Raw genomic sequence first — 72089 nt, 5'->3', positions numbered from 1 at the left:
GCGCTGAGACCCTCCAATTATTTATTAAGCAAAAACAAAATGTAATGTGAGACCTTTTTTTTTTTTTTTTTGTAGAGGTTTTACTTGCCACTGGTATGTTTTTTCCTTTTTGTTTCAATAATTGGCTGTGAGTGTTCTTTTATAGTTTATATTATGTTATTGTAATTTTCGCTTAAATTGGAGATTGTAATTTATTGGGGAAGTTTTAATAAGAGAAGGCATGGCTTCTTTCTAATCTTTTGGCACAACTAAAAATAGATTTTCGGATACATGTTAATTAACTAAATAATAGATGGCGCTGAGACCCTCCAATTATTTATTAAGCAAAAACAAAATGTAATGTGAGACCTTTTTTTTTTTTTTTTTTTTGTAGAGGTTTTACTTGCCACTGGTATGTTTTTTCCTTTTTGTTTCAATAATTGGCTGTGAGTGTTCTTTTATAGTTTATATTATGTTATTGTAATTTTCGCTTAAATTGGAGATTGTAATTTATTGGGTTTTTTTTTTCTGTAAAAAGTTGTTTGTCTCTAAGGCCTCAATTCCAGGGGATTTTAGGGTCACGAGGGGTCAATATTGTTGATCCCTCACAGAAAAAATCCCTTATTTGAATCCCTGCCTGAGGGTCACCTTTGAGAAAGTCTTCAGGCCGGATTCTTAATTTCTTTCTTTTTTTATTCTATTTTTATTCTTTTTGTTAATATTTACTTGGTATATTTGCTAATTTGGTTTACAAATGAGACAATCAATTATAAGACAATTAATTATACAATCAAAGACATGAACATTGCAAGAGCAGATCCAAAATAAAACGTATAATCATTTTAAAAGAACAAGAGCGGTTTTCCCAAAATTTCCAAATGGGAATAAAGAAAAAGATGAAATATATTTAATAAATAAGCAATTAACGATTTTGAATAGTTTTTTTCAAGTGAAAAGCAATTTACAACCAATAATCTTTAGAAAAAGTTTTAATTTTTGTATAACAATTTGAAATTCAAAATTTGAGAAAAATGCATTAGGAAAAATTTTAAAATAATAATGGTATTTGTCAAGAAATTTATATTGAAAAAAAGAAATAGCCGCTGTGGAATATTCTTTGGCTTCCGCAGCGACATTCCAAAATTTCGATCTTATCTATTAAAATTATTGCACATTTACAATATTGAATAATGCTAACCAGAGAGATATGTTGATAGAATCCATATAAAATAATTGGGAAAAACAAGCAATCAGGACCAGTCGTAATCATTGCCTCGAATTCGCCAATTTTTATTTTAATTGAAAGCTTTTGATTCCTGGATATATCAACGTCCGGAAGCTACCCAAACTGCCCTCAGTTCTTGAAATTTCAAATAAAAGGTCTATTTCATTGGACTTGGAGGAAAATCTTGGAAGCCTTAACCATTATATTTATTTTTCCTATTTTTAATTCAGTTATAAACTTATGATCCTTATCATCATTGGACTCTTATCCAATACCAGCTATTTTCGACAGAACATTTAATTTAATCTGAAATTTTTCTAGATATCCCAGATCCAGAGTATATACACAAGAAAAATACTTCACTAGGCTCCAAATTATGTAGGTTGAATGCAAATAACAATTTGAAATTTTAAATGCCTTGCTGAAAGAAACTTACAAAACAAGGTTTTAAATTGATCAAAATCGAATCAATCAAAAATCCCAATATACTTCACGTCATATTATATATTCGGAATGCCAGTGCCAATTACATATATATATTGATCCAAATCAAGGCATGAATAAAACGGTAGATATGTCCAATTTTGTGCGGAAAGGTAATACGTCTATGTCTGCAAAAGGCAATTTAGAGCTTCACTTTCTAGCTCGAAAATTATTGAAACAATAAAACCAAAAATATAAAAGTCATCAGCATTTGGGAAGCTCACGAGAAAATTATACAATAACTCCTTTAAAGACTGTTTAAAATCTCACATAGGAAGAAAACAGTTTCTTTTACTGTTACTGAGATTCTCGTTTCAATATCATAAATGATGCACTGGCAATTAAAGTCCTTTAGGCCCAGAAGTCCTCTTAGAACAAACTGTCAAACATATTGTTACGAATCTGTGATGCGGCTTTCCAGCATAGTTGGTTCCATGGGAAGTCCCAGAGCTTGGCGACCATTTGGCAATTTTGGCGCCAAAATGGACTATACCCGAAGCATCGAGAATTTTCCTGATCCGTCCAGTAGGAACCGAGTTACGCCTCGAACGTTCCTGATTGGTTGAGAGGCTTCTAGCCCCGCCTCCTGATGCCTATAACAGGAAGCAGTCCTGCCGCTGCCGAGTAGTTGGATATGCTGCCAAGACTAATCTTAGACTTATTGAACGCCAGCAAAATAACTTAATTAGAAATTTCTGCAATATGAAATACTACATGCCCAATACAAATATGTACTTATGCCTAGACTATCCCCCTCTTAAAAAATTCATTGAAAATCTAGCCACTAACTTCTTTAAAAACATGGATAAGAATGAAAATGAAGCAATAGCTAAAATCCCTAAATATAAACCATCTACAAACTCTAGAAGACCCCGTAATATACTACTTTAATATATCTCAGCCCTTTAGTTTTTCTTCCTAACTTTTATTTTTTCAAACACAAATTAAACAGTATCTCAATAGCCAATTCTAGCTCACAAGCAGTAAAAACTTACTAAGCCCAACGGCAGCGCCCCCCCCCCCCCCCACCCTCACCCTAATATCAGACAATCATAATGAGTCCTGATACTCGTCATCTCCAAATTTCGTCGAAGACGGCCACGGCAAAGTATAGACAGCAAAGCACTGTGAAGTCTCTCCTTACCGGGGATAAGCCCCTGCCGGGGCTAGGCGCCCCGTCAACCCAACCATCAAGCTGCCGAGTAGTTGTGAACCAGTCGTGAATTGAGTAGTAGTCGAGAGTCGTCGGGATCGACGGGGAAGAACGAGTCTTCCAGAGAGAGAGTCGTCGTGGTCCAGTGGAGTTGAAGAGTAGTAGTGAAACAGATCGGAGAGTAGTCGGAAGCGACAGAGAAGAGTAGTCGGGATCGACCGTGAAGAGTGGCTTCCAGAGATAAGCAGAGCAGCGACGGAATCAAGCTAGTACTGAACTAAGCTGTGCACTACTGTCTGCAGTAGATTCCTGTTGTATGCTGCACGTCTCGGCTGAAGATAATCGTCTTCTGTGCTGTATATAGTTGTCGTCTTTGTGCTGTCCTGTGTGTCTTCGTGTAAATAAGCGTCGTTGTTTTATTTTCTACTGCCGCCTGGTGATTGAGCGTTCTTCACACCATATCACTGCCACTATCCAAACAAACCCCCGGAAATTTCGCAACAATATAATCGTAACTTCACGATACTGGGCGGCATTCAGAATATCGAACAACATAATGGATATATCGTCCAATATTATTTGCTAATTGGGAGCTTCATATTCTTCTCATTTACAATATTATATTTATATAGAATATCCAAGTACAGATCATAAGAGACTTTATTAGTAGCAATTTTTTAATTTAATTAAATAAGCTTTAAAATTCCTTTAAAACCAATAAAAGACGTTGAAAAAATATTTAAAAAATAAAAGCGAAGTTGTTCAAATTCTCACCTTTGCCTATCAAAGGAGTATCTATTCACTTCTTTATTTAAAAATCGTCTGCATCTGTTCAATTATGAATTTTGAAAATTAACAAAAAAAAAAAAAAAAAAAAAAAAAAAGATCCAGAAGGAAAATTTCTTTTAGTGAAGCTTAGATACTGGAAACCTATTCCTTCGAGAAGTGGACTGTAATATCAGATTTCACGTAAAAGGAATGAGGTATAGGAATAGAAAGTGAACGGGCCGGTTATTTTTGGAATTATCGTATCATTAAATTGCATATCACTGAAATTTATCGGAGCGGTGACTTCACTGGAAAGTGTGAAGTAGCCGCTCCACTTCATGAGAGTGACGTTGACTTTCCGATATTCGCATTTGATGATGCACTATTCCATACAAATGATTTTTAATTGCTTGTGACATGACTTTGCATATATTTTGTTTGCTACTGGCGCCATCTATTGGTAAAATATAGAACTAAGGTAAACAATTTAAAGAAATGATACATATATTTAATTCAAATTTTTCAGAAAATGATTTGCTCCAATAAAGAAATTAAATGAAATTTTGAAAAAAAAAAATCAAATTTAAGACGTAAGTTGAAATAGGTAAATTAATTCAATCCCACGTTACTTAAATTAATAAATTAAGTATTAATTACAATTAATAAATTTTATATTCAATGCTAAGTAATAATTTTTAATTAATAATAGGATTGAAATAACAGATATTTGGAACAAATATTTAAAAATAACAATAGCAAAATTATTTGATATTCAAAAAATCTTGCATTATGCATCTCTAGAATGAGTTAGTTCCATTTATTTGCTTTTCGAATTAATTCGTGCTGTTTGATCACATGACATGACTCGGAATCAGTTTCATCACATTTCTATTTTCACTGAACGATTCTCTCAGCAAACTTTCGCTGGATTAAATATATTTATAATAAATTGTAATCTAAAATATTATTTCATTAAAAGAATGATTAATTATGAAATTGTAAATGAAATAATAATGTTTCGTCCAACTGTAAAAAAAATGCAAAGTAAGCACGGTCTTCATCGATATCTATTATGACGTGTTTCCGCTTCCTGTCTGGTTTTGTTTTGTTTTTACTATCTTTTCCTTGTGATTGTGGTGATTCAATTTTGTAAATATTTTGGCCATAGTACTTTTGAATTCTAGCGACATGGCTGGGCATGGGCATAGTCATGGGGGTCATTGTGAACATGAATCTGAAGAACAGCCGTCTGATTTGGGTATTGCTTATAGTCTGTATACTAAAATAGATACTGAAAACGTGCAGTGTTTAAACGAAGTTGTAGAAGGATCCGGCAAATGGGTTTTCAAACCATGGGAAAAGCGTTTGGAAACTGACAAAGTAATTAAGCTACTATTCTCTTCTATTAAATTTCATCTATGTATTGGTACATGTAATTAAAATTGCAGTAGGATCTTATTCCTTTTTATTCGTAGCTACTGATAGTATAAATAATAATGTTTATTTTGGAGTTATTTTGTAGTATTTTTAATTTTTTCTACTGAATTCGAATTGAAAAGCTTATTTTTCAGAAATGTATTGTGCATTTGTTCTAATGAGAAATAATTATTGAATTGTCATTGGCTAAATTTGTCGTCTGCAACTTTGTATTTCATATGCTCGAATATAATGGCTTTTCGGTTTATTACCGTAGCTGGGAGAAAACGAATGGCGTTTTTTTTTTTGTTTTTTTTATAAATCTAAATTAAAGTTTTTAAAAAATATTGCAAATTAAAATTTAATTTTTTAAAGGTTATTTTTTTATACATGTGCACAAATTTGTCTCAGTATTTTCTCTTTTTTTTATATAATTTTTTTTTTTTTTTACTTGAAGGATTTTTTTTATGTAATATCTGCAAATATTAAAGAGAGAAAATAAAATAATCTAAGTCAAAGGGGGAAAAAATTATATATTTCTTTGTTTATCTATGAAATTCAAGTTTATTATTTTAGAAATCAATAAACACAGAAAAATTTTACTGTAATTTATACATAATATTTAAATATTATTTCATAATTTTAAATTTGTCAATTGTAAAATTCTCATTTTAATTTAAAGTTTATTTTCTAGTTTGTTGAAAGTGATGTTGATGAAGAACTTTTATTTAATATTCCGTAAGTAAATCTAAGTTTTCTGCTTATCCATTATAATTCCTTTTTGAAATTTATTATCCTTAATTTTCTTAATAAAAATTTTCTGTTATATGCCTCTCAAACTTTAGAAATTTTTGTTATTGTGTTTTTCAAATGGATGCTCTTCATCAAAAGAATAATTAGTTCATCTTACCATAAAAAGCATTGTGCATTGCTCTGCTACGTATATTTAATAATGTATTCATTTGAATTTCTAAACATAAAATTTAAATTTAAAAATTTTTTAACATTAATTTTAAAAAGTTTAAATTAATAAATAGTATTCTCAATTAAAAATATTGCCACTTATATATCCATCCCATACCTGTTTGCTTTTCAAGCTGAAGAATCATACCCTATTAAACTTTTGAATAAAATAAATTCAAGTATGCAAGGTACTTACTCTAATCTTGGGCCAGTGACTAGTTTTAAAACCATTATGGATAAGTATGTATATGTTTCCTACTGAGAAAAATTCTTTAATGGAATAAAAAAATTGATTTATACAATTTGAATTAATAAATGCATTTATGAAAAAAATTACTTTATAATTTTATATAGTCTTCTGGTTTTATTAAAATCTGCATACTATAAATTCTGTAATTATGTTAAACTGCTTTGAAGGTCTAAATGAACTTATATTTCATGTATATTTAATTTTGTTTAGATTGTTATTTATTTATTTTTGTACATTTATGTTTTTTATCAAACAGAAGATAATGAATTAAAACTGACTTTTTAAGTTCTTGTCTTGTTTTCAGTTTATATTTAAGATGAAGATTTTCCTTTCCTATTTCCTTCAAAAGAATTATGAAGCATTCATTGTTGCACTCTTTTATTTCTTCTTCTAAAAATTCAGTATTTAAAATAGAAAGTGTAATGAATTTTCTTTGTATAATTTGTTAACAAAATATGTCTGTCAATTTTACTGAATAGTTACTATTAACAGTGCTGTATATTTTAATGTTTTAAACTGATTCCTTTTTGGAAAATCATTGAATTAGTTGTTTTTGAAAATCTTGAGCACCCTTCCCCCCAAAAAAGCAATTCTTGAGGGTTTTGAAATGAAAATATCAGATATTTCAGTGCTTTAAATATTTAACTAATACAGTTAACATTTTAAGCTAATAACAGTAAATTCTATAGTTTAACTAAGGTGCTGGTTGCTTTACTTTTAACAGGACATTAATTTTAAAGCAATTTGTGCAATATGTCTGATAATCATGTCTGGGACATAAAAACAGGTCTATATATGAAACATTATTATAGCAATTAAAGGATTAATTAATTTTATATGAGGAGGGGAATCTTGTTAAATTTATTACTCAAAATCTGTACATAAGGCAAAAATATTCTATTAGTAGAATATCTGTAAATTTATAATAAAAAGTTAGGTTAGCCTTTCAATATTATCGCATACAAATTGTAAATTTCAATTTTTCTAGGGATTTCTTTGTTATTTAAATTCAGGCACAGAAAAGGTTTGGTATTTTTAATATAAAATAAAACTATGTACAGTGAATTAATTTTATTGGTTCTTCTTTATATGTACAAATTTTGATAGTTTGTTACTTTCATTGCTGTCATGATTTTTATCTCATAATGTTTATAGACTAGCTTACTATCTTTAAATCATGACATGAATAAGGCAGTATACATGTAAAAGAAATTTAAAATATAAAACACTCTACAGAACAAATCTTTTTGTCTAGAACTACTAAACTTTAGATATAGTTACTTTTGGAGTAATAGGTACTCAATAATGAAAGTTTTCTTTTTTAAATTTAAATAAGACTTTTAATTAAAACATTAATTGATATCTTATGTATTGATATCTCATCCTCAATAATTTCGGAGCATATTATTGCACAAAAAACAATTTATAACCACTTTAGAATAAAAAGAAAATTCGGTCACGTCAATTTTGTTTCTCTTGGGTTTTTTCTTCCTATTTTGATTAAATTTTTAAATATATTTTAAAGAATATTTTATAACAGTACTTTTTATAATTTACATGATTTATATTCATGTATATTGCAATGATATTAAATATTTTTTGTTTGTTTGTTACCACTGCTATATAACTGAGAGCAAATTTTCTAAATAAAATAATGATAGATCAGTCAACCCTGAAACATAGTCATGTTTTTATTTTTTGGGATAGAAGATCCATTTTTTAATTATTTTTAGTGTGTGAGTAATTATAATAAGTGATAACTTTGTATAAAAATAAATTTTTTCTTGTACTTTGACTTAGGTTTACTGGAATAGTAAAGCTCAAAGGTATAATAGTTCTTGGTGGTGAAGACACAACACATCCCTCAAAAATGAAACTGTAAGTTCTACCATTTGAATAATTTAGCATTGCAATGGAATTGAATATTATTTAATAATCATTTTTATTACTTTCTCGCAGATCACACGGAACAATTAAACACAGAATCTTTACAATATTTTTTCAAGACTTCCAGTTTTAGTTTTCTAATATACATTCTGATATATCTAAAACTAGTGTTTTATTATAGGTTCAAAAATAGACCAAATATTAATTTTGATGATGTAAATACTGAAGCTGATGAAGAATTTGAAATGCAGCCTGATTTAGATGGAACATTAGAGTATCCTATAAAGTGAGTTATTTTTGTGTAATAATAATAGTTATTAATCTCAGATATAAATGAATTCATTTATTTTCATTATCTTAAAAATTAAATCTTTTTTAGTATGTATGGTCTTTTAAGTTTGAGCAGACATTTGAAGTTATTTAATGTATTAAAATTTTTATAAATGGAAGTTTATAAAGCTTTATAATTTATTTTCTGTTGGTATTTTTGCAACAAAAATTATGGATTATTGCACTTGCTTTATTTTCATAAATCAATTGTTTATTATCTGAAATTAAAAAATTGATATTTTTTAAGGTCTATCAAATGTTTTGGTACTTTGGAAGAGATTTTGTCTGCATTAGAAAGATACATGAAACAAATTTGTCATTTCTTCTTTGAACTAACATATTACATCTTACTTCAAATATTTTATAAAATTACAAGTAGAATCTTTCCCTGCTCCTACACAATTATTCAAATTCCAGATAAGATCATAAGTTAACATCTTAAAAGAAATCCCTTAAAACAAGATTGAATGCTGCATGTTTTCATGTTTAAATATATGCTTTATAAAGCATATTATAATTTATATGCAATAGGCTTTAATAATATTTGTTTTCTATATGACATGTTCTAAGACAGAGTTTCTGAAATTTTTCCACCTGGAATTTTTTTTTAATCCTAAAATTTGTGATCATTAAATTGAAATATGAATGGATGATAATTAAAAGTATTTAATTAAATTTTATTATTTTGCATTTTTTTTCTTCTATAATTGTTTGAAAGAAGATTTTTAAAAATATTTTTACATAAAAATATGTTATCTAGAAATAGAATGTGTCAAAAAAAAATCTGTGTCCTCCAGCTCTTTCCTAAACAATCCTATTTAAGGTTATGCCTTATAGCTAATAAAGCTCTCTTCTACAAATGCAGTGGCAGATTTGAAAAAAAAAAAAAAAAAAAAAAAAAAAAGGACTAAGTTTGTTGAAATTCTTATATTTTTAATATTCATTAATTAAAAGTTTTGCAATATCTGCTTAAAAATAGATAATAATATGAAAAGATAATTTTTATAGTTTCTCTAATTTTTAACATTCCTTCGAAAGACACGTCAAGGTCAATAAATCCTTTATTGAAACTTTCTCTGTAATGCTTACACCTGGTTCTGGATAAGGATTATTTTAAACTTACACTTGATGTAGATAAAGTTAATGTTTTTTTTTTTTTCCATTTTAAATTTTTTTTTATAGTACTATTGATTCAATTTAAAATTGGAAGAACCAAATCAGAGCTGACAAATTGGTAATCCTTTGGCCAAAATGTGTTCATTAAGTGTAGTAGGAAATTATTCTATTTCTCAAGAGGAATTTTCAATCTTATTTTTAAACGCAGGTAGATTAAAAATAATGCACCAAGAAGAAGGAAAGATAACAGTCATGAAACTTTGCAAATAAATACAATGAGATTGAATATGCAAATAGATCAAGTTTGATGCCGTGTGTATGGCCATACACCCTGCAGTGGTGCTACATTTAAAAAATGGGTTGTATATAAACTGGCATATAATAGAAGACTCATAAATGTGGCAGTCTCATTTTGCCTGGAGGAGGACTTTAGCAAGAGAAAAATGTCGGGTAGAAATGTGAGAAGACGTTTCTTGGAGTTAAAAAATTTTAAGAGCAGCCTCATCATTGGCATAAAAAATACATAATCAGATTTAGTGGTTTCATTTGTCTCGCAAATCATTTCTAGATGCTTTGCAGAAATAAATCTGCAATCCAGGCACACTGTTTGTGTACTACTTTTAACACCAAAATATCAAAAATTCCATCTACAGTAGTGCCAAGTCAGAGTGACATGGAATGCTACAGATTTGAAAAATGTCGTGTTTAATGATGGATCTGTTTCATTTTTGGGGCAGATTGTAACCACATACAGTTGTAGAGGCATCCTGGTGAATAGTACAGTTTCACCAACATTGCCACACGACACACTATCCATGCAACAGCCATAATGGTGTGAGGAGCAGTAATGGTTTGCGTGGATTGGCCTATGATAGTTAATCCATTCTAATTGTGATATGTAAAACCTTAATGGGCCACATTATGTTGATGCCATTTTTCTATACTCTGTGAGATCTGTCCTTAATGAATTTCCCCAGAACATTTTGCTTCCAAGATAGGTAATTTGCCTATAGCTCAAGACTTCCTACATCATGTTCAGACTCTTCCATTACTGGCCTGTTTGCCTTACTTATCTTTTATTGAGGAAGTGTGGAGCTAGCTAAAATGCTCGTGATATAGAAGTGTCTGTTCAAGATTTGTGGGACTATCTGTTTCAGAGCATCAGACTTATAAATACAATGCTTCATTGTGTTGCAGAAGGAGGTGTCCAACACTATACATGTTGCACTGCATTTATCTAAATGTGCGCATTATATCTGAATCTCTTATTTGTATCATTATGTGTATTAAATTTCATTTCAATCCAATGCTTCCTTTTTGGTGCAGCATTTTCAATGTACCTGTGTTTATATTTCATGTACTACTAAAAATTTTCTTATTTATATGTGAGGAATGTTTATTAAAAATCAAATTAATTTTAAAAATGTCAAAACATTGAAATTAATATGTATAAATAGGACCTCTTTGACTCTGAAATTGAAATCATACATTCTGACAGTCTAAAATTGGTATTACTTAGGAAAATTTTGATTTCTGAAAAAAATCCCCATTTAGATTCTATGCTCATTCTGAATAAAAATAATTAAGTAAACAATCTTCATTAAGAATTTTTCATTAAAATAGTTGCAAATAACTATTTTTTTAAGGTGTTTTAAATTACTGTTAATAGATTTTAGTATTTTGTACTTATGAGGAGAGTTTTTGTGATTGAAAAAGATACAAGAGAAAATACTTTATAAAGTATTACTTATAAAGTATTAGTTAGTATATAATACTTTATTATATACTAACTGATATATTTTGAATTATTAAACTATTTAATACTTATTATATATTGTCTTTTTCCTGTACACAAGAAATATATTAACACTGAATAAAAATGTCCAGTTGAATATACAAATATTCAATATAGTAAAATTTATATTTTTTAAAATTTGTTAAGGAAATGAACAAATTTTAATGCAATATTTTATTTTTGCCTTTTAGGGTAGTGAAATTTCCCAATGTTCATCATCTAACAATATATTTTCCAAAGAATTTTGGTGCTGAAAGAACAAAAATTTATTATATAGGTTTGAAAGGAGAATATACAAAAGTAAGCCCTAGCCATATTCAATTTTCTTCCACATATATATATCTTTCAGTTTCATAATAAAAATATTTATTTTTGACTACTGATAGATAGGTATTTAATTTCTCATTCAATTTTTATTTACTTTAGAACAAGGTCATTTATGATTTGCAAAATTTACCAGTTTTTTAAATAACATATTACTAAAAAGTGTTAATAATTTTTTAGCAATGAAAATTGTTAAAATTTCTCATATGAAATCTTAGTGAGCAAGTATAATTTATATTTCTGTGACAATTTTTCTGAAATATTTTCTTCTTTCAAAATCTCTTATAGAAAGTTTTAAATGTTTCCTCTCTGGAATTTTCCCAAGATTTTTTTTAAAAAATAAATACATATTTTGTACATTTAAACTACACAGAAATTTTAAAAAATATATATATTCATATTTAAGGTGTATGCATGTATAGATTTACTTAGATGTTTAAGCCCAAACCTAGCTTTAAGTGTAGGTTTAAGCTGAAACCTAGCTTTGAAAAATTCTCAAAAATGTATATAAAGAACAATTATTGATGAATCGTGAGTCTTATAATAGTTAGTATTTTTTATGGTTATTTGAACTAAAATTAATAAATTGCATTATTTACAATTTATTTGCTGAAATAAAAAAGTATTTTTATTGTATTAAAATATAATATGATGTGTCCAATTTTTTGCATCATAGTATGCAAATTAATAATTTAATGAAGCTCAAAAAGGACTTAGATATAGAAACTAGCTAGGTCTAGAAAATATTCTCAAAATTATAGTCAATTATAGCTAATAGAAAAAAGTTGTCAAGTTAAAAGGTAGGCGCAACTATTTCCTAGTACAAAATATAAAACATTTTTTCAAGCTGTAACAGCAACATTATAAAACTAGCAGGCTTTCATTTTGATGCTTTATAACACATATTATTAATTATCCTTGATAGAAATTAAATTCAGTTCAAATAAAATAATTTTCAATATAATAATTTCATATTTAGAACTGTTTGATTAAGTGTAATGATTTACCTTATAATTTTGCTTGTATTGTTTATGAAATTATCAAAAAGGTTTTGTCTAAGTATGTTGTTTATCATTTATATAAATGATATTTCCTAAATTATTCAATTTCTGATTTTGTTTTTCAGCCTCCACGGCAGGAAATAACTCTTGTTACTTATGAAGCTACTCCTAATCCCTGTGATCATAAAACTGAAGCTTTTAATCCTGTTCCTCATGAGATACGATGAAAGCATAGCAGCATGGGCTTAATTTATTGTTTGTATGCTGTTTATATACACTCTTTGTGTTTGTTATTTTGCAATAACATTTTGTTACACTTTTTCTGTTTTTCTTCGATTTTGTATTTTTTTTTTCTATATTTTGGATGCATTCCAAATATTAATAATTTAATATGAAATAGCTTAAAATTTTCTGAATTATTTAAAAAAATATTTAAATTTGGTGTGTTAATTTTAAGCAATATGAAGTTTAACTGTCAGTTTTAGAAAGTATAAAATATAATTTCTTTACTAATTTAAAGTGCCTCTGTAAATCTAGCTTATGAATGTATGTCTTTGTGATGCATCTAAAAATTGCATATTTATTTGATAAGTAAACTTCAAAATCAAGTCAACTACTAAAATAAAATTCATTTTAAATCTACTGCATAAATGAGAAGGTCATTTTCATTAAGAATTATTGTACTTCACACATTATGATATTCATTATGAATTATTGCATTGTTCACACATTATAATATTCAATCAAATATGAATATTAGCATTTTCATTCTTAAATTATCATAGTTGAACACATATCTTATGGCCTTCCTGAGTTTAGCTCTTAACAACAATTAGAAAATGTCTGTCTGTGCTGATATTTAATTCATAATGTTCCACTGTGTCTCTTAACTAAGTTTTTCATTTAAAAAAATTAATTTGTTTATCAAAACCCCAAATTAATCAAAAGTATTCTTCCTTTCTCAAATAATATGGAATATAATTTTTATCATATGAGAGTTTTCTTCTAATCAACAAAATTCATTCTCTAGAAGCATTATTATGAATTACATTTAGAAAGTGAAATTACATGCTTTTTTACTTGCTATAGAAGTTATATGGATTCTAAAAGGTACAAGATTTAATAAAAGAAATATATAATGCTAATGTACCTGGCACAGAAATCACTCTTATTGTGAATTATTGCATGAAAGCAGGCAAATGTAAACAAATCATCATCTCTCAAGTTTCAGATTGTTTTTCATTGAACATTTTTACAGCTGCATTAAATCCAACACTTTGAAAAGAGTTGCAAAATTTTATTAGAAACATTCTGTTAAAGGTTTACCGTGTTGCCAAAAAATCTATTCAGTCAGAGGAATGAAGATATAGAATATTGTTTTTAAAGGCTTCAATTGAATTAAGCATAAAAACAGGTTTAATCATTGCCAGATAGGTAATCACTGTGACTTGCCTATGGAAGATGTTCATATCTTTTAAAACAATTACGTTACAAAAATGGTCTTTGTAATCTAAATAAAGACTGGAAAAAAAAATGTAATGATTAAAATCCCATTTCTGTGCAATTATTTTTCCTTAATTTTAATAGTATTTTTTAATTCAAACTCATCCATAAAAATCATTCAATTGCATGCTTTTGCAAATCATTAATTCTATAGTGGGATTTTTATTTTGCAATATGCACACTTTTTAAAATGCATTATACTAAAAATGTGAATTCAAATTTAATTCACATTTTTCAAATAAAAAGGTTTCACTTGTACCAAATAACAAAGTGAATTTTAAAAAAAGCATTCGATAGTAACCTTTTAATAGCTTAAAAAGTCTAATCGCTGCCCATAAACTGGTCACCAAGGCTGCTAGTATACTTTTAATAGACAAAACATCAAATTATGCAGAGCTGGTTGAAGTTTAAAAAGAAGTAGGAATTAATATATGGGAATTAGGTTACCCATATATTTTTATAATAAGTCTATATAAAATATTTATTTAATAATTAACTAATTACTTTATTTTATTCAAATTCTATGTAAATATAAAATGCCACTCTGCTCATGGCAAATATGACTTATAAACCATAGATAGACATTATAAATCAAAGATAGACCACTTGAAAAATGCCCCAAGTGAAGTAAATTATTTTTCATGATGTTAAAGGCAAAAATATACTATTAAGAAAATTACATGATTTTTTTATACAGGTTTCCAATAATAAAATATTTTTGGTATACTAATATTTTTGAGATTTATTATGAATTGTTGAATATCACTATTTTCGACAATTTCAGTGGACGCTTCTAAGAAAATAATCAAATAAGGAGATTATATGAAGCAGCTATTGATTTACATAAAATAATAACATTCGAAACTGAATAATTTGGTTGGTTTTAGTTGCAAAGACATGAAACGTTTTTTGTTTATATTATTAGAATATAATAAATATTTTATTACATAATACAAGGAAAAATATGTAAGCTTCATAATTTTTCAATAACTCCATTTATTAACCTGCACATAGTTCTTAATGTTAAATAGAGCATTTTTCCAATAATAAATACACATCTCTAACAATTTTCAATAGGATGTTGGAGCATGATTATGATTATAGTTATCTCTATGTAAATACTGTGCTTTCAAAGAAATGTTTCAAGAGAGTTGTATTTAATTCATGCTATTCTTGTCAACAATGATTCATGACACTTATATTTTAATACCTATGAAGAAAAAATACAGTGACATCCATAAGACTTTTTCATAGTCTGGCAAATGATATATTAGTGTAATTGAGATATATATACTTTATTAAACTACTTTTCTGAAATAGCAGTAGATAATAATTGATACCTAATACTATAGATAGAATTTTCATTTCAAATCATTCATCTCATTAACTTAACTATACTTGATTAACATTAAATGGATTTTTAAGATACCTAATCCTATTATATTCTTGTTCAAGTTACTTTATTGAACATTTAATTTCTGTACCCTACACAACATGAACACTTTTAGGAAAAACACTTGATAATGACTAAAATTTTATATGTATTTTTAAATTTATGTTTAAGTATCATTAGGCTTTAGAGTTTTTTTTAATTATTATATTCCTCAGAATTTTATACTTTGTATTCTAAGTAGAAGCTCAGGAACTTTTCTGTTGAAAGCAGAGTCTACCAAAAATAGATAAAAGACAAAAATTGATTAATTTTGATCAATTTAAGTAACTTTCTCAAGCTTAAAATTTTCAATATATATAGGTATCTATCCTTAAATTGGATATTTAAGAACCTAACAGTATATTATGTTAATAAACTATGAATACATGTACAAGATGCTTTGTTCTATATTTAGTTAACATTTTTTTTAAATAAGACAAATAATATAAACAGTCATTTTTAATATTTTATTAATAGGATAAACATCCTATAAAAAAAGGATAATTTACATTTTCAACAAAAATCTAAAGATATTTCTTTGAAAATACTTATTATAACAACGTAATGTAAATTGATGACAATGCTTTTAAAGAAAATCGATTGCTATTAATGAAACATCAAGATTCAATGATGGAAATGCTACTACAAATATGCTTATTGTTCTGATAAGAGCACTTAAAAATTTTATTACTTTTTACTTTGAATATTTCCTAAATTTTTAAAAACTAATATGTTTTAATTTATAATATACAAAAAGTGATGCGTTTCCCCCCCCCTTTCTTTTGAAATGAATATGAAAACGTTGATTATAGAGAAAAGTTACTTCAAATGAATCTAGTATGAAGATATTAACTTTTTAAAAAAACTTTTAAGTAGATATGTAGCAAATTGAAACATCTATTTAGAAGCTAATTAAAAATCTGAAATTTCATTTCTTTAGTCATGTGATGAGCATTACTAATTCTGTATTTCATTCTACAAACTTCTTCATATACTTCTATAATTCAATTATATGGGAATTAACATGCTGAGAAGTTGAAAATGACAATTTTATAGTAGTAAATACAACTATTATTTATAATATATATATGATTCTTGATATTTTATTCTTTATATCTCTATTCTTGATATTTTAATAGCTATAAAAAATAAGTAAAATATGTTTATAATTTTAAAAAGCAAGAGAACTTTTATTAAAATTTCCTTTATTAAATTTTTTTATGAAAGATAAAAACTTTGAATAGAATTCATAATATATAATTTTTTTCTTAGAGCAGTTCATAATAAATTATGAAAGGATCAATACATAAATTTATAACAATAATTCAGTGAATATATTTATTTAAAAATGTATTTCATCTATAGTAGTATGTTATTTCCACATGAATTAATAGCTGGTAATTTTTATTTATAAAACAACAGATTGTGACTTAAAAAAATAAATATATAAATAATATCTTTATAACAAACATTCTTGCATCTATAAACTTCTATTAAAGCAGTAAAGGAAGATAGTTATATATTAAGTATTCAATAAAATATATTTAAATTGATATTAAATAAAATAACATTTGATATTTTTATTTTTCAATCCAGTTCCATCTAATAAATAAATATATTCAAGTTTTATTTATCTAAATAAATTATATTTAAGGTATACTGCGTATAAAGCCTGGCTTCAGCTTTACATGAGTCTGCTTCCCATAGAGTTGCTCAGCACGATTTAAGAAGGCATTCACCATTTGCCTCACAACTTCATTAAAAAATACATGGGCAACTTGCGAATGAAGCAAGGAACGAAATTCAAAGGACACCTAAAAATGATTAAACATTGTTATTTTATAACAGGAAATTATTTTTAGAACAATAAATTTTTTTTAGATATCGTGATGAGGAGATATTTCTAACTAATAATTAAACTTAACAAAAGCTATTTTTAAGTTAAAAGGGGCAGAAAAGATTTTTTGAAGGAGTTAAGTTAAATAAAACATGCTTTTAGTTTTTACAAATTTTAATCAATAAACAACATACAACATTTTGATTGCAATAATATACAATAAAATTTCAAAATAAATAGTATAATTTATATCTAATGAATTTAAGTATTTTAAAAGTGAATTTTTAATTGTTTTCATTGAAGAAATATTTAGTACAGGCATAACTTTAGAGGTTTCCCACCCTCAACAATAAATCACAGTCTTCCTCTGTGTATTAACAGTCATACCTTCAAAAAAGTTGACCATTTCAAATACCTTGGCACAATCATTAATGACAATAATAAACTCGGAGTAGAAATTGACAATAGAATAAAAATGGCTAATAAAAGTTTCTTTGTACTGATAAGCAACTAAGATCCAAGTTAATCAGTCAAAAAATTAAACTAAGAATTTATAAGACTCTTATTATGCCTATTCTGCTCTTTGCTAGTGCAACTTGGATTCTTAATTGGAGACTCAGTGTTCTCTGAACATGTTCAAGCAAAAGATCCTCAGAATTATCTTTGGGTCCAGTACTAGAGAGGATGTTGGCGAAATAGATTCATTTTTGAATTATACAAATTCTATAACCTTCGGCAACCTAAGATAACACTGGTTATCCAGAGCAATAAGTTAAGACTGCTCAACCATATCTGGAGAAGCACTGAAAACAGAGCCCTCAAAATATCCGCTTTTAAAAATCCTATGGGATCCCGGGATAGAAGAAATAGATGGCTGGATGATATAGAAAGAGACCTGAGTGTTCTGATGATAAAGAACTGGAAGGGAGTTCTGGGGGATAAAAAGCATTGGGAAAGTGCACTTCGTTGAGGCAGCAAGGTTTGCAAATGGCTGTTGTGCTCATGAAGAAGATAACTTTAGAGGTATTAAAGGTCTAAAAATAATTCACCTGTAATCACTAAAGACACAAAATATTAAACTAATGAAAATAATTTTAAAATACTTTTTATATCTAACTTTAATTAATTACAATAAATTCAAATTGTAAGTGTTACTCTGGCATTAAATTAATAGGATAATAAATCATCCACAAGTAATTATTTAATATTAATAAATGAATTAGTTTAATATATGAATAATTTTGAAGCATTTCAAACAAATTTTCTCACATAAAAATAAAAATTATATAACTTAAAGCATGCATTAATCATTGAATTTATAAATGTAATATATAGTTTTGATAAATGCATGTATAAGAACTTAGTTATGATTGATGAGATGTTTTTAATTTCTAGATGGACAAGAAGTGGGAAACTTTTACAATAAAAATTGACAAAATCTTGTCCTACTTTAAAAAATAATTGAAAGATAAAGTCTATGATTTCCCTAGACAACCTCTAAAATCACTAAATTGTTTTTTTATATTAGTATCGCACATGGGCAGAATGAATAAAGTAGTACAGTAAAATAATAATAATAATTTAAGTGATTAGAATAAAGCCAGAACAATTAATCAAGGAAGATTTCTAATCATTTAATGATAAAAAAATTATGCTAGTTTTTGTTAATATTCTGCTAGAACAGTATTTAAATAATCAGGAAGTTATACTTACATAAAAATAAAGAGTGCAAGACTTAGGATTATCAGGCAAACCAGGTTTAATATTCCAAACTGTTTCTAAATGATTGAATAACTTCCCATCTGTGCAGCAAGCCTTAAATAAGTACATAAACATCTTTTAAATTATATTAACAAAAAATATGAAGCAAATAAGAAAGATAAAATGAAAGAATTTACCTTCACTAAATGAGGCTTAGCAAGAGTTACAGATGATGTATAGCTTTCTAACAATGGTGGAAAACCGATTTGGAGTTCTGCTTTTATATGCCCAGGTCTTCTTTTAGTTACAGTTGATTTATTGCACCAGGGCAAAAAGTCTTTATAATGCTCAACATCAGCAACGACTTCATACAACTGTTCCATTGAATATCTAAAAAAAGATTATAAAAAATATTAAAAAAGTAAATATTAAAAAGATTGGCTTAACTTTTAATTTAACAAAGCTAATTTAAGTCAAATGCATATCATATAAATATCAGATTTTTCAAGGTGCCAATAATTTTTTTGAAATCTTATACTAATAAAAAACAATGTATTCATATAAATTGATATTAAATTAATTGCTTCTGATATAGCTTGGCAATTATGTCATCAGTAAATAAGTACAAATAAATATTTCACAAATTATTTTATTAAAAAAAAATCTAAAAATAATGAAATAAATTGCAAATGCTTCATAATTTACGCCTATATAGTAAACCAAATATAAATAACAAATAATGTCTTAGAAAATCTCAGATACTTTATAAAGAAAAATAATGACTCTAAATTTTAGCATCTCCAATGATAGCACTTTCTATACAAATAACTGAACATATAGGAGAATTTTTTTTTTTTTTTAATTTTATGTTCCAACTCTTCCTCAGTTTAACAAAAATGTCTATTCCTAAAAAATGTAATATTATATAACTAAGAACTATATAACACTACTTTATTACAAATAATTTCTGATATTCATTTCTAATTTGTTTGAAATCCTCTGTAATTTTAATACCTATACTACTAATTTCCAAGTTATGTTTAATTTAAAACATAGGTATTGGTACATTTCTATAAGATTATGTTGAAAATGGCAAAATTACAATAACTGTACAATAAAATTCCATTTAAATTTAAAAAAAATTCTATAAAATTTTTTCAAACCTCAAAACTGATTTCAAAATTTGGCTAATGGGTAATATGACAGATCAAAATTATCTCAGAATTTTGAAAAACAGAGTGATTTCTTCAATAATAAAAAATTATTATATTATTTAGTTCAGCTATAAAAGTAAAAAGATATAGAAATGAGAATTTTTTTTTTCTATAAAACTAATATAAATTCTATTAATTTGGCATTTTAATAGTCAAGCAGATTACAGTAAAGTCTTAAATAAATAATACTTTTTCCACAAATAATAAATATTTTGCTTCTTTCTTTCTTTATTTTTTAAGTGGGCAATGGGAACTAATTTTCATCAATTTCTATTATCACTGCTGTGAAAGTTATCAATATTTTCAGTGTTATTACAAGATATATCAAACATAACTTCTAAACAATTTTCAAGATTATTACTTTTTGAATGGAACCAAATAGATCTACAAATAAAGATATTTCAAATATTCTTATATGGCTTAATAATAGATATTCATAAATAGAAGCAAAACACTAATGTTATAATATTAATCAGATAAATGGAACATTATAAAAACATATTAAATAATTTATTTAATTTTATAAAAAATAAAGAAGAAGGGTACTTAGATTATAAATCATAATATATAAAAATTTTCTCTTTACCCAAGAACTCTTTTCTCAGAATATTCTTTTCGCTTACTGCCTAGGGGATTGGGTAAAGTAAACAACTGCCTACATAAATAAACTTTGCTATCATCTTCTATTGAGGCTACGTTCTTTCTCAACACTAAGGGCGAGAGAGTACTTTTGGTGTTGAGGCTTCGAGGCAAACTAAAAGAAAACAAATTTCTCAATAAAAACATGAATATTTGTACTTTATATATTTAAAAGTATACATAAATATATAATGTAATTGACAGCTTAATAAAACAAAGAAATGAGGAAAATCTTACAAAATTTTATACCTTTTAACCAACTTCTAGATACCTTATAGTCATCACTCATAAAAGATATAATCAAAATGAAAAAAAAACTATATGCATTATAAATGAAAGAAATTATCTGGACAGCAAAGAAAAAATTAAACTTATAAATATATTAGAAGTAAGAATTAAACAAATTTTTTACTAAAAAATTTATTTACTACAAATATTTGCAGTAATACTTTTTCCTTTGCTTTCTAATCTTATTTACAGATTAAATTGATGTTTCAATTAAAGAAAACTATTTTGTTTTAATTAGGTTCATATGAAATGAATTGCATCATTTCATGCATTTTGCTTTTCTTTTTTCCTCATAAGATTGATAGCATCAACTTTTCTTCCCATGGATAAGTCAACCTTCAATAAAACCATGTGAACTTAAGAAAAATAAGTCATGAAAGATGACAAAAGAAACAAGACAAAAACAGCCGAATAAAATAATCATAATTCAAATCAATCCATCTTTCATCAATTTGTTATTCAATCCTCTATAGATATAATGGCAATTAAATGTGAATATTTTCTATGTAGACAATATAATACCCTACAAAATTAATTTTTACCACTTCTGATATCATATAATTTAGAAGTTAAATTATGCAAAAAAATAATAATAATAATCAAGCAACGAATTTCAACCATTGAACTAATGCAAGGAATAACGCACCCGTATTTGTGATGTTTTACTAAAAGATTATATAGAAGTAAGAGTATATAAAGAAATGTGAGAATAATTAAACAGATTACAACAATATAAATTCAGCAATACAGAATACCTAAGAAAGCTGGTAAACTGATTAACGTCATTCACAAATGCAAAAACTGTTCTTGGCAAAAGGCGCCAGTTTTGGGTATGACATCATTTACCACTTGACCTTTCTTTTTCCTCGAAATTAAATTGTTCATCAACAAACTTTTAAAGCCGTATTTCGTTCAGCATGAATAAACCAGCAAATATTTTTAGAATTAAAATCCGATTTAAATGAAATGCTTAACAGAAAGTGAACATTCAAAATCAATATGTCAATCATTTTTACAATGGTATAAGTGAAAAATTCTCATGTCATTTAATGCGATAGTTACTATAGCATCTAAAAGATTAAGCACTTACCATTTTTGTACTATACAGGGTTCTGATGAGCTTAAACGGGAGAAAAGTAGTAACTTTTGCCCTGTCAAACAAGTAGCTCTACGAGCCATTACAGAAATGAACAAATCATTTTTGTTTACGAGTTATGCAACCTTTCGACAGAGGCAAAGTCAAAAATGTTTACATTTTTGAGGATTGAGGAACCAATGCTAAAACTAATTTACTATATAATTATTTTCAAATATAATGAAATTGTAGACTAGTTTCATGAAATACAATTTTTAAATAAAGAATTAAATATCAAGTTATGAAAGAAAACGAAACTATCAGAAAATTTTCACTGTTAACCGCAGTAATTATCGATGTCTATTGCTATCAAATATCGAAAAATACATGTAATAAAAGGTTTAGTGGTGATTGATGGAATTTAAATTTAGTATGTAGTTTTAATTTTTCGGTCAAAGAACCGGTGTGTACCTGTTGAATATATTGATAGATTTTAAAATTTGTTTTTAGATCATTAATTTGGTGATGAATCAGAAAGTATCAAATTTTTCTGTAGTTTTTCCTTCTAGCAAAGAATGTTTAATCAAACTGTTGTAAAATATAGACCATATACTTTGAATGTTTCATTACAATTATACCTTGACCTAATCAGGTGCTGTAATTTAATATAGGCTATTTGTTGTTTATCTTGTGAAAAAACAAGCGGAAATTCGGGATGTACCCGGAAAAAGAAAACTTATCAATTTCCGACATTGTGTAACAGGAATATTTATTTTGCGATAAAATTATATTCATGACATAATAATGCCCGTGAATAGAGAAATGCCATTAAATATTTCGCTGTAAATGATGTTAGTCTCGCATTATACGTAAAGAACAATGCTTTAATTTGATAGATTTTCACCAGGTATTTGTAAAACAATTTGATTCCTTTTATTTAGACATTAATTGAACCACTAACAGTTCTGAATAAATGCATTTTTAAGTAGCCTTTTTATTCTACTTATCAAAACATTTTCAACTCGGATCATAAATTCCAAATTGTTTCATCAAGTAAAAAGAAAAAAAAAAAATGTTTGAAAGTAAATGTCACTTTAAAATATTTGTTTTTAAATTTTGCATATTTTTTATAGTAAATTTAGATAGTTGATATAATTAAAATTTTTTTTGTAGTTATTAGTGGTTTGGAATATTATATTGTATATTCAACTGTTTAAAAATAGAAAAAAAAATCAATTTTTTAGTTCCACTTTTCATTTATGTCAATATAAATTTTCTAATTCAGATAATATTTTTTTTATTTATATTTGTATTTAAATTCATATCATGAAATCATTTAAAATTATTTGAGATGTGTTTTATGTAGATGCAAAACTATTCATGTAGCATACTGATAAAAAGATTGTTGCTTGTAATAAAAATTCTATTTTTCGTTAGATGTTTATATACATCTCATTATTATGGGAAAAATTTCCATACCCTCCTCATCTTGGGTTTCTCCCTCCCCTTCTCAATTTTGCTTCTCTGCTTAAATAATAGCTTGACATTATTTTGTTTGAGTGTAACTGCATTGGTCATTTAAAAAAATAGAATTAAATAATTTTTTAATATTTTCATTTAGTTTTACAAAGATGAAAAAGCAAGGATACAGTTATTTGAATAGTTCATATATCAATCTATGAAAAAATACTTTGCAATGCTATATTAATATGTAATTCTTGCATTGCTTAAAATTTAAAGTTGAATAAAAATTAATACTTTAATGTCACTGTACTAATTGAATTATTGTACAATGAAATGATATATCATACTTATGCTCAGGCCTTGTTCTACTATGCATGCAAAACAGGTATTTCATTATTCTTGAGATGATTAATTTTCTTTTTATGTAATAATTCTATAATAGTTTTAGTATCTCAAGCACTTTTTGTATTAACTTATTTATTTTATTGCTCAATTAATCATATTTATTTGACTTCCTAATGATTATGTTTGGCACAACTCATCATTTTTTGAAGCTCAACATTTTTTTTTTTCCTGCAAGCCTATGTCAGGTTTGTTAAATATTTCTGTAATGTAGTCTGATTCCATGTATTTTCATGGCAAAAAATAGTATTGAAATTGTGTTGGGAAAATTTTATCTTGTTGAGCAAATTAAAATATTCATCTGAAGTTGCCCTTAAAGAAACCATTGAGAAAATGCGAAGTAATCAACAAAATTCAGTTATAATTGTGAATCCTTTTACTTAAAGCTTTAATTTTATTATTTATTAATCAGTAATTTTTTTTTTTGGGGGGGGGGGTGAATTATTGCTTTTGAAATTTACTCACTATTAGATAAGCTTTCAATTATTCAGTGTGATTACAGTTCAGTCAGCAAGAAACAAGACTCTGCTGTATTAAATAAATTTGATTTAAAATCTGTTTAATGTACGGGTTCTCATTTTATCTAAGGAACACTAATCTGAAAGTACTTGCTATTTTTTTCTAATTTTTTTAAAGGGTGCATGTTATTTTTAATGAAGTAAATAAAAGGAGGTGCATTCCAATGAAATGTAATTGACAATCATTTTTTTATATTCCTATTATAAAATGGAATTATAAAAAAAAAAGGGGGGGGGGAGAAAGGAAAAGGTAACTAGGAAAAATGAAACGAGTAGGAAAGAAACTGTGGAAGAAAAAAGAAATCGGTAGGAAAGAAAAAATTTCTAAAAATAAAAATATAGTGTTTTTCTCTCTCTCTATCCTTGTTTTTTTTTTTTTTTTTTTTTTTTTTTCCCATGGTTGAAGAATATGCTACAAATCTACCAGCTCTGGCAATGACATAAAAATATAATTTTTTTCTTCTATTTTTACATCATTTTGTGATGCGTACTGGATAATAGTTAATTTCCATTTAAATTATTCCCTTCTGGATAGTTGAAATTTGCATTACAGATAAGACAACTTTAAGTGCCTTAAAAAAAAACACACCTAAAATAGATTTTAATGCAGAAAGAATTGGTTTTCATATTCAAAGTGAGGTTAAAGTAGTGTGACTAATAAATAATTTTTATTGTGAAAAACATAAGATCATAAACTCCTTGAAAAGGAAAAGATGCCCTATGCTTCAAAAATAAGACACCCAGGTATTTTAAATTATTATCAAATATATTGCTGTTTTAAGAAATTAAATACATTGAAATTAATTTTTTGATGTAATTGTTAGACACAACATCATTTATGAAATCAGAATTATTATTATTATTGATCCTAGTATCTTTATAAATTTTCCATGCATGATATGTTAATTGATTTGAATTGGATTTGTATACATTTTAGTCATTTAGTGTTGATTAGGTAATTTATTTAAAGCCATCTGCTATGGCAAATTATTGTCCACCCTTCTGATCCTGTCTGAGGTCTAATATAACATAAGATATAATTCTATACATTTTTATTCAGCTTTTACTAAAAAGTTATTTTGATAGAAGTATTTATATATATATACTAATGATTTTTTACAAATTAAAATATAAAAAGATTCATCCTCAGTTTTTTTTATTGTTTATTTATTTATTTATAGTTTTAAATAATGGATGGTGATAATGAAAATCAAGAAGATGACTTAGATCGAAATTCTGAATATCTTGGAAATTGGCTGAGAAAGAGAGCATCTGAAGGTAGCATTCATTTTACATTTAATAATACTATAGCATAAGCATAAAATAAAGTTAATAATTTTTTTTTTTTAAATTTAAGGTTACTGTTTAGGGGGGGGGGAAAATCAGAAATAGAACTATTTTATGCAGATTGTATTAATACATCTTATTGTTTCCATTATTTATATCTTCCCCTCTTTTTTTTAAATATTTTTTTGGTAAGAAATTGAAAGAAACTATATTTTATGAAATAAACTTCTTCAAAAAGAAAATTATTTAAATTATTATACCTTAAAATTTCTGATGGATTCTTCAAGAAATAAAGTATTTACTTTTAGTAATGTTTAATGAAAAATTTTACTGTTATTTGTGAAATGATTTTAGTTCAATATCGTGTTTTAGATGCTAAAACAATTTTCTTGCACATTATGAAATATAAATTTATATTTGTTCTAATGTCTTTAATTTTGAAAAAGTAAAAAAATGATATTTTATAATTATTAAAAAATTTGCTAATATAATAGATTGGTACTCTTCCGTTAGCCGGGTGCGAGCGAAAAATTGCCAAATAAAGCAGAATTCCGCCAAATTTCTTGCGCCAAATTCACGTTTGGTTCACAATTGGCGACATTTGCACCCGGCTAACGGAAAAGTACCAACAGATTTTAAGGAAGTTATTACAAGTAATGGGAAAAGTAACTGTGGAATTAATTAAACCAAATATTTCTTTATTTATCTCTAGTGGTTGTATTAAAGCTGAGCAAACAAAGATAAATTAAAAGCAAACAGTGATTTTGTGCATCAAATATTTGGAAATATAAATTAGAGTTGCAGTAGAATTTGAATTTGTTTATATCTTTGAAAATATTACCCATTTAATAAAGAATTCTTAAGCATAAGGAAAAAATTATTAAAAGAAATGAATAATTAGTTATTGTTCTTTAGATTTTAGCTCTACTTTTGAGGAAATTTTTTAATAAGGCAAATAAAAATTGAGAATTTTATATTTCTGACCAACAATCTTTTCATATTTTAACTTTGCTTAATTTACATAGTTAATAGTTAGTGTAAATGAATAAATAATATGTAATCAATATTTTTTATATCTAATTAAAAATAATTGTATTCCAATTTTAAATCTTTACTGCAGCTTAAGTTATAATGTAATTTCTCATTTGAGCATGCTATCCTTTTATTTTCTAATTTCGAGAGAGATTGTTCTTGAATAAGAATATTTTTAATCATATGACAAATTCGAAATAAAGTTTTAAATTTTCCCTTGAATTCTTTTTTATTGGAATGGGATCCAAGTAGCATAATATTATAGTTTAAATAAAAGAACATCAATTTTATTTGTTTAAAATTTCACACTGTTTAGTTTGAGTGTAATTTTGATTTTGTTAATTGAAACATTGTTTTTACTCTTTTGCAGCAAGTGTATATGTCAGTGCAGAAAATATAGCTCCCACAGAAGGTGATGATTTCAAAAGTACTACTCAACTCTATCCAAAAATATCAGATGAACCTTCTGAAACTCCAAACAATAAAAGATCACCCACGAAATCCAATAGTTCTGTGAATGAGTCACCTAATAAAGTAGATACATTAGTTCTTCGAAGTACAGGAAAATATTCAAAGCCTCATGAAACAATCAAATTGGAACACCTTCTCAAACCTGATGGTGATACTGCCTCATTGTTATCTATTGTAAGAAAATATTTATTTCCTTTTAAGTTATATCATATAGATTAAATAGACATGGATTTTACTATACCTTTCTATTAATTTGATTCTAAGGAAAATGCAACTAAATATACCAAGTACTACTAGTTAATTTTAAGCTTGTGCTAAGCTTATAATAAGCTTTTTATATAATTTTTTTTTTAAAAAAATGTTAATATTTGCTGTGTTAATAGAACTGTCAATATTTTATACCTACATTTATCTTTTGTAGCAATTGATGATATCTTTATGATAAAGAATAAATAATTTATTTTAGGAATCGGCTGTCTTCTTTGATGATCATGTGCGACGTATAGATTTTGTTCTAGTATATTCCATTGAACCAGCTGACAATGGAGAACACCATGTTACAGCCAGAAAAATTTTTGAAAATAATTTAAAAGCAGAAGGATTAGAGTTGGAACATGTTTACCAGGTAATTTTTTTTATAATATTACCAAAAAATTTTATTATGATATTAAAATACCTAGAATAAATCTCTAGTTTTAAAATTAAGTGAAATAAAATAGAATTTTAAAGAGAAAAATTTACAAAATTAAATATTTTGAAAACAGTTTAAAATACTCATTCACCAAAAAATATTATCTATACTTACTATATTAATATTCATGCTTTACTTACTTGACTATACAATAAAAACTGCAGGGCATATCATTTTATCCATTAAAATAATCCTTCAATGCTGCATATATATTTTACAATAGTTCATACATTTGAATAGAATTTTGTTTTAAATACCAATAATCATTTTTCTTGTTATTGAAAATTTATTTTGAAAACAAATATTATTTAATTTCAAAAAAAAAAAAATTTTTTTTCTCTTTCTTTTGTCTAAATTTTGGCAATAGGAATTTGTTCTGGATAAATTTCTAGAAATGTAACTTAGTTTTGTCTCTACAATTGTACATTTGATGCTTTATCTTAGTGATATTATAAATTTGTTTATTTAGAATATGTGGATAGATTTGTCATTCTTATTTTATATAGATGCTCACAGGTTTTTTTCTCCCCCTTCTTTGAGGTTACAAGTTGCCCTTACTCTATGTTATTATTTCTGGTTCACAGCAATAAAAAATAAAGGTTGAGATAAATGTAATTTCATTGTGACATTTATCATTGAAGATTTTGTGAAAGTACAATTACAATTGATGTGTAGTTTTGTTACATAAATTTGTTAGACTTTTGATAAAGGAAAAAAAATTGAATTGCAATAAAATAATTCAATTTTTAAAAAATCCATTTTAATGCATTCTTATGAAGATGTCTTAATTCTTGTTATGCATTGTATAAACATTTCTAACTTTTGTAAAATGTCAAAGACTGTTTCCACCTATGAATTTTGTTTATTTATTATTTATTGACAATGATTAATTTAGATATTTTTTGGAACAAAAATCTTTTGGTTTGTACTCTTTTTTTGATAGTAGTAAATTATGTACATCTGATATTTGTATGAAATCTCAATATTATGGATACTAGAGGATATTCAGGATTGTATTGGATACCCTCCTAAAGCATTCCCCTCCTATGGCTTTTTATCCAAATGTCCCATTATTAAATTATATTTTTTCTTAATAACTTAATTTTAAAAGAGCAACTTTAAGTTGGTCAAAACTACTTATATTTTTCCCTGCAAAATAAAATATTATAATTTTGATACAATGAAAAAGCTTTCATCAATTTCCATAACATTTGATGGCAATGTGCCTTGTGTTTTACAACTTCATTGTGTAACATTCATAGAACTTCTGATTCTCAGCAACAAAAAACTGAACTTGGTGTGATCTCATTATCATCATTAAATATACATGTCTTGAAATGACTTCTGAGATGAACTGAATTATTTTTATCATAACAGCACAGAAATCGAAACTAAAATTGAAACCTAGTAGCCATTTCTAGCCACATTATAATCATTTCTAAAAGATATATGTTTCATCACATAAATAGCGGTAACTCAATCCTACAACCTTAATATATTCACAAGTGAGAATCAATCACCATACTAGAAGCTTCTCATCCCACATCTAGTTTTGTGAAAATAAGATAATAAAGTATGGAAACATTTCTCTTTTTCTCACTTTTAGTTAGAATTACATCATATAAACAATCCTATAAAAGATTGCACCCAACCTGTGTCTACAGCAAGGTTAAATTTCATTAAATAATGAAATTTAAATAAACTCTACAAATGATAGAAATCATTCAAAAGAGTAGCTAAATATTTGTTAATGAATGTAATATTTTTACACCTACTTAATAGCTGTAAGATATATGTTATAAAGAGAATGAAGTGAAACTAAAAACTATAACTTTAGCTCTATTTTCAGATTTAAAGAAATTAAATTTTGGAATTCTTACCATCTTGTATAAAAGTTGAATAAATTTTGAAAAAATCATATCAAACAAAATTAAAATATTTCATAAATAAATATTTCATAACACATTTAGGCTTAACTTTTTTTCTGACAGAATGTGTTTGTTTTTCTCTGTTGGTTTTAGATTGCTTTCTGTTGGTTAAGTTATTTTATTGCTTTTATTCATTGCACTTCTTTACCAGTATTATTTTTAAAAATCTGTTTTACTATATTTTATTATTTCATAACCATAGAATTAAAAATCAGTATTGGAACTTAATACAATAAATCTTAATATATTTAAATGATTATACATTTTGTGTGTGATTTATTTTGTTAATTACAACATATTACTTATTTATTTTTATATATTCAGTATTGCTTTTTATTTGTTTCATGTTTTATTAATCAACATAATCATTTAGTTATTTTCAATGACATTTTTTTAGGGTTTTATTATTTTAAAGATAGTTTTGAGTTTTTTATTCTATGATTGAGAATTTTTATAAGTTTTATTAAATCAAAGATAGCAAAATTAATATTTTTTATTGTTATTCATTTATGCTTAACATAAATAATGTATTTAACTTATAGTTTTAAAAATGTCTTTACTGCTGTTATATAATTTATAAAACAAATGATATCATGATTTTATTAAGTTCTGAATGCCAGTAGGTAATTGGAACTAATCACTTATTGTAATAATACCTATATTTTTTTATAATTGGTCTGGCATATTTCTAATTCAAATTTTTGTAGGTAAATTCAATGATTTCTGCATAGAGAATAAATTATGCCATATTTTCTTCTAATATTGTTATAAGCCAGACATGACAAATTTTGAATTCCTCCCCACAAAACCTCCTTGTGCTTTATTCAAATACAACAATTTATACAAGCTTCAATTTTTAAAAAATATAACTTTGTAATTTTCAGTTATAGATATGATACTACATTTAATAAACTTTATATTACATTTTAAAAAGCATGTAAAATAATTTTGTTCTTAAACTGATAAACCGAGTTTATCAAGTTTAAAATCTTTATTTCTTTATATTAAGAAGAGTAGATATAGAATTTATCAGTGAGAAAGAGGTCTCATTTTAGTTCCTTTAGATTTAAAAATTATAATTGCATACATTAATTCTCTAAAAATTAGTTTTTAACTTCTTATAACTGTAAATTGTTTTTGAATTATTAAAATTAAAGAACCCCAAAATGATACACCATCTAGAAAAGTACCAGAGAGGAGTTTCTTCAGTGTAAGAGATTAAACAATAAAAAAAATAATAATAAAATTGCTACTTTAATATTCTTATTAAATATTGATTCTATACTTAATTTCTAAATCACATGCACAGATTTGAAGATGCTCAAAATTGTTCACATAAAATTATATAAGTGCTGATTAATTTCACCTAACAGATATTTATGCTTATGAAAGGAAATAAATTTCCTGAAAGTCCAGAGTACTGAATTCTTCTTGGACCAATTTTGAAAGAAATCAAAGCAAATGAGAATTCTTTCTAATTCAGAAATAATAATTATTTCAGAGATGTTATATTATATATCAAGAACAGGCATTAATATATCTTTGTTTTTATTTTATTTATTTTACAAAATAAACTTTCACTTCTATGAAAATTATAACTTATTTTTCCAGTCAGCATAAATTAAAGTTGATTTATATGGAATTCATTATCATTTTAATATGCATGCTAGAAATTAAAAAAGAAATCAGTTTAGATGTTGAAAACTAATAATTTGAATAACTTTTAATCATATCATTTATTCATTCATAAAATAAATTAATTAAATTTAATGAAAAGTCTTCATTTTTTTCAGGCAGAAACTGGATTAGTGTATGTGAAAATCCATGCTCCATGGGAAATTCTCAGCCGTTATGGTGAAATTTTGAAATTCAAAATGCCAATGAAAGAGGTTAGATGTCTTAGAATAGTGCTTGATTTTGTGCCTTTTTATTATTTATTAATAATATCTATATTAAAAAGAGTTTTAAATAAATTATTGCATTATGGAAAACAGAAATATTATTTTTATATAATTTATTTGAATATAGATTGTTAAAACCTCACATTTCTTTTTAAAATTTGGAATTTAGGAAAGAAACAGGAAATTGATTTCTTTATTTTTTAAATTAGTAGATTATAAGGCTTATAATGCATTTTGAGTCCATGGGTCTTGTCTGCCCCATTTTCCATAACTCCAACTATCATATTTGTGAAGAAATCTAAAATTATCTATGGAATAATCAGAATTACTTGCAGATCAGATATTCTAATAATTAATGAGCTAATGTGTTCAGAAAGCAAAAGAAATAAACTGATACATTTGTAACTTTCATTTTAAAAAAAAAACAACTATTTTTTGTTATATATTTGTTTTGATTTTTTATTAGGCATTTCTCTTCAGAATATGTTATGAAATATATTAAATGTTGTAAAGAGAAATGCATTAAACACTTGTTTAGATAATTTAAAATAAGATATAAACAAGGTGAATGCAAGTATCCTTTATTCTGCCCACTCACCCCAAATTTAAATTTAAATTTGGATGGAGGAAAGAATATTTGTGGTTAAATATAAATTAAATTATCATACTTGTTTCTGATAATTTAATTTTATATTTCATCACAAATATGATGCACAAACCTGAATTTCACTCCCATTATTTTATTTATTTTTGTTAATGGGAAGAAATGTATGTAAACATAATTTTCAAAATGCATGGCTGAAAAGAAGAAATTTTAACTTATTTCACCACAAGAAGCATATTATGTACATGGAAGAAGAAATGATATATTGATATCTGTTTACATTGTCATTCAAGAGCAAAGTGACAGAAAATTTTTTCTCTTCAGTGATTTTACTATGAGAGTTTGATAAGGATTTCTTTGATATATGTAGACTTAGGAAAAGGAATTCTTTCATAGCACTAAAATAATATTATATACATTAGGGGTTTTTATTCCTTCTCTTGAAGTGTGAGAAAATGCTAAAATCATCGGGTTTTTTAGAGCAGGTGTTAAAAATAATTAAATAAAAAATGGGAGTTGGATTACGAAATAAGAGAACATTTTAGAATGAAGTTAATATGGACTAATTTAAAATAAAAATTTGGAAATTAAGGCTTAATTTAAAAATATCATCATACATTTATATGTGTAATAGTGATGATCTTTATTGCGTTATGTGTTTTTTTATTGTTGTTATCCATCCTTTTTGTATTAGTTTTTTAACTTTTTTACTGGTAAGTACTTTATTTTGAATGTTTGTGATTTTGAAAAACTAACTTAAAGTTAAGTCTGATTTTCAACTAATGAAATATGGGTACTTACATGCTATTCCATCAGTCAAGTATGTTGGCATTCAATCATATATCACACGAGAAGTAAAAACCTGAAATAGCATATGCACTGCATAGCTGTCTTTGTATAAGTGTAGCTAAATCAATCAGAAACCTAGATACTGCATATCTTTCTTAATTATACCTCATAGATAGGCTTCATAAAAGCTTTTAAAGTGTAATGCCAACATTCTGGATCCAGTGGTATAGTAGTAAGTACCAAAGTTTGTTTTATTAACCTGATTTCAATGATTGGTTTTCCTTCCTAGAGCTTGTTTGAATTGCCTGAACGAACTTCAAATAATGTAAGCATGCCTGTTTTTTTCCATATTCACATAATCTTTACTGTGCTATGTTAACCTTACTTTTTTATGTTGTGTTTTGTGATATGATTAGGCACATGTGTGATGTATCATTGACTTTTTGCCATTCTGTGCTTTTTTTAAATCTAAAATATAGTATGTACCGGATAAATACATTCTATTATGATACGATTAACCAAAGCAGTTACACATAATTAGCTATGAATATTGTGAGCTGTTGATAAGAGGGAGTGTTGGCCTGTTTTTATGGATATGCAAATTAATTAGTTATTTTGAATAATATATGAATTCACTTACAGTTTCCAGTATTCAAATTGCAGCTCTAATTAATTTAAAATGAACTTGGCAAATCCATATTCACATAATTTTTAGTATACAAATAACAATTATACAAGCTACTTATATTTAACATTATAAGAATGGTTATTTCTAACCTGAAATTTGCTGCTTCATAAAATCTTGATATATGGAATTGGATATTTGTTTTGTACCTTATGCAATTCCCCACACCTTGGGAGATATAAACGAGATTTAGCACTCATGTTCCTTAGCACCTTGAATAATTAGCTGTCTTTTTAAATAATTGCTATATTCCTCTTAAAAACCAAATTAATAATAAGAAGATGCTTTTCTTATCAGTTTCATTATTACATTTTCACTAATTTTATACCATTTTCTAAAATAATAATAATAGTAATAATTTTTCACTAATACCATTTCCTTTTCAAAATTATTTCGCTAAATTTTATCAGTATTTTAATATTAGTACAAACATATTTTGTAGCAATTCCTCTTTTTGATTGAAATATTAAATCTATTTAATGACATCTGTCTCTTGCACATTTTCATCAATATAGAGGTTTACATTTTCACTTTATTTTATAATACAAGCACTTTTTAATAAGCAGATGCAATAACTTATCTTTAAATACAATCTTTTGAAAGTATTGCAATGTCTTTTAGAATAGACTTAATTTTGTCTTGTAATTCAGCATCAAATAGTTTTTTGATTGGCCCAATTGTCTTATTATATGTCTTTTTGAAGACTTTTCTTTTTTTAGCTTGGGCTTATTGAAAAAGATTTCGTATGATATGTTTGTCAACTTTTATTGAATTATTATCTAGTTTATAACATTGGTTTCATATATATATATATCAATGGACATTTTCTTCTAACTTTGACAAAATGTAACTTTTTAGCCTCAGTAATTAATTATAATTTTGTACTATTTAGAATTCAGGCATTTATTTCTTCATTTAATCATTTCTGTGATGAAAAAAAGTCAAATACTGGATTTGAATATTTGATTTAAAGAATTTTTAATTATTGTGGATTGCAGAAAAAAATTTTCAAAATAAACGAGTATAACCACAAATATTTCTCTTAAAAAATGTTGTTTTCAAGCATGTTTACATTCTATTGAGTTTACACTGTATCTATTTTCATGAAAGTTAATTGCCTGAATTTTTTTTGAGTTTGTAATTATTAGAATTTTTATTTTAGTAGGCATCTGTTTATATGAAGTATTAAATGAAGGAAATATAAGTTATTGCAAATCAAAGAATCTTTTAAGATGTCTGATTTAAAATTGTCACTTATTTAAGCTTAAACTTAATCTTCAAGTTGCCAGTATCAACATAGAATCTTCTTATTTCTCCATTATTATTCCAATTTTTCATTCAACTAGAAACTTATTAATACATGTTGCCATGCTCTAAAATAAGAATGCCTAGTAATCTTTGCATATATTCTACAATGCTTAACATATATAATGCTAAGGAGTTATCTTATACCTGAAGGCTTTAGAATGTTAATTAACTACCTTTTATTTATTAGGATTGAGAGCCTTAAATTTGTCAGAGCTTTGAATATAAGAAAGTGAAAGCTATATAATATAAAATTATATATACATGTTTTCTGCTTATATATAGAACAAATAAATGCTGACATGGACACTGGATTAGTGTCTAGTGTAACTGATATTAAAGGATCTGAAATATTAATATTTTTAACATTTAATAATAACTCTTGTTTGCACTATCTCTTGATTAACAGTAAAAACAATTTCCTAAATCTTAAAAATGATAAAAAAAGAAAAGAAAAACCCAGAATAAAAAAAAAAATTCTGTAAAATATATCGGAATTACAAGGCATATAAAGACAGTTAATAAAACAATAAGAATGTATAAAATAGTAAAGAAAAAATAATTATACCATAAAATAACAACATTTATTAGCCAATATATGTAACTGCTGATAGGTGATAACTCCAAGTTTTTTTTCAAGGTTATGCAACATCAACAGATATTCCAGGGTTCTTTTCACAGCAGTAACACAACAAACTTCCTATCAACATGTTGGCCCTTTGAGGTATGGTTCACAGGCTGTTTGGCTGAATTTAAATTAATGACACATGTTAAATACTTATTTGAAGCTAGCAGAGTGTAACACTCATTCTGTAATGGGGAAGACTTAAATATTGAAATCTCAGCTGAATTGTTGATAAATTCAAGTGGAGAAAAAGCACTGCTTTTCACTTTTTAATGTTTACATAGTTACAAACAGTAAACAAATTGTGATTCCTTCAGTAATGGTTTGGTGTGCAGCCTTATCTTATGTCTCCCCTACCTGTAGATTCATTTTCTCTTTTTTTTTTCCCCTTTGTTCCTCTTTCCTTCATTTGTTTTCATTGAAAAACAATTAGACTAACAAACTAGACAGACTGGAAAAACTACTGGATTTATTTTTCTATGCTGCTGAAAATTATCTGCATGGAAAAATAAATAAAAACAAAAATATTTTAAAAAATCATAGGAGAGTTGCTCTGCCTTAGCCCTAGCAGATGAGCTGACAATCACCTTTAGGCAATTTTTTTAATGATAATCTCAAAAAATTCCCATTTATTTTTATCAATTTACATGAAATGTTATTAACATTTTGCTAATTACTTGCAAATTGCTTTTTTTTATGTGTGTGATACATCATTGATGTGCCTAGTAGAGAACGTATTTTTCTAATCTTTTGAACGTTAGCTATTTTTTTCCTTTCTTTGCTTATTTGAATCAAGCATTATTTTTATAATTTTCAGAAAGTCTTTAAAAACAAATTTTTGTTTCATTTTAATTTAAAAAAAATAAAGTTGCTGATATTTTAAAGATAGCATTTCAAAATTGTTGTTTGTGATATTTCTGAGTATCATTAAATATATGTGTTAAAAGACTACTCTTTTGGATTTTATAATGACTTTTGGCTAAATATGTAAAATTATTTTATTATTTTTATGGGAAAAAATGTATTTCTAATTACTTTTTAACATTCCTATATGTATAATATGTATATTGTCTGAAATATATATATATTATTAATTGTTCTAATTAAAATTATCTACTTGTGTAACTTCCTTATCTACTAGTGTAACTTCCTAAGAGTGGTATAGAATATCTAGGTACTGTACGCTTTACTTACTGAATATGCTCATTTTATAGTGACAAAGTGCCAAAAAAAAAAAATCAAACATTTTTTAAGTTACAATCAGTAGCAGATTAAAACATTTTGTGGCTCTAAGTAGTGCACATTATGAATTTTCTTGTCACTTTAGTTCCTAGTTTTTATTTTAATCAACATATTAATGATTTGTTTTAGATTATTTTTATATTTTAGTAACTTAATGATTATTTAGAGGCTTCTACTTATAATAGGCTGCTTAATTACTGCTTAATGTAATTGTGCTTGATTTTATGATTTGTTTTATTTTATCAAAATCTTTTTGTCCTAAACCAAAGTATTCAAATGTATGCAAGCATATGCTTTTTATCTGAACTCAGCATAATTGTTTTATTTATCATATTTGAAGTAGGAATTGACTGATCCTTCATTTTTAGCCAGCATTAACAGTTTATATTTATGGAATTTCTAGTTCAATTTCTAAGGAAAAAGCTTGAAGTCATTTTTATTCATTTATTTATTTTGTCTAGACTAGAGCTGTCAGGATTGATTTAAATAAAGGGTTACATTGTCAAGTTTGGCTTGATATCTGTTAAATAGCCTTAAACTACTATTGTCTGCTATTGAGTTAATGAAAGAAAAAGACATACAAAAAAAGTATTGATTTAAATATTAAAGATAAAATTGAAATTTTTAACAAGTATAAAATTTACCAATAAAATGAGCCATAATGATGCTGCCGAATTGCTGAAAATTTCATGCCCTCTTTGTAAATTTTGAAAAATTGCTAGCCTTTTTTTTAATTATTATTATCATTTTATCAAGAGCAAACAATTAAGCATTGGTGGGTCTGAATGTTGAAGGAAACAATAAACGTTAAAAGGAATCAAACTTGTGATAATTTGAAATCTAATGTGCAGCATTACTCATCAAATAAAAAAAAAGTACAAATATGAACAATATATAAGTGAGCTGTAAAGGAATAATTGTCAGTATGAAATAATTAAGAATTTTCTGTTATTTTAAAAATATATTATAGACATCTTTAAAGTAAATGCTTTTTCTCCCTTCTCTTATAATAGAATCAAAATATAGTTGAATTAATTTAATGTAGTCAATATTATCAGTCACTTAAATGCTATCAGAATTTAAATCCCAAAATGATTACATTAAGTAGCAACTACTATAGTTATTTATTTATGATTTGCGATTACAAAGCATTAACTTTCATGTGCAATATCTGTTGAATATATATATAAATAACTATAATAATTAAAGAAATAGATAGGAATATGGCCAAATTCCTTATTGATTTTATCCTTATCTATTCTAATACTTGACAAATTGTAGATTTTAACCTACTATTTCAAAATTCATAAAATTTATATATTTGAAATTTTTTTTTAAAAGCTAGGCTTTTTTTTTCATTGTCTAGCCTATAGTCTCCTCTTGAGCCAGTTGCCTAGTTAGAAATTCTCCATTGATTACAGTGTCAAATAAGCAATATTGCATAATGTGTGAATCATTCAAAAGTGCCTGGCTGATTCTCTAAGTAGTTCAGAAAAGTATGGAAGGAAGTTGATAGCATAAACATTCATGAAGAGCTTTTAGTGATTTTCCAAAATTTTCTACTTTTGTTCCTCCTTTCTATTCTAATTCAGTGATTAAATATCCAAAAATTCTTTTTGGCTTCTGATTTGCTAATTATACCATACCACATTTTTTATTAATTATTACAGAAGTCATATATTAGACATAAGTAGTTATTTATTTAAAAACTTTAAATCTGACAAATAGCAAAACTCCTTTTAATTTTAAATAAAATTATTAATCTTATAATAAATTTCATATGCAGAAGTATTTGTAATTATTATATAAATATCTGTGTGCCTATAATCAAACACTTGATATATATTCGAATGAATTTTTTTAGAGCCTAATTCTTAGAGCAAAAATGAATTATTTTCAGTTTATTTATGCAATGACTATTGGGAAATTAGAACTAAAAAAATTTATAAACTATTGGGCTTGTTCTAGAAGCTTTATCTTTATTTCTCTTGAATACTTTACTTTATTTTGTATCTAATTTATATAAATTATCAAAAATTATTGATGAAAGAAAAATTGATCATCCCATGTATATTTTTTCTTATTTTCACTATTAACATTTTAATTGTTTTGGCACACTGTAAGTCTTATTTAGGTTGAAAATGTTCCATCAAAAATTTAATATATATATATTATTTTCTTTAACTTAAAAAAAAGGAGCTGTAATTTTCTTGTTAACAATGCATTATAAATAAGACGGCTTGTAAAAAAAAATTATATTTCCCTCTGCAGATTTACTTACAGTCTGACTTCAAATGAAGTGTAAGTATTAATGAAAATGATTTCTTTTAATCAGAAAAATGTTTGGCCTTGAATAACTCTGCTTGCAATATTGCATTGTTAAATAACTAGAGCAGAAGCAGAATCCATAAATATAAATAAATAAATACAATACATACTAAAAAAAATATTTTTTTAATTTTAGTTTTTATTTCAAAAGTTCAAGTATTATATTATTTGTAAATCCTCTATGTATATTTCTGAATTATTTATTATGTATTTAAATATTTCATTAAATAAATAAAAGAAGAAAAATTGTGATAAATATATACTTATTAATAATTGCATTATTAAAAGGTTTTAGTTTTGAAAGAAACCTTATGCTTCTCATATTTTTATATTGTATTTTAATCATGTATTTAAAATTATTTTCCTTATTGTGTTCCATTAAAAAATGTAATAGTTTTTAAATTTTAAAAAGGTAGTAATTTTATATAAAATATATAGGAATAAATTGAAGTTTTTTTCGAAATCATATTTACATTATGAAAACAAAGAAATATTTAGGAATGATAACATTATGGTTCCTAAAAAGCATGATTTGACATAGGAGAAACTGCTCAGAAAATAATTTAAGTTTGAATTATAACCAGCATTTTATAATTCTTGATTTAATCCTTCTACTTGAATGATATATTCAATTAATTATTCTGGAATGATTTTTGTTGTTATAACTTAAAACTGCTTTTTTATTTGAATACAACTATTGATGTGCATGCTATCTTTTAATGTGTGACATAGTTTGATAATTTTCTCTTTTAAAACATCTTATGAAAATAAATGAATAGTTTATTTTTATTTATTTAACAAATTCTGCATGGTGTGTGATATCAAAATGGAATGTTTTTATTCAGTATTTTCTTCTAACTTTCAAGTTCTAATTTTCTACTCATTAAATAACATTTTATGGGAAAACCTACTTTGCAAGTTCATCTTTGATACTGTTAATTTATCCTTAATTTATGCAGTTGAATATTCTCTAATTCAATATAAAATAAGATTCTGGTTTATGAGAAGAATGTGCTTCCCATAAACTGGATTGTATACTTAATAATACATATATATAAGCATTATTACAAAAATTATTTATTTAATGTTGATCTGAAGTACAATTGCAACTATTTCTCTTTATTACAATAATTTTCAGAAGTATGTTCAATATAATTGCTTCACTAAAGTTATTTTTGTACCACTTTTAAGACGTTTAATTTAAAAATTTAAAAAAATAATAATCAGGTCTTTATATATATATATAAATTGATCAAATCCTGTTGTTTTATTTTGATATAAGTAAAAAAATAAATTTTTAGTCAAATTTTATTTAATTTTCCTTAAAGTGGCACTGCTATTATTTTTTAAAAATAAGTTCTATTATTATATATGATTATGCTCTGTTTATTGAAAAATATCATAATAATCTTATTAAATAATTTAAGATATTTTAAAAGTTTAAAATAATATAGGATATTTTCAGATTTTTAATAATCTTTGTAAGGTCCATGCAATTAAGAGCATATCTTATGTGCAAATTTTTATAGGTACCTGATTTTGATTTTTCAAAGTACTATTTTCGTAACTTATTCAACCGCATGACTGGATTAGCTCAAAGTGTTTCAGATCTTATGCATCCGGAAGCATATACAATACGGTTTAAAGATTGCCATTTTTCTACAGTTTATTCCAGAGATAAAGAGTATTTGTAAGTATATGTATTTCTTGTTTGATATATTTATAATAAAAATATGAGCTGCTAAGTTTTAAAATGTGCTTTCAGAATTGATGAATTTGTAAAATATACATTAATAAGTTGCCTAGCTGATGATCTCTTAACTGTGATACATGTACCATTATTGGTACATTGCATTATTTCTGGTACAATTTTTCTGCAAAAATTATATATAAAATAGTACCTTTGTTAAATTTTTGTTTTAAATTATATTATTTATACTTATCTTAGACTTTACACTGGATCCTTTCCTTGAATTGATGACAATGGCCATTTACTGGTTATGAGTCTGAGATTAATATTGAAATGAGTTGCTAAAATAAGCTCATTTTTTGTATTTATCCACATCAATCATGATATTTACTATCATGTATTGTTACAAATATAATTAATGTAAGTTGAAAATGTTAGGATGCACTGATTTTTAATTGAATAGTGTTTGTAAATATAAAGAAAAATGATGGCAAACATGTTTTTGATTCTTGTGTATGTAGTATAAAATATTTTTTAAAAATTGAAAACTATTTGAGATACAAGGTAAATCTGGTATTATCTATATTTCATTTACTTTTTGTTTACAGGAAATGATTTATTGAATTTATTTAATGGTCTCAATTTTTTTTAAATACCCCCACAATTGAATTGAAATAATTTTATTAAGGATATAATTGAAGCGTTAACACAATAATTTTAAGTCTGCAATGAAATGCTTATATATCTCATATAAATTTAAAATTTTGTGTAATATGCCTTGTTAAATATTGTTGCCTATGGTCCTAATCCATATAAACACAAATTATATATTTTTACAGTATTCAATTTTAATACATCAATAATTCATGCAACAATAGTTACAGCAAAAATTGTGTGAATTGTTATAAGTTTTCTCTATAGCTCTAATAGACCTATGTACATATATATATAATATAGTGATTTATATGATATGCATTTTGTGATTAAGAAATTTCAAGAAAATGTACTGCACTATTTAAATTTATGAGGGTACACTATATATTGGTCCTAATCCATATAAACACAAATTATATATTTTTACTGTATTCAATTTTAATACATCAGTAATTCATGCAACAATAATTAAAGAAAAAACTGTGTGAATTGTTATAAATTTTCTCTATAGCTCTAATAGACCTATGTATATATATATAGTGATTTATATGATTATATGATATGCATTTTGTGATTAAGAAACTTCAAGAAAATGTACTGCACTATTTAAATTTACGAGGGACACTATATATAGGATATTCATTATATTATTTTCTCACAAATTACTTTGTAATATGTTACAGATATGCATATATTTGCATTTGGAAAAATGCATTAAATAATGTAAAAAAAATGTTATGTGTTGTATTATTTCTGTCATTAAATATTTTGCTAAAGAATTATAATCTCTAAATTCTTGTGTAGTTTTCCATCTTATTAATTATATTTTATAAAACATTTTTGTAACAGTAAAAGTTTTAATTTTAAAAAAAAATGTTTAACTCTTCTTTGATTAAAAATGACCAAGTTATGAAATATTGAATATCTCTGTTTTAGACCTTTTCAAGCTGACTGGAAGATAATCTACCATTTATTAAATACTGCTTTTTTGAAGTTGGTCATTGATTGGCCAAAAGAATGATATTCAAAGTTTTAAACTCAGTCAGGTCTAATTAATGAAGAATGAATTTTATTTAAAATATTATGGTAATTTTGCTAAGAAGACTTACTGGACCAACATACCATAAATTAATAGCATTGATTAAAAAAATTTTCAGCATTAACATTTGTCTCAAATACAGGGCTAAATAATTTTATAAAAATTCAGATTTCATAAATTTTAGCAGTAACTTTTATTGTTTCTAGCCATTGTAAAATGTAATTATTTTATTTTTTAAGAGTATTTTTTAACTGTAAGTATCTGTTCTTCTGTAATAGTTTACAAATTAATTATTTGAAGATAATTCAAGTTAACACCTTGTATATTTAAATCATATGTTTCTTAGTGATATTAATCTCATAGAATATATGTTTTTTGTAGAAATTTATTGAAAATTCATACTTAAGTTCTGAAAGAATGTTTTCCCTTTATTAAAAAGAAATAAATTGACTTAAGATTGTAATCTAATATATAGTTTTATTTTGGAATGTTAACATTAAAAAAAATATTGGTTTCTTATTTTTTTAAATTATTTTTTTATCAAAATACATTTTTTATTATTATATTATTTGCTACTAATGTAATTTTTATTTATTTATTATCATTTTCAGATTTGATATACCTCGCAAGAAAGAAGATTTCTTTTCTCCAGCTCAAAGATCCAGAATTGTTCAGTTCATTTTGAAACGAAAAAGTTTCACTGAAGATCATACAGATATTTTTGGATTTGGTAAGCTTTAATTCAGTAGATAGACATTTTTCTTTGTAAATACTTACATGTTTTGATAATCTTTATAAGCTTATGTTTTCAGTGACTCATAAGTTTTGACATTAGACCTGTAAAATTGATTTTTTTTTTTTTTTTTTTTATTATTGGCAGATAGCTTGGGAAAAAAAATCAAAAAATAAAAAGTAACATTTATTAAATCTTTTGGAATGTGCAATCAAACTAATGGCATTATTCTTCTTTTAGTTTTCTTGTTAATAATATCATTATTTTACATTTTCTTATTTTGTCTGTATTCCTTGTGTATATCATGGTGGAAAGGTGGACGTAAACCCTCTTGGTCCACAAGTACAAACGTCTTCCTTCACTGGATTAATGCTTTGTAGCATATTGAAGAAAATTAAACCTGAAATGTGAACATTTTCTTTTTATAAAGATCTGCAAGCTTGATTTTTTTTAAAAAAGCATATCAAATTTTATTTATTTATCATTTTGTTTATGAATAATGTATTCAAATACATACAAACAAACAAGCAAATATGTGACTACACTTTACCATAACAAATTTAATATATTTAACTAATTGCATTTTCACTTATCACATTTATATTTTTGAAAATATAAACCGACTGATGGTCAGTTCTCATTGGATTTGGTTCAAAATATAATAGTTGTCTATACTATAGATTTTAAATCAGTGTACCAAATCTTATCTAGTACTTAGCTCTTGTCTCTTCTTTTGTAGTTATCTTTTTAAATTATATGCATACAATAGAGTAGACAGACTTTCTCTGGATGAATTTTGCTCAAAATTTGACAGAAATCTACAAATTTAATGAAAAGACCGCATACCAAATTTCATCCTTCTAGTTCAAAACACTACTGAGTTATCATTGTCAAAAACAGACAGACAATTTCCAAAAATGGGTTTTTCGAATTCAGAGAGGCCTAAAACATGGAGATTTGCCAAAATCTCCAGTTCCAATTTTTTGGTGATTACTATACTTTCTCTATACTATGTATGCAAGAAAGTTAAAATTGTCTAGAAAGGAAAAATTGCAAGTCCAAAGCACATCTTGGTCCTCATGGTTAAGAGTTTTTTCAAAGTGCTTCCATTCTTATTTTCTTTTGTAGAAATATTACTCTCATTTGGGATCAGTGTTAATGAGATGACTCCACTTAAATTTAATAATCCTCAAAAATTACGTTTATATGTGTCCAAAGTTTGAAATAAATTGTTTGTCTGCATTTTCTAAAAATTATTGGCATTTGTTTGATTTTCATTCATTGTCTTTGACATTTTTCCATAGCAGGGCCAGATTATCAAATAGACAAAGTAGGTACTTGCATAGAATCCCATAACCTTTGAGGGCCACTAGATTTTTGTGGTATTTTCAGAACTGTATCATTGTATTCTTTCATTTGATTTAGAAGAACCAATGTATCCAAATTTATTCAAACTAAAAGCAATTATATTTTAAATTTCAGAACATTTTTTTTTCTTCATGTTTTCAATTTTAATTACAATTAGTATGGCTCAGTTTTTTTCAGCGTTATGCCAATGATTATGGTAAATTTTGAATTAGAAGTCTGTATTTTGTAGTTGTAGTTCTTTCAGCATTCAGTTTAAGATGATTTTTGTCTTTCAATTAAATTTGGTATATGATATATTGAAAGAAACTTTCTTAAAGATGGTCCATGATTAATTCTTAAAATTTTTTACTTCACCATATATGTAATATAGAGAAAGTATAGTAATAGTCAAAAAAATTTGAAAAGATTTCGATGAATCTCCATGTTTTTATACCTCCCTGAGTTTGAAAAATGTCTGTCTGTCTGTGACAGATAACTCTAAAGCATTTTGAGATAGATAGTTGAAATCTGGTATATGGTCTTTACATTAGATTTGTAAATATGTATCAAATTTTAAGTAGAATTTCAAAATTTCATATCACCAAAATTAGATGCTTGCCAGTAATCAAATATAAGTTAATTACAAAAGGAAGAGAGCTAGATAGATAAAATTCAGTACACAGATTGACATCTATAGAGTTAAAAATTTTCCTTAGTATCTACAGAGTTTCGAATTTTGAAACAAATGTAACAAAAGGTAAAATACTCATCTATTTCTATATCCAGAAGCATGTAAGCATGTTAACTCAAAATTGCAGTGATTTAAATATATCAGATTTAAAATCTGCTTTTGTGACTATATTTGCAGTTTCATGTCAAATTTTGGTTTGAATCAGTTTGGAAAATGCGTCTAAAACATAAATTCAGTTTTTAGATATTATTAACAGCATGCCAAGGCTTTATTGCCAATAATTTGCCAAGGATGACATGATAGATTCAGTATTAGTACTAAATTCATGTCAAAAGTTAATATTTCATAACTATTGTATGCCAATGCCATGTAAGGCATTCTGTATCATGACATGTTTACTAGAAAGTATGCAAAAAAGTTTTTTGAAGATCGCTCCCACTGATTTTATTTCAGATCATCATAAAAGCTGTAACTTAAGATTTACATGTGTATAGATAAATTAAAGCAATTCAAAAATATCTGATTTTGGAAGTTGAAGAAGATAAGAGCCTCAAAACTATCTTTGAGATCTTTAAATGATTAAATCCTGCCCTTGGAGTATAATATTCTCTTCTACAATTTTGGGTTACATTTTACTGCTATGAGCCATAGAAGGTGTGGATTAAATACTACTTTATATTGCATTCAGATATCTCCCATTCTTCTGTAATTATCCACTTTGAGTCAAAATCTTTCATTAAACCTTTTCTAAATTTAAAATTCACTCATTTGATATTTTTGATATTCTGGTCATCTCTCCATAATAAATCTTCTACATTTCTAGTTCCCCATTTGTTTTAATACCTGAAATTTATGAGCTACACTATATGTTTTATTAGATTTACTGGAACGATAATTTTCAGAATTGAAAGTTGCTGGTTTACAGTGCATAAGTAAACTCGGCGCAATTAGCAGCTTATTTTCCATATTTTTAATGGAATTTTATTTTGAAGTTATTTTGAGTTTATTAAAATTATTAGTAATTCCTTAGAACACTCCTTTTAATAAATGTCTTATTAATTTTGCATTTTTTAAAGTATCTATCGCAATTAATTTTTAATAATTCTTCATATTATTATGAAATTAAAATTCATTGTTTGTTTTAGTTATTTATTTATTTATTTTGTTAATAAATTTTATTTATTTATATTTCAAATTGCTTTAAATAATTTCATGTTTTTTATTCTTTTGAATTTAAGGAATCAAGAAATTATTGGCTGATGGTGTTTATACTGCTGCCTATCCATTACATGAAGTAAATTTTATTTGAACTATTACATGAAACTATTAACTATTTCATGAAATGAATTACATGTAATAGTTAAAGATAGTTGCATTTTTATGACAGCAATTTAATTATTTATTTTTTTCTAATTAGGGAGATTTAAATGATGAATCGCCTGGAAATCCTCGGTGGTTTTTACAAAAGAATTGGGCTTCATATTCTTGCCTGTTCAAAACACAGCCTCTTGATGAAATAAAGTAAATGTTTAATAATATTTTTGCTTTGAATTTGAATAAGGCATTACTTTATTTAAGTGAATAAATGTTTGTGATCGGCAAAATTTATTTTAAGTGTAATGTATTTTTCTATGCAAAATATGAATTTATATGTATTGGTGGAATCATAATTATTTATAAAAGCATTAATGGTTCTTTTATTATATTTGCAAAGCTGCAACATCCACTAAAATTATTTAAAAAAAATATTTTCTCATTTTTTTAAAAATTTAATAGTGATAATTTAATAAATAGCAAAAATGAGTAAGGAAACAACAACAAAGGAAAAAGATGCAAATTTTAAGAGCTGCTCTCCAAATACCTGTCAAAAATATCAAAATTTTTTTCAGTGTGCAATAGCTAAATGATGCAAACAAAGTAAATGCAAGGTTTTCTTCTTTTGAGATTGGCAGTGGCTCAGCTACTTGTGAAATAACCCAGATTGGCATATGGCCAACTATCTTAATTTATTTTTCTTAAATTTGTTATTATTTATTTATGCTCATTTGTTATTATTTAATAATGGATCCATTTATGTTGTTACATTGGAAGTTCATCTGCTTTTATGCATGTTCATTTTGTTTTGTCAGAAGTCATTCATTAAAAGAAAAAGTTGTATTATGATTTTATAAAATACAATTAAGATAATTTTATTTAAAATTTTGGACTGTTTAAAAATAAAAATTACACTTCAGTTTTATTCTTCTAAGAATTTTTTTCTGCTGCACTGCATACTTTTATGAAGTTTAGATTTGTTGATGCTTGTTTTAATGAAATCTATGTACATCTTTTTTCAGGCATTATTTTGGAGTTAAGATTGGACTTTACTTTGCTTGGTTAGGTTTTTATACATATATGCTGATTCCAGCTTCTATTGTTGGCATTTTATGTTTCATATATGGATGTCTTACTCTAGAAACCAATGTTCCTAGGTAAGTCTATGTTGAAATTCATGCTGATATTTTATTTAAACATTTTTATTTGCTTATTTTTCATCAATGTGAAAGAAATAAAAATGTGATAGTAAATACAATTGTGAAAATTATTTCTACTGATAATGTTAGATTCACTTTTTAAATAGAAGATATTTTTATTTTTATTACAGATATTTAAAATAGACACTGGATAAAAGAACTTTTTTTTTGTCTCATATGGCATTTTATCTTATGAATCACATTATTATTTAACTATTTTATTAGAATTGTCTTTTTATATTTTATTCTAATTGCAAACTTGCATATCTCTTTGTGTAACAATTTTATGCAGATTATGGCAAATTTAATTTTATTATCTAAACAATCATTCAGTTAATCTAACTCAATGTTTATGCATATATAATTTTTGAAAAAATATTTTTTGAAGTTAAAGTTGAATCATTTTATGATAGATGCTAATATGCCATTAAATCTAAGACCCTGTAAGATATATATAAAGACAGTGAATGAAGAAATTACAGAATCAGGTTTGATTTGTCTAATTTTGCACCTAGTGAATAATTAAACCAATATGGATTACAGCTTTTAAAATTTGCTTGATTATGATAAGGGGAAAAAAAAATCAAATTTGGTTTATTGCTTATAGGGCTAGTTCCTCATTCTTTAAAAATTTGGGGAGATTTTCAGGGATGAAAAGATTAGACATTTTGAGATGCAGAGGAAAGAAGTCTTTTTTTACATTGTAATTTAGCTAATTGTTTAATTTTTATAAGCATCTTTTTTTTTTTTTTTTTTTTTAAACTCAAGTTTCATTTTTGTCTTATAAGGTACAAACATTATTTTCCACAAAAGACACTAACCAAGAAAAAACAAATTACTATAAAACTAGAAGTGTGTCTGCAAGAAAAATACTAAATAGGAACTGAAGGATTTTCTAAGGAGATTTCAATGTGAACAAAAATAATCTCTTTGTAATGAATCTATCCACATAAAATATCTTACTTGCTGATTGTAGACGTATAATAAAACATTCTTTGTCTGAATGTGCATTCACTAGTAATAACTTCTTCAAAAATCAAGCACTCATTTTGATTCATAACAAGTAATCAAGATGCCTAGTAAATCCACAAAACATATATCTCCATCTCCTAATAAATCATTTTCCAACTATTCAAGTGGCTAATTCTTCACCAATCTCCGTCTTCTTGAAACTTTCTGTCAGATTTTTACAAACTGTACTTACTTTACCCCCCCCCCCCCCCCCATTAATGCCTATTCTTTCTGTCATTCAAAATGAATAGTTAAGTAATAAGTGCCATTAAGATTTACTGATAAAATTCTGAAATTTTTGGAATTGGGAGGGGATAATTAATGGTCTTTTAAAAGTTCATTAAAAAATTAGTTTTCAAAATTTTATAGACTTTTAATTGACATTAGAAAGTTTTTTCTTCTCTTATCCAAATAAATGTACAAAACTAAAGTCATCCTATAATAATGGGAATTATGAATCCCTCTCTCCCCCCTTTCAAAAAACATCATAATGTGCAAAATAGCAAATTTTTATTAGTTTCAATGTGAAAAGACGAAGTATTTTTTAAAATTGTTTGTGATTTTTAATCTTCATTTTAATTTTATTTCAGTAATGAAATTTGCAATAGTAATTTTGTCATGTGTCCAAGATGTGATAAAGAGTGCCATTATTGGGTTTTAAAAGAATCCTGTAAAGCTGCAAAGATCACATACTTAGTAGACAATGCAGCCACTGTCTTTTTTGCAATATTCATGTCTCTATGGGGTAAGAAGTTTTAATTGTTAAATAATTTTTAATTTTATTTCATTATTAGAACTTTATGCATTTACAGTGAGAAATTCACCACAATTTACCATTTGATTTAAAATTGCACCCATTATGCAAATAATTGCCATTATTTATTTCGGTACTCTTCTTCCATTTAATTTTTGGAGCTTTCTTAATACCTAATTGTAATGTGGAGAGGAAAATCCTGCTAATTTAGATTTCCTACCCCTAACACTGTCATTCTACAAAAAGCATCATTTTGTACAATTTTCGCTTCTATTTTTACAATTTAAATACATCTAAAATATGTTTTAATTACAAGTTTGATTTCAAAAATAAATATGTGCATTTATTTTCTTTATAAATTTTGTTTTTTATATTAAATATTAGTCAAATGCTATTCCTAATTAACTGAAATTCTGAATTCATTAGGCTAAGTATATCAGCCAATATTCATGAACTGAATTTGAATCTCTTGCATTGATGTTTAAATTGTATGGAGCTTGTCAAATACCAGTATTGAATCAAATAATATAATTTTCTTTCGTATCAGAGATCATTCATTGTTTCGTTTTTATTATGTTGATATTTTCCGCTAAACCATGTCTTAATGTTTCTGCAAATTTTTGTGATTATACGTATTTTTCCACAGGTGCTGTATTTTTAGAAATGTGGAAAAGATATTCAGCTGACATAACTCACAGATGGGACTTGACTGGTTTTGACACATCTGAAGTAAGTTCTTATTGGTTTATGAATATAAATTTTTACCATATCAATAATGTATCAGAGTGTTTTTTTTCCATGATTCTCTATTAAATTTTAAGGTACATATTATAATATTCTTACCATAATTTTTTAAAAATATTTTTCTAACAAAATTTAGAATATATGCCTAGATTATTTAATATATTCTTTTTAATGGAAAAGTTTAAACTAAATTTCAGCTAAACATTTATGTTATCTGTGACAGATGTAGATCTTTATTTTTTAATTACTCTTTATTTACTTTCCTGATATGTTGATATTTTTTAAATGATTTGTCTATTTTTTTTAAATATGGATTATTTATTGTTTATTTTCATCATTTTGATTTAACCCTCTTTAGTCTAAAATAGCATTTGTTTGTAAAAGGAAAAAGAAAATGTTAAACTAATTTTTAAAAAAAATCATATTTAAAGTTATTTATTTAATATCATCAAAGTGAAATGTGTTGACAGTTTGTTTTTTGATATATCTCAGTTTTTCTTATTTAAAATTTTAATTTATGTCTTCTTATTAAAATTTGCAGACATTGCTGTGTAAAAAGAATCTTATGTTTTTAAAAACAAAACAAAAAAAATATGTATTGATTGAAAATTCCATTAAGAATGAATTTAATATTTTATTTTACTTTTTTTATTGCTAGTTGCGACAAAAATATTTATAGGTTAACAAGAACAAGGTTTGATTTCACTAACAGTTAAGGCATCTTTTAATCATTTCCAGAGCCAGAAAAGTAAAGTTATAAGACTATTAATTTGATAGTGTATTGACACATTTTTGAGTTTTTGTTATAAAAATGTTCTTTTTTTAGAACATGAAGAGAAAGTAGCATAATCATCAAAACATTTTTGACTTTGAGATTTTGATAAATCTCTACTTTTTATTGTTTTAATTTTGAAAAACACATTTTTGGAATTGTCTATTTGTGAACACCACATTGTATTTGTATTGATTCAGGTGGATGAAATTTTGTATGTAATCTTTACACCAGATTTGTTGCACTGTCATATTTCTGATGAAATCCATCAGCAGGAAGTCTGTCTATCTAAAGTGCTTGTATGCATGATTATTAATAAATAAATTAGATAAAATTTGATACATAGTTTTAACATCAGCTTCTTACATTGGTATCAAATCTTGGGTAAAATCTGTCAATGAATTCATGCATCTATACTTATGTCGGTGATTGTCATAACTTGAAAATACAACGTAGGTAATTGAAGTTGTTGTTGTTTTTTTTGTGTGTGTGTGTGTGGCGTGCAGCTAAGATTTGTATTAACTTTCGATGTCAGTCATTCATAACAAAAGTATTGAAAATAGGCCCTCAGTTTTACCTCATTTGGCCACAAAATACAGAATGTACCATATTATTGTACTGTATGTGTACTAAAACTAAAGGGGGTGGGGATATTTCCATTTATGTTGTCTTGATTTTGTCCTGGTTTCTGATTTCAAAGGGAATAGAGTTGAGTGTGCCTGGTTTTGGTTTTGGTTTTGTCCAGGAGCACAGTTTCCATTTGAGAAGTTGACAAGAAACCCATTAGAGACTACTTTTGCTGATTTTATTTAAAAGCCCATTTAGGAGTCATAGGGGAATTTTTATGTTTAAAATAAATGAGTTAAAAAATCTATAATGAGAGTTTTGCTATTCCTTTTAGCTTAGTAGTTTATCAGTTTCATTGTAAATTTTTAATTTAAACCTTTAAAAATCAAGGGTTTTTTTTTATTTAATTGTTTTGATTTTATTCACATTAATTTATTTCTAAAATCTATTTTTACTGTAGGAACATCCTCGCCCTGAATACTTAGCTAGATTGGCTAATGAAAGAAGGAAGAAGTTGAATTTTATTACAAGAGTAAGAAATTTGATTTTTTGCAGTTGTTTAATTTTAGAATGATAGAAATTATTTTCTCCTTATATAGTAAGTTAATTCTTTTTGGCATCTGATAATTTGTGAAAGTTTTCAGCATTCCTTACTAGTAATCGGAATTAAATCAAATATGTAATGAAACTTAACACATTATTCAACTTATAGAATTTGCATTCTAAATAAGAACATTGCAATCAATTATGTATACTATGTCTTAATAATTTTTTTATTTGCTAGTAGGTTTGTAATTCATTCATGAGCATGGCATTTCTTGTTATTTTTAAATGAATAAAACATCTTATTATTGTTACAGAAATCTTCCTTGATAAAAAATTATTTTGTATAAGAAAATATTACTATTTTGAAATGTCATCAAATCTATGCATTGAATTTCATGACCGTAACCTGGTGTACATAATGTAAATTAAACTTATCAAATTAAAGAAATTCTCTAAGTAAAAAATGTTTAGGTTTTGAATTTTAAACAAATGATCCCTAACTTCATGTTTTTTTAAAATACTGGTGGTTTTTACTTCTAAAAAAATTAGAGTTAGAAATTTTACTACTAAAAAAAAAAAAGACACACATAAAAAAAAGAGAGAGTTAGAGCCATAGTACTTTATATACCATAGACAAACAATCATATTTCTTTTTTATTTGATGGAAACAGACTTAAGTTTTACCCAAATTAAAAGTTGGATTGAAAAATAATTAAATTTTAAGAAAGAAAAAAATAAGTATTTTAACTAATTGTACAATGAAATTTTTTTGTAGATGTATGAGCCTTATGTTCCATTTTGGAGGAAGCGCTTGCCATATTCTGTCATGTCTACATCGATTGTACTTTTGTTGGTAAATATATAATAAATTTGGTCCCTAAAATTTTAGAAATTCAATGTATTGTCAATTTTTAATAATGTGTTTATATTTTTTTTAGGTCATGGTTGCACTGGCAGCTGTGGTCGGTGTCATTTTGTACAGAATTTCTGTTAATGCTTCCTTACTTCTCAGTAAAGATAAAAATCTAACCAATTTTGCTAGCATCATAACTTCTACAACAGCTGCATTGTTGAATTTAATTTGCATAATGATTTTCAATCAAGTTAGTTAACATTTATATTCAATAATTTTTAAACAATTGTAATATATTTCTTATGTGTTTGTTAATTTTGGTTTATTTATTTTCATTTTTTAGTTTTATACATTCATGGCTACATATTTAACAGAGCTTGGTAAGTATTGCTGTGTTAATTATTAATTGTTGTTAATGCATTTTAAATATTATTCAATGTACTGTTCTTTGGCAGTAAAACAGTTTTGTAACTTTCATTATAAGATATAAATGTATTATGCAAAATAGTATATTACCAATGTGTTATATTTATCTCAATGTGTGTGTGTAATCTTTAGAGCTTTAAAAGACTGTTTCAAGGGAGTTTTTTTTTTTTTTTACTCTGCAGTGAAAAAGTCTTAGAACTGGTAATTAGCATATAAATGCATTGATTTGTTAATATAATTATGAATGATTAGTAAAATGTATGTTAGTCAGAAAGAGAAAAAATATCACTGTCAGAAAATTAAATTTTTGAATAAAACAAATTTTCAAAAGAAATCAAATACAAATGGAAGATCCATTGTATTTTTGTTATATCAAATAGCAGTATTAATTTAAAAAAAAATTTTTTTTTGAAGGAACAATTAAGCATACAATAATTGATATATTTGGGAAATAATTTATTTCTCATAGTTTCTTTTTCTTAATATTAGAGTATGGAAATTTTGATATTCAAATCAATTTTTTGAATCCTAAAGCTGTGAAGAAACATGACTGTAAGATTGATTTGTATAAGATTTTTTAGACCCTTACTGACAGAACATCAATGAAATTTTTTTCAAATATATATAATATGTATGTGCCATAAAAATCATTTTTTTTTTCAGCAGTTACTAAAGTTTTTATTTGTTACGTAAGAGAAAAGCAAGTTTTCTGTTCTCTCTGTTATTTTGCAATGGGGTATGCAATACCCAAATTAAAAATTTGATACAATATGTACTATATTTTAAAGGGAATTCTACTGTGAATTGATACAATATGTTAAATGGAATTCTTCTACTGTGTATGATGGCTAAGAAAATGCAAAGGATATGTTCTGTAATAAGGCTTGAGGTTAACTATTCATCTCTATTTGATTTGAACAGAGCTGAATATATTTTCAGTGAATTATAATGCCTTTATTTATTTTTATTGATTGAAATGTGATTAGAATAGGATTTTTGGCAACAAAGGCTGTTATCCCCTAATTCCAAAAGAGTTCATTCAATAGATACTAAAAAAATTTCAGAGATTGGAGAAGAATCCTGAGATACTGCTTATTAGAAACAGCTTTATGAATTTAAGAAATAGTAATACATCAGCAAATTATGAAAATATGTATAATTTAATTAAATTTTAAAATAGAAAATGGAGGAAACTTGTTATACTTGGAGAAATTTCTGATTATTCTAAATTTGATTTAAATAAGAATAATTCATCTAATTAATTGCCTTGATTTTTTCCCTTAAATGTTCTCGCCTACCTTACCTAGATATGCAGTATTTTTTTTTTTTTTCAACTGATCCTTAGAATTTTTGTTATCAAATTCCATGTAAGATCTACCAAACTATCACACTATAAACAAACTTTCTTTCACCAAATTATCTTTCATCTAAGCAATCCAAAGATCAAACTTATTGCATTAATATGAAAGCTATAAAGTGAAATGTTCTGTACTAGGGAATTACTTTTTTTTACCATTATTCATTTCAAATATAACTATGTTTTTATATATATGTTGAGATGATGCAAAATTTATGAAGAAGTAATTGTTAAAAATTTCTAATAGCAAAATGGTTAAAGTAAACATGATTTATTGTGTACTTTTGTTTTCCAGAACTGCATCGGACACAAACTGAGTTTGATGATAGTCTTACTTTGAAAATGTTCCTTCTTCAATTTGTTAATTATTATTCATCCATTTTTTACATTGCATTTTTTAAAGGAAAGTAAGTAATAGTATTTTACAAATTTAAAAAAGAACTATATTTTTTTCATTAATTAACTTTGTAACATTTTATCTACTCTAAAAACGAGTTCTGATGGCATAATTTGAAAATTGAGTTATGATTTTTCATTTTAAAAACTGCATAAATGTTGAATTACACCAATTCTTTTTTTTTTTCTACTGTAAGCATATTGAAACTGAATAAATGTGCAGCATTCAGTATAGTGACCTTCATGATTCATTGAATTTTATGTATACAGCAGATCTCTGAATTCTCTTGAATAAAAACTTATATCAAACTTTTACAATATTAGTTAGTCTAATTAAATGCTTACTAATTTATATAATTGGATATTTTTCTCTTTGTCTATTAAGTATTAATTATTAAAACTGTAATTGACATAATAGTTTTTAATAATTGTATTGTTTTTAAACAACTATTTTATTATACATACAGTTTTTGAATTTGAAAATTTTTTGTTTATTTTTAGACTCATTGGTCATCCTGGAAGATATAATCTATTATTTGGCCTTAGACAAGAGGAGGTAAGCATCTAACACTCTTGTAGCATAAGTAAAAATAATTTAATTATGTAAGAAGATTAATTTTTTGATGATAAATTTTTTAGTAAATTAGTTATGTTGACAAAAAGTTTATAAGAAATATTAGTACAAGAAAATAAATATAAACTAAAAAAGATAATCTTGGTAAAATGAATTACATTCTTATTCCAAGATATGTGATGAAATCAATAATATCAAAGAACAGCAATGGATTGTTTAAAAGAAATTTAAGTTGGTAATGTTTTATATCAAAATTCTTTGCTTTGTAATATATTTGCATTGTATTTTTATGTTTTAGCATGATTTTGTCAGTATCTATTTTTATTTGTTTTCAGCTTGGATTTTTAATCTAAAATTAAGTGAATTAGCCAGGATGGTGAATTTTTAATTAGTGATTGCTTATTATGTGCAAATCAGCATATTTGTTTTAGAAATTTGTGTTTTAGCTTAGATTGATGCAATAAATAAAATTAAATATTTGAAATGAACTATTACTGTTATACATTTGATAAAGGTAAAATATTTCTTCAATATATTTCAGTAATAAACATATTTCATATAAAAAAAACAGTGAAAGATTGTTTTAACTTTCTAAGTGTCTGTCTAACAATCTTGGAAACCCATTTACCCAAATTAAGCAAGGATAGGGCTGCTTTAGATATGCACAAATAGGGATAAAGCTCAAAAATCAAAGGCGAAAGACTTTATAGAAAAAATTTACCTTTAATTCATAAGATTAGATTTAGCAAACAGAGTGTTCACAAATTTTAAATACTCTTAAAATTTACATAAAATAAGAAATCCAAATTCAATTTTTTATGAAGATTGATTATATATATATGTATACTCACAAAATTGATTAATTAAGACTTCCATTTGCTATTGATAAAACTCAATTGTATCTGATTCAGAGCAAAGGGTAAGCAATTCCTATTGTTAATGCATCAAGTCAAAAAAGATTAAGTGGTATAATCATTTTAAATCCCAGTAGTGGATCATGCAGTCTTAATTCATCTATCTGTATCTTGCTTTTAAATTTTAATCTTAATGGTCTAACAAGACAGCTCTGATAATGGTCATACAAGAAAATGTTTAATCTTGTTATGATGCATATTTGTATAAATCCTCTAAATAATGTAATGAAAAGTATTATTAAATACACTTTAAAATATTTTTAAAATTTAAGGCAAGATTAATTATTTAAAAGTATAATTAGTTTTAAAATTTTAGAGTAGTGTAAAAAATTATACTTAGTAATATGCCCAAAATTTTAATTAGTTTTTTATTAAAATTTTAATTAGAATTTTGAAAAATCTTTTCTATATCAATACTTACTACTCAAGAAATAATTACATGCCAAATACTTGACAGATTTTGGCTTAACAGAAGAATTGTCAAGAATTGTGAATAATTTTTGCATTATATATGCTAAATTGTATATGCCATTATGACAGAATTTTCAGACTGTATATTAGTCCATAAATATTGCATTAATGTGTTAAAAAAAATTGTAACATATTTCATTGATTACCGATATTTATCTTTTTACTATCATGTTTATTATTACTAGTCAATAGGAATGATAGGTTTTAATTAAAAGTAAATATTTTGTTTTATAAAGTTTATGCTTTTGTAGAACATTCACTTAATCCAATGAATTAACTCTCAGTGCAACCTTTTAATTTTCTTTAAAAATATATATTCTAATGTATGATTTGAATGTACCCTTTAAAGTGACTGATTTCTTTATATTTTATATACAGTGTGGAACAGGTGGTTGCCTCATGGAGCTAGCTATACAACTTGCTATTATTATGGTTGGAAAACAAGCTCTGAATAACCTAATGGAAGTCTTGTGGCCGTAAGTAATTTTATTACTTTGCTATATATTTTCTACAGTTCTCATATTTTAATGAATGTCATAGGCATATCTTTTTACTAATTCTAAAATTGATGCTCTGCACAAAGTTTAAGTATGCAGTTAGAATCTATTTATAGGCTTCTCGTTTATGCATTTTATTATAGGTTCAGTTTATATTTAAACTTAAACTATTACTGATAAAATATTTCTTTGATACTACCTAGATGTTAAAAAACTTAAATTATACATTTTTTTTTTTTTTTTTTTAGAATTAATAAATTTTCTGCTTCAGTCTTTATTTGTTTATTGTTATTAAAAAGAAATCTTCCCTTTTTCTTCCCTGCTATTTCCAAATAAAGTATTAATTTAAGTGTTGATGAAGAAGAATGAGAAGAAACTTTTTCATTTTTTTTTAAGATGTAGTGGACACTATTTATAAACTTCAATCTTATTTTGTTTGCAAAAACAGTATTGAAAAATTATGCAATGAACTTAATTCAATTTATAATGCTGAATTTAATATTCATGGACAATCAGCAAATCAAATAGATTTTTTGTTAATTAAAAGCGTATTTGCATATCTGTAAATTGTATAAATATGAAATGTATAATTAGTATTCATGACATGTGATGAAAATTCTTATTTTATAATGAAGGTTCAATTTTAAAAATTATTTTTTCAATAATATGTAATAATATACCAGTATCATTTCTTTCTTCTTTCTTTCATTTGTTAATTAAAATTATGCTTATATATCTTCCATTTTTTTCCCATCATTTTATATAAATCTTTAGACAGACATAAAGAATGCATTCCTATATTCATATGCATTAAAAATATTATTTGTCAGTGATTATTTTTTCTTTATTTTTGTTTTACGGTTTTTATGATAGCTGTATGAATAAACAATTTAGATTTTGACTCCCTGTGTTGAATACTAATATTACCATTTAACACTCTTTATCGTATGCTAATTATAATGGATATTCCGATTAGCAGTAAGGATAAATAAGAACAGTAATTCTATGAAAGCTTGTGGAAAACAGCAGATATGATCTTTTCTTTGGAAAAGGAGAAAAGTAATTTCCTATTTTATCATCAAAATCTCCACTACAAAAGGCTTTGAGTTCCCATATAGCACATAATTTAAAAAATTTCTTTCAAATTATATTCATAATTATTGGATACATCAATCATATTTAATTGTAATGTATTTAAAAGGATTAATTTCATTTCATATAATTTGTAATCTTGATCTTGTGATTCATAGTATATGTATATTTATTTTTAATAATCGCTGAGTTAATTCAATATATCCCTCCATTTAGTAAGATAATTTATCTTTTTTCTTGTAATTCCATTTATAAAGATTTTGGTTCATTTAAAAGGCAATAGATAGCTTGAAAACCCTATTGAAAGATATAATTAAATCTAATAATGCATTTACATGTTTGTAATTTGTGCTACAATGTGATATTACAAAAATTCATTTTTTTAATTCCAAAAAAAAAAAAAAAAAATTTCTACTATGAAAAATTTGTTTATTTTTCATAATAAAAAAAAATTATCATTTACAAAATTTGAAAATAATATTCTATTTAAATTGTTTAATATTCTGTTTCATTTCTGAAGAATTCAAGTATATTAATCATTTGATTCACCATGCATATAATATATTAAGTAAACATGTTTAATAACTTCATTTTTGATATATATTGAAAAACATATTGTTTTGCATCTTGACTTACTTTATATATAAATGATAGAAAAAATATTCCTTAAGGAAGCCCAAAAATTATCCTAAAAGCTAAATGTCTTATAAACTTTTAAATCTTCTTTTTTTTTTAATGATGAAGTTTTAACTAAAAAAAATTTTTAGAATGGGCACTGATTCCCTCAGAATGGAAGTTTGAAATAATTTCCATTCTTTGACAGTCCTAACTTAATCTTCTACTTTCAGCATCATTGAAGATCTCACTATGCCAGTTACATCAACTTTAACAACATCAGTCAATATTACAATTGCCGGATATTTTTGCTATTATCTTTCAAGTATGATAACTATTGTAACCAGGTAACAATAGTTAAATTCTGCTTCTTCAGTCGGTTAAGAAGAATACAAGTTAAGAGCATAATAATCTTCTGTAATAAAAAAAGAAACAAAAAAGGTTTACCTATAAAAAATTTCAAGATCTCCATTACTAAAAAAAAGCTCAAAAGATATTGAATTAACATTTTTACTTTTTAATATGGATTTTTTTTAAAGTTACTTCAATGTAGATTGTATTTAACTCTTTCACAACTAACCCGGTCCAATCTGGCCATGTAGTTCTAAATCGATAAGATGGGCTTAGGTTGGAATTCTTTTCAAACAAGGGATGTAAGATGTAAAGCGAATTATCACTGAAGATGTCCTTGGAGGACAAATGCCCACTATTTAAAATTGACAATGGTGACCTGCTTTTTCTCTTGAAGTAACTTCAGAAATTGATGCGAAGAATGAGACTTTAAATTTCTGCTTATGTGAACTTTCAAAATAAAATTCTGAAACTTAAACAACAATTTATGTTCTTTATTTATTATACTTTGCATTGATTTAAATAAACAGGAATATTATAAAGTAAGAATACTGCACAAAAATTAAAATTTTTGAAAAACTCATTTACTAGAATTTGTAGCTTAAATGGGAGCTCTATCAGTCAAATAGTGACTATAAAAATAGAGCCATTATGCAGAATATTTGATTAATTAACTTTTGCATAGTTATTAGAATGTAGTGTTATGCTGTTATAAGTCTTTTAAATAGGTACTTTTGCATTGCAAAAAAAAAAAAAAAAAAAAAAATCGGTAATCATTCATATAGAGATTTTTTTTTAAAATAAAAGATGCATTTTGAGTGCTTAAATTGATAAAAAAAATTCCTAATCTTGTTTATCAATCTTAATTCATGTAAATTTAGAGTAAAATTAAATATTGTTATGACCTGGAAATTTATTATTTTATTACTTCACTCTTCCATTTAGTAAGCCTGTTATCATAAGTTTCTTAGAATTTTGATATCAAAATATGTTTTTAAATATTAAAATAAATTTATTTAATTCATATCATCCATTTTTAACATTCCGCTTTGAAACATCTTAAAATTCCATTCAGTTTGAATTACTCATCAATGTCTCTGTTCATTTCTGATGAATTGCTTTTATTTATCAAAATCATCATAACTAAAACATTTCATATTTTTAAATTATATATATTTTTTAATTTTTATTTAGGTGGTTAATATGGGTATACCAAAGGTGGCAAATTAAAAAACGTGGAAAATCTACAACCAGTCGATGGGAAGAAGATTATGCTCTTGCAGAGTGGGGTCCAACTCATTTATTTTTTGAATATTTAGAAATGAGTATGTGTTTATTCTACTGATTATTTTACATTTATTATTTTGAAACTTCTGTTTGTAAAATCAACTAGTAGAACTTATGTTGTATTGCAGGTTATTTGATATATCAGCAAAATTGAGCTGCAGTAACATAAAATAAAGCTATGAAAATAAAGGAAAGAAAAATATTGATTTTGTTTTCTTCTTGGTAACAATAACACTTAGTGAATAAATGATAAAAATTGAAACAAATAACTAAAAACAAAGACCCTCTTTTTAAAAAAGTAGTGTGTGTGTGTGCGAGAGAGAGAATGTAGAAAATTTGTTGCAATTATAGTGTTGAAAATTTGAATTTAAAGAAAAATAATTTTCATGTTTCTTGGTGTCCTAATTTTGCATTATGCCAAATGAGTAGGGTGCAAAGATTTAAACTTCTTCCTGATCTGATGAACAGGAAAACTCTTTAAATAAAAAAATGTGGAAAATGATAAATTCTCTCATGAGGAAAAAGTTTTTTCCTACTTTATATTGGAGAGAAATGCTTGAATGAAACAAAAAATTAAAATGTTAGATATAGTATAGTTTTAATTTTAAAAGTTTTTCAGGATAAATGACCATTCTTTAAAAGACAAATTCTCAGCACTTAATAAATTATATCGGATGTGCTGAATGTATTATTTTAGAATGTTAATTCTTTCTTTTTTGGTGATGCACTGATTATTTTCCCCTAAAATCAGGTAAAATAATACTTTTGATAAATACGTGTGAAAAGTCATCCAATTAACACAAAATATTAACTGAGAAATTTTTCTGCGCAGTAATTTTAAAATTCAGGTTTCAAAATGTATTGAATCCCTCATTTTCTGTTAAAGATAAGAAACTGTCGGTTTGAAAAATTTTACATTTCATTATTTATTTATTTATTTTCATTTCACCTCTCTCTTTTTATTAATAGCATTTGAAATGAATTATTTGATTTTGAAATTATAAAATTGATTTTAATCCATGATGATAATAACATAATTTTAACAGATAATCGTAACTTGGGATGTATATAATTTTTTAATTTTTTATTTTGAATATTTCCTAAAACTAGCAATATATAGTAAATCTTTGATTTATGACTAAATTCCATTCTAGCCAATACCCTAAACCAGATTAAAATTATGAAAAAATATTTACGTTATTATATATATTGAAATTGTGTTTTGTTTCAATTTTTTTTACATTTGTCAGGCTCATACATCAAGGTGAAGTTGTATTTTATTATTTTAACTGTTTAAATTGATTTTATGTTACCAAATTATAACTTTCACTTTTTGCTGACATAAATTACTTTATGTAATAAATATTTAGCTCATTAATCTGATGAAAATTTGTTTGATCAGTTTTGCAGTTTGGCTTTGTCACCATTTTTGTTGCCGCCTTTCCACTAGCTCCTCTATTTGCTCTTTTGAATAACATTTTCGAGATTCGGCTCGATGCGCATAAATTAGTGTTCTCTCACCGAAGACCTGTTGGTGTGAGAGTACAAAATATAGGTGAGTATTTTGTTTAGACTTGAATATCTGCAATTACTTAAGTACCAAATCTCTACAATAAACACATTGACATTTTATTTGGACGCTCAATAATGGATTTAAAAAATGTACTTTATTGAAATGAGATTTTAATTTTGTCATAAATATAATATTAACTGTACAAATGACAGATTGTTTGTACAGTACTGTTCGAATTAATTGAGACAAACATGTTTTTCTTGTCTGGATTGATATCTGATTACCAGTGATGTACTGAACTGGCTGTATCTGCCTAGAAGCAGTGTGATGGATTAACCCTGACTATAATTTACTCATTTGGTTTAGTGTATCAGTTGTTCAGTTGCGAGCCTTTCAGCATGGCAGCTAGTGGTTATAATTTTGTGTTCCATGTCTTTTAACATTAATGAATTTCTTGAATATATCCATGTTGGAAATACAATTTAGTGTATAAAAATATTCATTTGTAAAAAATTTTAATGATATCAACATAAATATGCATCAGTGTTACATTTTCAGAACCTTCTAAAAATTTAATCTTTTAAGAGAATTTGTGTGGAGGGGGGATGGCATTTCATATTTGTCTTTAATGAAACTTTGTCCTTATGTGAATGAAACAACATTTGCACTGAATGTTTTTAATTACTTTTCATCCACCTTCTTTAACTTCATTTAGTATTTCTGTTAAACAAAAGTATTTTTTCTAATATTTTCTGCTTTTACTTAATTGATTTTTCTAGTAGTTCCTCCTTTTTTTTCCCATTACTTTAATGCAAATTATCTTCATTCCTGATTAATTTGACAAATTATTTAATCTTATTAGGTATTTGGTATCGAATATTGGATTCTATAGGAAAGTTGGCTGTCTTAACTAATGTGAGTATTTTTATATATTTATTTGCACCCAGAAATTTTTGGTATAAATATTACTTTTGAAAAGTATTTATGTTCTTTTAAATATCTTCAAATTTAAAGACATTCAAATCATTTATAGTGTTCTCAAAATTAATTACATGCGTTTGGCTGATCTAAAGATGTTAAGGGATAGATCGTCAACTTATGTCAATTTTTGTATTTTTCTTTTAACAAGTCATTGAATTAATGAAGTGTTATATAGAAATGGGTTTTTTTTTCTGTATACTATTTTATTTAACCCTTTCTAGGGCCGTGAGAAGTACGCTTCCCACCAAATTTATCAATCTTTGTATGAAATTATGTAGGTTGGCATAAGTTCTGACAAATTTTTTTAGTAAGTCAGAACTTAGATGCTTCAGTTCTTTATTTCAGACAAAATGATGTGTCTTGATTTGTTACTTAATTATTAATAATCAAATTAATTAATTAATCAAATTAAATTTATTTAATAAGATAAATGAATCACTTTTCTTATTCTAATTTCTAGTCTAAAAATATTTTAACATAATATGACTAGAAAAAAATGGCCCTTTAAAGGGTTAATATAGAAAGTTGGGGTTACTTTTGATCTTGAGTATCTTGCAAATAAAAGTTATCACTTTTTTGTTGTTGTTGACCTTGGATGTTATTTCCGTACTTGAAATTGCTATGTTGTTTGCTATTAGTTACTCTTTAATTTATAAATATATATGCTATATTTTATTATGCAGTTTAGCATTTTCAAAGAGAATCATTCATATAATTTATATGTGTATTAAATGATTATTTATATATGGACATATACAAATTTTACTTCCTTATATTCAAAAAGTAAGGATTATTTAAAAAAATAAGTGCAATCTGAAAATATTATCTGGAGATTTTGATAAACCTTTTTGAGTCTCAGAAACACATTTTTACTTTCTCATATGTGTAGTAAAGACAAAGTAATGTAATTGTCAAAAAATTCGATCTCAAGATTTTGACGAATCTCCACCTTTCAGCTTATGGATGAAATTTAATATATGGCCTTTATACCAAATGTGTAGATTTCTGTCAGATTTTGAGCAAAATTGTTCAGAAGGCATCTGTCCAACTATTCGATGATAAGTTAACATGAAAATTACAAAACGAAAAGAGCTTGATTGATAAAATTCAGTACACAGATTTTTACATCATAGTGTATACATCTGACAAGTTTTGAGCCAAATCCTACTACCGGTTGACTGTTTGTCAGTCTATACTTTCAGAAACATGTAGACATGATAATAAAAAAAGCAGTGGCTTATATATATCAAATTTTTTTCTTGAGATTTTGTGACTACAAGTATAGTTTTGTGTCAGTTTTTTCAGTAGAAAAAAATGCATCTAAAAGACAAATTCGATTTTTGAATACTATGAACTGCATGCCAGGAATTAATCTCCAAAAACTCACCAAGAATGACATGGATAGATCCAGTAAAAAATGCTAAATTCATGCCAAAGGTTAATATTTCTTAACTATTGTACGCCATTGCATGTAAGGCATTTTCCGGAAGGCAAGTTTATTGGAGAGTTTGCAAGAAAGTTTTTAGGAGACCACACCCGCTGGTTTGGAATTTTATTTGTCAGGCTGTGTGCTCAATAATATCTCAAAAACATAGTTACTTAGCCAGATAATATTCGATTTGGGGTCTAGCCATCAACATTGTAGATGTGTGTCAAATTTTGAATTTAATCAGTGGAAAAAAAAATCAGTGGAAAAAAATCTAAAATATATATTCAATTTTCATCACTGTATTGTACATCTTATTGCAATTTAAATATACGAAATAATAAAAATACAGGGCGAGTACAAATAATGAGTGGGATTTTAAAAAAATCATACTTTCAAAACTACTGCACACATTACAATAAGTGATATATGAATTTAAAAAGAAATGTATCAAGTTTTTTTTCAGTTACAAATGTTTGATGTGTGACCCTTTTGTTATACAGCATACATCAAATCTGTAATCCAATTTGTTCCAAACATTTTGTAACATCACTCAGTCAATGGTTCTGAATGCTGCACAAATTCATTCTTTGAGCATTTTCGGCATTGGTGATACATGAACAATGTCAATGTCTTCTTGTCTCAATGATTTCTTTTTGTGGAGTTATATCAAAAATAACAGACAAAACAAAATGTTTAGAACAAATTGGAATATAGATGGGATGCATGTTCAAGAGAGTCATGCATCGAAAATTTATAATTGAAAAAAACTTGGTATATTTCTCTTTAAATTCATGTATTACCTATTGTAATATGTGCCATAGTTTCGAAAATATGATTTTTTAAATCGGATCTATCATTTGTACTTACTCAGTACTTCTTTGCTTCTTTTGATTGATAGAAAAATGTTCTGTGACAAATATATTGATGCCATAATACATACCAAATAACCATATTTGCAAACATTTCATGTTTATATTTATGAAATCTCTCTTGCAGGGAATCATTATTGCTTTTACATCAGATATGATACCTCGCCTTGTCTATCGCATAGCTTGGTCGCCTGACTACTCTCTGCATGGTTTTGTTAACTACAGTCTTTCATATTTTAACACTTCACACTTTCCAGATGGCGTAGATCCACAACCTCTTATATTACCTGGAAATAAAGACCCTGTTGATGTGGAGGTTTGTAGGTAAGATAAATGAATGAAAATATTCTATAAAATTGTATTTAAATAAAAAAAATAAAAAAATTTAAACCCTTTGACGCACGATGGTATCATAGTGAAACCACCACTTTCTCAAAATTATTTCTAAACATGCAGTGGTTCCTGCTGAAAACCAAAGGTTCTAAAATAACATTCTAACTTTAATAATTGCCTGTAGATGTTAGCACAGTAGTTGATATTCTTCTTACGTATCAAATTTTTGGTGCTTTTTCTCAACACTTTCAATTTTTTTTCAGCAAGCAAAAAACAAACAAATTCAAAATGCGCTCATAAATTTGTTGTATGAAAGCTGTCTACAACATACACATTTTTTTTCAAATCAAATTGCGAATTAAAAGTTCACCATACTTGGCATCATTTTAAGTGGTTTCAGAGACATACCACCTCACACCTACAGCATGAGATTCTCTACCACTTGAAACACTTTAGTGAAACAGGTCTGTTTTTCTTCGTTTGATTCTCTTAGTCAAGTGGCTGATAATTTATATGAGTTTTGCTGTGTGTTTTATGGGTGAGGAATTTATTTACATTTGAGTAAGGTTTACAGGAATATGATGGGTGAATTTCATTTGTGTTCTTCTTGTATTAGCAAGCAGCCGTATTCTGGGGATGTATACTATATTTTCTAATATAGTATAATTTTCTTAAATTTTAAATGGTTAATTTAAATATTATGTTTCTTCATAACTTGAATATAGTATTGTTTGTATTTAAAGTCTAAATGCCACATAAAGAACTTGCCATTATTAGCTTTATTTGAGGATTACTTGTTATTAAAATTATTTATTTTTCTTTTATAATTTTTTTATTGTAAGATTGTATAAGTAGTTTCGTATTTTAGTATTGTAGTTTAGTATTTTCATAAATAAATAATAAATAATTGTTAAAAACGAATTAAAAAGTATTGATTATTCATAAGAAGAATATGTCGTAGGTGTGCGGTGGTACTCTAGTGAAACCAATCCCCCCCCCCTCGTGGTGTAGTCTATTATAAATTTTTTAAAGGTATTTTCTCTTCCATTAGACTCTAAGCATGTAAAATAATTAAATAATTTTAAAAAATTCAGGAAATGTATGTTTGTGCACTTCAAAGGGTTAAAGCAGATTTTTTCTTCTTGTCTGAAATATCTTAGCATGATAATTTTTAGGCTTGATTTCTCTTGGTTTATTTTATTTTTAAAATTGACTCTTAATTATATTGCAACAATAATATGCTCATAAATAATTATTTGATATTGCCAAAATGTAATGATATTTAACCTTAGACGTGTCACTTTTCCATAAAAATGTGGATTACATCACTTTCAGAATAAAATTTCAACATTTCTTAAATGATTTGATGTAATAATTTGATAGTTTCCTTTGATGTAGTAATTCTATGATGTTTTTAATATCTCAAACACTTTTTGTATTAATTTATTGATGTTATTGTACAATTAATCATATTTATTTTACTTCTCATTTATTAATGTGACGCAACTTAATATTTTTTAAAGTTCATCTTTTTTTTCTTTTTTTTCAGTTTGTCTCTTGTCTGATAGTTCCAGTTACTAAAATAAAGAAAATTATTTTTAAATTTATCTAAAAAATATCCTTTAAGCTTTATTAAAATTCAATATAAAAGGTGTGCATAAATAAGAGTTACATTCTGAGAGGCTTATTTTTATAATGTTAAAAGACATGACAAAAAAAGTTTTTACAAAATTTTGCTTTAAAATTACTATGACAAAATATTAAAATTTCGATTAATTTTTAGTTAAAAATCTTTTTTTTTTTTTTTTTTTTTTTTTTTTTACTTCTCAATTTTGTGTCCTTTAGAGCATTTTAAATAATTTTTCAGCATGTCTGTTTCATTGTATATTTCATTGTTTCATTACACAATTTACATATGTTGTTGAAGTATACATACCAAAATATCGTGTTAAAAAGCAAAAACTTATCAATTTTGCCCTTTTTTTGTTTGGTTTTTTTGAGATGATTATATCCCATATATATTAAAATGTGGAAGAAATAATAATAATATATTGAACAAAATAATAACAGTATATTGTCAAAATTTTTATTAACTATCCTTTATTAATTAATTAATTATATAGAAATAAATTATCCCTGGTCTTATATAACATGAGATTTCTGACACGTGTCGATTTTGACAAGAATTTCTGTCGACCTTGACAAAGGAAATAGAGGGGTCCTTTAGAAGAATCTGCTTACATCAGCGATTCTCTGTCCCATCACTCGGCACGTGGCAACCGCTGACACAATCATTTTTACAAAGCATCAGTTGAATTAATTAAATAGTAAAAGTGGAATGGGATCAGGAAAAAAAAAATGTTTTAGAATGACTTTGACTTGGGCTGAATTAGGCTAAAAATTAGGTAATTAATTAGGATTGAATTAAATTTTAAAATATCATTATATATATGTACAGAGAGAGAAAGAGAAAGAAATCTCGTGATTGTTTGAAACCAGTTTAAACTAGTTAATGACTTAAATTAATTAAGACAAATAATGACTTAAAAAATAATAATGTTCTCACATAATAACTTGAAATTTAAGATTGCAGATTTCATTTTTTTTTTCTTTGATCTCTAAATATACTTCAAAAAATTATGAAGTCTAAATTTTAGACAGTCGATTTGTCCTAAGGAATCATATTCTGAAAATTTTTCTTGAAACTTTACCTTTTTAATAAATAAATGAACGTTTCTATCTTCTGGTTTCAAATCAGGTTGATTTATGAAGTTTTGAATACAATTGTTGTAGATTGGGATATTATCTATGAGATGATCGATAAGGTGGTCTAAAATCACATGTTTATTTTTTTTATTTTTCTTAATGAATTTTCATTATTATTTGAACTAGGATCCAAAAAGATGGACTTGAAGAAAAAATACTAATTGGGAACATAAAATTTAATATTTTTAAAATTAATTTTGTCTACTTTTGCCAACTGTTAAAAGCATGTACTTTTGCCCAAGTAAAAGTGAATTGTGAAGGCTGAAATAAATTGCAGAATATAAAATTTACGTACTTTTTAGGTATCGAGACCATAGAAATTCACATTTAGCACCAGAAGATGAGAGATATAATTTCAACGAGGAATATTGGCACTTGTTAGCTGTTAGATTCGCTTTTGTGCTAATGTTTGAGGTAAGTAATGTTTATAATAGAATATTTCATCATAAGAAAATTCCTTAAATTATTTTAAATATTCCAGGGAAATCCATTACAATTTATACTATATGTGGCAAAATATGGAATAAAAATTCTTACTAGTTTAATAAATTCAGTATTTTTAATACATATTTATTCTTATAACTTAATATTATGGAACTATCAACCAAGAAAAGGAATCTTTATGAAAATAAATTAGAAGTAAATATTTCCTGAGTCAAAAGTGATAAAAGATGCATTGTATTTAGAGTGCACTAATGTTGCTACTCTAAAACAGAAATGAACTTAACCAAATTAAAAATAAATATTAAGTTTAAATGAATAAGGAATAAAAAAGAAAGAAATGATGAATCCATGCCAAAGACTTTTCAAAAGTCACTTTCAAGCAGAGATTCATCATTTCTTTCTTTTTTTTTTTTTTTTTTTCCTTTTAATACATTATTGCATTTTATTATGAATTGACTTTACTTCATTGTATGCAAATATTTGCAGGTTTTTTAATTTTCATTACTGACATACTATTATGACATACATGAATATTATTATGAACAGGCTATATAATTTCAAGTAGCAGCATCTGCTGAGGAATGTATTCATTGAAAAATAAATTGTTCATATTTTTAGAAATTTAAGTATATTTAAGAAAATTGTTCTGTTTTTTTTTTTTTTTTTTTTTTTTCCCTTGCTTATTTTATGTTTATGAAGTTTTGTGCATGTTATCATAATTAGTTTTAGATTACTTTAAAAATTAATTTTTATTAATATACACAAAAGTTGTATAATGTTATTTATTAATTCTATAATAAAATTAAAATATTAAAAATAAAATAAAAATTATTAATAATCTTTATTGGCATTTTCAATTTTAAATTATCTAGCTTATTTTTAGACCCAATTTTCTTTCATTTATATTTCTGGATAAATAGAATTTTTATTGTAGTTACCTCAACTGTGGTGACCAATTTCTCAATATTTATGATAATAATTTTATTTTATTTAGAATATAATTCTAATGATCACCACTTTCCTTCGCTGGTTGATTCCGGATGTTCCAAAGAAATTGATGGAAAGAATTCGTCATGAGAATTTCATCACTAATGAAATAATGATAGCACAGGAGCTGAGACGAGCAAAAGGTCTTGACACCATACCTGAAGAAAAGAGCAATGGAGATACCGTCATTGCCAATTCAAATCTGGCCACTCCAAGAATAAATACTCCCAATTCAATTGGTTCATCTCCAAAACTAAACACTCATACTTCAAAGTCGGCTAATAATTCTCCAAAAATAAACACCCCAAAATCAGCGAATGCCTCCCCAAAAATAGTCAATCAGACTTATGTGTGATATGATTATACCAATTGCTCAAATTCAAGGGGAAATTGTGTGGAATGGACATCACAATCATTATCATAAAATTTTTATATGGTTAAAATTATTTCATAAAATTATTTGCATTCAAGCATTTAATTTTTATTTTTTAAAAATGCTGTATAAAAAAAATTGTTTTTAAAAAAATGCATGTTTTTGTAGATCCATTATAGAAGAGAATCAGTACTTAAAAGATTTTAGAATTATGCATGAATAAGTATGGAAATCTATGGTTTTACTGGAGATTTACATAAAAAGTTAGAGGCTTTGTTTATTAAATGTTCAATATGAATATAGCGAAATATTTGTTTATGAGGTGCTGAATTCTGAGCATTTATTTTCATGGAAATGTTTTTTTTTTTTTATTCCATTCTTTACTTATAAAAGATTTCAGTTAAGTATGACCTCATTTATCTTTATCTGACGATATTATTTTATGTGTATTGTTCAATTCTTTTATATTGAATTTATAATCATCATTAAGGTTACAAAACTGAACAGAAATAACCAAAAATTCTGTGATATTTCAAACTTAATATATTGGGTTAAGGCTTAAGAACGTAGTAGAAAATCTGCTACTAAATTGTCAACTCTTTGTATGATAGCTGCAAGCCAGTGATGATTATATTTTAAACAGATCACACAGACTCATTGATCTTAAATCTCCATGAAATTATAATTAATTAATTCTACCTCTAATAATAAGTGATTTAAACACTTTAAAATTTAATTTTTAAATTAAATTTTAAATTTTGCTTCAGGTTGCTGTCCAAACTTAAAAGGAATATTGTTTTAGTAGCTTAAAATAATTCATATTTGCATCCAGTGATTTTTTTTTCCATA

General features: G+C 25.7%; 3 protein-coding genes across 5 annotated transcripts; 2 read left to right on the top strand and 1 right to left on the bottom strand.

The window, feature by feature from the left end:
* The first annotated feature begins 4710 nt into the window (after positions 1-4710).
* Positions 4711-13017, top strand: LOC129957694 (PITH domain-containing protein 1-like). Its single transcript, XM_056070152.1, has 6 exons — positions 4711-4988; positions 5719-5762; positions 8038-8115; positions 8306-8410; positions 11557-11665; positions 12816-13017. Exons 1-6 carry the CDS (start codon positions 4797-4799, stop codon positions 12915-12917), a joined length of 630 nt encoding a protein of 209 aa, XP_055926127.1. The 5' UTR covers positions 4711-4796; the 3' UTR covers positions 12918-13017.
* Positions 13018-16077: 3060 nt separating this feature from the next.
* LOC129957659 (coenzyme Q-binding protein COQ10 homolog A, mitochondrial-like) lies at positions 16078-22554 on the bottom strand. Its single transcript, XM_056070104.1, has 5 exons — positions 22395-22554; positions 20964-21131; positions 19361-19553; positions 19176-19277; positions 16078-17439 (listed from the first exon to the last, which is right to left on the bottom strand). The coding sequence occupies exons 1-5, from the start codon at positions 22481-22483 to the stop codon at positions 17275-17277; spliced, it is 717 nt and encodes a 238-aa protein (XP_055926079.1). The 5' UTR covers positions 22484-22554; the 3' UTR covers positions 16078-17274.
* A 182-nt stretch (positions 22555-22736) lies between these two features.
* LOC129957417 (anoctamin-5-like) lies at positions 22737-71658 on the top strand. 3 transcript variants are annotated; one of them, XM_056069722.1, is made up of 26 exons: positions 22737-22842; positions 25945-26041; positions 27453-27727; positions 28020-28178; positions 31966-32061; positions 33756-33791; positions 41181-41341; positions 43646-43764; positions 47044-47099; positions 47223-47326; positions 48142-48276; positions 49920-50074; positions 50730-50812; positions 52627-52698; positions 53488-53565; positions 53651-53815; positions 53909-53945; positions 55644-55755; positions 56246-56300; positions 58082-58179; positions 61453-61583; positions 62948-63100; positions 63921-63973; positions 66465-66661; positions 69739-69850; positions 70875-71657. In XM_056069722.1, exons 2-26 carry the CDS (start codon positions 25954-25956, stop codon positions 71220-71222), a joined length of 3078 nt encoding a protein of 1025 aa, XP_055925697.1. In that variant the 5' UTR covers positions 22737-22842; positions 25945-25953; the 3' UTR covers positions 71223-71657. The 3 variants fall into 3 exon arrangements, with proteins under 3 accessions (XP_055925697.1, XP_055925699.1, XP_055925698.1); XM_056069723.1 differs by lacking the exon at positions 22737-22842 and adding an exon at positions 23128-23286 and having other exon boundaries at positions 70875-71658; XM_056069724.1 differs by lacking the exon at positions 33756-33791 and having other exon boundaries at positions 70875-71658.
* The last annotated feature ends 431 nt before the right edge of the window (positions 71659-72089 follow it).

Source organism: Argiope bruennichi, chromosome 11, assembly GCF_947563725.1.
Source record: "Argiope bruennichi chromosome 11, qqArgBrue1.1, whole genome shotgun sequence".
Classification (NCBI taxonomy): Eukaryota; Metazoa; Arthropoda; class Arachnida; order Araneae; family Araneidae; genus Argiope; species Argiope bruennichi.
This window is presented reverse-complemented; position numbering and strand designations above follow the sequence as displayed.

Excerpts from the sequence above, each read along its gene's own strand:
- LOC129957694 (XM_056070152.1), top strand. The coding sequence starts at position 4,797 with ATGGCTGGGCATGGGCATAGTCATGGGGGTCATTGTGAACATGAATCT. Across the intron at positions 5,763-8,037 it reads GAACTTTTATTTAATATTCC|GTTTACTGGAATAGTAAAGC; the intron begins GTAAGTAAATCT and ends ACTTTGACTTAG. Across the intron at positions 8,116-8,305 it reads CATCCCTCAAAAATGAAACT|GTTCAAAAATAGACCAAATA; the intron begins GTAAGTTCTACC and ends GTTTTATTATAG.
- LOC129957659 (XM_056070104.1), bottom strand. The coding sequence starts at position 22,483 with ATGGCTCGTAGAGCTACTTGTTTGACAGGGCAAAAGTTACTACTTTTC. Across the intron at positions 19,554-20,963 it reads TCTGAGAAAAGAGTTCTTGG|ATATTCAATGGAACAGTTGT; the intron begins GTAAAGAGAAAA and ends ATCTTTTTTTAG. Across the intron at positions 17,440-19,175 it reads CTTGCACTCTTTATTTTTAT|GTGTCCTTTGAATTTCGTTC; the intron begins GTAAGTATAACT and ends AATCATTTTTAG.
- LOC129957417 (XM_056069723.1), top strand. The coding sequence starts at position 25,954 with ATGGATGGTGATAATGAAAATCAAGAAGATGACTTAGATCGAAATTCT. Across the intron at positions 32,062-33,755 it reads TCAAAATGCCAATGAAAGAG|AGCTTGTTTGAATTGCCTGA; the intron begins GTTAGATGTCTT and ends TTTCCTTCCTAG. Across the intron at positions 48,277-49,919 it reads CTAGAAACCAATGTTCCTAG|TAATGAAATTTGCAATAGTA; the intron begins GTAAGTCTATGT and ends ATTTTATTTCAG.